General features: G+C 37.5%; 3 protein-coding genes and 1 non-coding gene across 7 annotated transcripts in view; 1 reads left to right on the forward strand and 3 right to left on the reverse strand.

Moving 5' to 3' along the window:
• Positions 1 to 2,046, reverse strand: part of APL (Homeodomain-like superfamily protein) — a 2,350-nt gene extending 304 nt beyond the window's left edge. The window contains exons 1-6 of one of the 2 annotated variants that reach the window (XM_089168020.1): positions 1,619 to 2,046; positions 1,395 to 1,471; positions 1,224 to 1,290; positions 1,030 to 1,090; positions 826 to 895; positions 1 to 756 (exon numbers count right to left, since the gene is read on the reverse strand). The exon at positions 1 to 756 is cut by the window's left edge and continues 304 nt beyond it. In XM_089168020.1, the coding sequence (XP_089024146.1) occupies positions 85 to 756; positions 826 to 895; positions 1,030 to 1,090; positions 1,224 to 1,290; positions 1,395 to 1,471; positions 1,619 to 1,784 (1,113 nt within the window). In that variant the 5' untranslated portion in view covers positions 1,785 to 2,046 and the 3' untranslated portion in view covers positions 1 to 84. Of the gene's footprint in view, positions 757 to 825; positions 899 to 1,029; positions 1,091 to 1,223; positions 1,291 to 1,394; positions 1,472 to 1,618 lie in introns of both variants that reach the window. The other variant, XM_089168019.1, reaches the window with a different exon arrangement.
• Positions 2,047 to 4,645: 2,599 nt separating this feature from the next.
• Positions 4,646 to 4,724, reverse strand: LOC149006115 (small nucleolar RNA SNORD36). Its single transcript, XR_016169975.1, has one exon. It is a non-coding gene; the product is annotated as a small nucleolar RNA SNORD36 (small nucleolar RNA).
• A 1,992-nt stretch (positions 4,725 to 6,716) lies between these two features.
• LOC149006116 (37S ribosomal protein S27) lies at positions 6,717 to 14,141 on the forward strand. 3 transcript variants are annotated; one of them, XM_089168024.1, is made up of 4 exons: positions 6,717 to 6,993; positions 8,169 to 8,262; positions 8,505 to 8,772; positions 13,226 to 14,141. In XM_089168024.1, exons 3-4 carry the CDS (start codon positions 8,549 to 8,551, stop codon positions 13,314 to 13,316), a joined length of 315 nt encoding a protein of 104 aa, XP_089024150.1. In that variant the 5' UTR covers positions 6,717 to 6,993; positions 8,169 to 8,262; positions 8,505 to 8,548; the 3' UTR covers positions 13,317 to 14,141. The 3 variants fall into 3 exon arrangements, with proteins under 3 accessions (XP_089024150.1, XP_089024148.1, XP_089024149.1); XM_089168022.1 differs by having other exon boundaries at positions 8,202 to 8,262; XM_089168023.1 differs by lacking the exon at positions 8,169 to 8,262 and having other exon boundaries at positions 13,226 to 14,140.
• A 1,336-nt stretch (positions 14,142 to 15,477) lies between these two features.
• ALDH5F1 (aldehyde dehydrogenase 5F1) lies at positions 15,478 to 46,322 on the reverse strand. Its single transcript, XM_089168025.1, has 20 exons — positions 46,141 to 46,322; positions 44,569 to 44,682; positions 40,453 to 40,552; positions 38,673 to 38,735; positions 37,742 to 37,785; positions 37,526 to 37,636; positions 35,807 to 35,869; positions 35,585 to 35,695; positions 34,229 to 34,294; positions 34,035 to 34,112; positions 33,014 to 33,091; positions 30,335 to 30,401; positions 23,996 to 24,081; positions 22,029 to 22,061; positions 21,889 to 21,921; positions 20,286 to 20,386; positions 16,644 to 16,729; positions 15,851 to 15,957; positions 15,693 to 15,770; positions 15,478 to 15,599 (listed from the first exon to the last, which is right to left on the reverse strand). The coding sequence occupies exons 1-20, from the start codon at positions 46,231 to 46,233 to the stop codon at positions 15,561 to 15,563; spliced, it is 1,551 nt and encodes a 516-aa protein (XP_089024151.1). The 5' UTR covers positions 46,234 to 46,322; the 3' UTR covers positions 15,478 to 15,560.
• Positions 46,323 to 51,878: the final 5,556 nt, after the last annotated feature.

Here is a 51,878-nt window from a genome sequence, read left to right on the forward strand (position 1 = left end):
TAAAAAGTTTATGATTCAGGCCTTTATGGTGGTCTTGGTTAGAAGTTCTTTAAGATCATTACATCTAAGAAATGCATCAAGTGTTCAACCGTAATTTGGTAAATTTCTCCCTTGAGGTAAGGTGCCACTTTTCATCATAGGATTGATTCTGTCCACTGGTAATGGTGTTCTTCGCGGCGATGGTCTTTCAAGCTTTGCTGAAGCATCAAAAGATTTTGGGTCTCCAACAGCATCACCAGAGAGGATTGGCTTGGCTTCATAAACATCTGACATGGAATCCATATCTGCTGAACTCCTCTCCAGGGTGGATGAACCAATTTGAAGATGATCACCCTTGAATGCATCTTCTTGATTGCCTAGACATGCTGCTGCCGTTCCTAATTCTTGTAGTCTAAGGTCATCAGATGACCACATTAAAGGATTCTTGCCACTGCCACTATATGGACTAGGCCTCTTTTTCCCAAGACTGATGCTATCATTGGCAGGCATGGATCCTTCAAGAGATGATGATCTGTCCATATGTGGCTGCATATGATCAACTTGCTCACCATATATGTGCAGGTCTTGAAGTGAAGGGAAATTCATTGAAGAACCAAAATCCTTCCCAGAACCTATGTCCACAATTCCTTGATTATTGACACCCTTGTAGCTTCCTGAGTTTATGGTGTCACCAGCCAGTGTTTGACAGGCTTTCTCCAGGATTGACTGCATATACTTCCCTTGTGCTTCAATTCTCAATTGGAGGTGCCTCTGAACCTGCAATTCGGAAGGACCCATTAAGGATATAAAACACCATGATGTGGGAAATTTTATATATGTACTCACCTCCAGTTGTTCATGCAATCTTCTTTGTACTTCCATTTGCATCCTGAGTGCATCAGTAATCTGTACATTCCTGCTAGATAAGCGTCCATTGCCAACCCAGTTAGTATCAATACTGTGCCAAAATCAAACCAATTGAGACATCTATATATATATATATATCCATATTTGATAAGTCTAAACATTCAAGATTAAGCTAGTACACACTCGTTCATGCTTCGGCCCATTATTCCTGAAGATGAAGCAGCATTTCTCTGAAGATCTAGGGCTGAAACCACCAGATACAAGTCATGCAAGAACAAAAAGAACTGTTAAAATGAAGAAAGAAGAAAAGGAAACGAGTCGAACAATTATAAGGGAATATTAAGGGTCATATAACAACACATGGTGTGAAAATTTACCTCTCTCACCCTCCTTAATTGAGTGATCATTGAAGTCCTTATGTGGTTGTTTCCCAAGCCTGAATTTCTACATGAGAAAGAACAAGCAAACCAAAAGAAGAAAAAGAGAGAAAATTTTGAGTGCACAGAGAATAATAGAGAGCACTTGGAAGTTTTGTATTGTGCATATACCTGAAGATGGCTCTTAAGATGGTATAGGGTAAGACCCTTAACACCCATAACTCTCATGATGGTCTTCGGTGTGGCCTCTATAGATTAGAAATAGAGAAACAAATTAAAATTCACATATAGGATCAGAAGAACAGAAGAATAGAAGAAATACAGATAAGATTTGTGAAGAAGATGAAGATATTGGTGATGATAATTGTGATTAGTTAAGGTAGCTAGGGAAGTACTGTCTGGTCCTCCAAGCTGAGTAACAGCATCGACGAACCGTTCATGAAGCTCGTGAGTCCAGCGAAGGCGAGGTTTTGGGTCTGTTGTGAGGACAAGCCCTGAGTCACCTTGAACACACATGGGTCTCTCATGAGCATTCATAGTAGGCTTCTTGGATTGGAACATTCTCTCGGCTGAGCTGCTGTGGAATACAAAGAGATTCAAGAGCAAAAGCAAAGCATATAAGCAAGAATAGGGTGCGTCTTTGAAGAGGAGAATGGCTTGGTTTTTCTCTCTTTTCTCTCTCGAAGTACACCTGTAGATTAAAAACAAATCCCACCGACCTCCAATATGCAGACCCTCCTTTGGCTTAAAGGTACTCTCTCTCTCTCTCTCTCTCTCTCTCTCTCTCTCTCTCTCTCTCTCTCTCTCTTACTTTGTATGTGAGAGAGACTGTGAGTTGTGTGTATGGAACTTGTAATGTTAAACAGAAGAGTACGCAATACTGGTGGTCATTACAGAAAGAGAATCATCTGGGGAGATATATATATATGATATATCTCAATTGTTTATCTATTTTTAAACTGTTCATCAAGTAAGGAAATGAAGCGGACCCCTATGCAATCATAAAGGGCAAGGATTTTAATGATTTAACATTCGTGGTACGAAGCCTTTTTAATATGCCTTGCACCAATAAACATATTAGTCATAAAACAGTAGTTTTTGTCATTAACGTAATTAAACAAAGGTTTCTAGGATGGTTCAATGAGATTGATAATCAACTTAATGGAATATTATGACTGAAAGAAAGCACTACCTGTGGTGCAATAGATTCATTGATATTATGTATTCACCCTCACCCAGTGGAGCTAGCTGGTGTTGTTTATATGATACTATGAATGATATGAGTTATTTTCTTTAAAGAAGGAAAAATATTATTGAAATAGAGAAGGAGCTGAAGATAATCAGATTGTGGTCTAGCTTAGGCAGCTAAGTGGAGCTAGAGAAAAACAACTACATATGTAGAACCAGAACTTTAGTGCCTGTGGTTGGCGTTATGTGGGGATGTGAAGTTGTGAATTCTTTCTTTTGCTAATGAAAGTTGTGAATTACATCAATCCATAAAGGGTTTGTATGGAGAGCTTTTGATGGCAGATGGGTTGGGAGGGGGACCTCTTCCTTCTAATTAAAGCTTGTCGGGCTCAACCTCCATGGCTTTTGTGGTATGGAAGATTGTCTCTCCCATGCATATGTCATCCAAGCAACTAATCAAAATTCAAAAGAAGCAAAATTGTAAGTAGAGTCAAACCCAATATGTCTTCACATTTGGAACCCCACCCCATGGAGAAAAAGTGAATGAGGATCACTAGGAACAATATAAAGTTCAATCCCCCCCCCCCCACCCCACCTCTCTCTCTCTCTCTCTCTGTCTGTGGCAAATCTTAGAGTCAAGAAACACATAAACCATTTACTCAGAAGAGAATAGATGCTTTCTTCTTTGACAATCAAAGGTAGATTCTTCTCCTAATCATCTAAAAATACCGAATGGGTTCCCTCAAAATCTAATTCATCTTTCTGTTATGATATTTGCTTTGAATATATCACAGTAAATAGTCATAGTTGATGTCGGCCGAATAGTTTGACATTGGTTATTCGTACATGGTATCAAAGCAGGTTTTCTTCAACCCTAAGTGTCTCCAAAACCTATATAGGCTCATATGTGGACATGCATGAGGAGTATTAATTGGAAGAACAGGCTCACATGCATGTACTGTAGATATACATTGAGTCCAGATATTTAGCTTCCCATTCATTTGGTCCCAAACCCAGAAAAGAGGGAAGAGAAAAAGAAGAAGAGCAGAAGAAGAAAGAAAGAATTGAATCTAAGCTGTTCTAGGTATGTTAGCTTGAATTTGAAGCATCTTTAGATGCCTTTTGAGAATAAATTCTCAAGGATGGATATATTCCTTTAGGGTGAGGTTTTTGGGACCCAGCTTTCATGGATTGTAACTTTTAATGGGGTCTTCTCTCCTCCTTACTATTTCTTAAAGAGGATTGCGAGGATAAGTTGTAACTCTCAGTCTTATTCAAGGTCCAGTACTGCAGTGACTACTAAGATCATGTACTGTGTAGGTAGGAATAATCTTGATATGTCTCTATACAATATTGCATATCTTTGTGGTCCATGACCCCAACCTTAGTGATTTCAGAAAGACACAGTGAATTTACTTAAGATTGCAGATAGAGCTAGCTAGCTAGCATCGAATATTGTGGTCTGAACTTCTTCCTGTTCTTTTTGGAGAAATTGAAAGGCCATTCCTGCATGCTGATCATTGTAATGCACTACCATTTAAGTATAGTTGAACATATCGAATCATGGTAGTGGTGGTATCTATCCAACAAAGACCTCTCCTAACTTAGCCACATCAACTTAACTAGGCTAGCCACGTGGAATCATCTCCTTCCATGTTTAAGTTAGTAGAATTCTAATCCAACATCCAAATAATTTTGTGATAATCAGGATAAGAAAGAAATTTTAGAGGCATTGACACTGATAGCCAAGTGACCATAACTTTATAGAAATGTAAGAACTCAAGTACAGGGATTGATGGGATATAATAATCTACTTCCCTATCAATGTATTACGTAGTGAAATGAAACGCACTTCAACAATTGCATGAAATCATGAAAGTTTCCAGACTTTTTGTACCGGACAAACTTTCTTTCGTCAACGGAAGCCCATCACTACAACAAGTAGAACAAAAGTATGTTAAGGTTACTATCATCTCCATGGTCATTGATATGTCAGAATCCTTGATTCTCACATGAATTAAGCTTACTGCTTCTAGTACATGAAGTTGCACTAATTTCTATCTGGTTAGCTATCTTGAGATGCTAGCGACTTTGAATAAAACCATGCAGTTGGCCTTTCTTTTTCTTTCCATATATGGTTATTCTCAAAGCCCGCTTGCACCTGTTGCTTGTACTAGAAGTCTAGAACTACAGTTTCTCCATTATTTTCAGAAGTGAGAAAGTCCCTTGGTGGGATTCTTCAGTGTTGGAAAACTTGATTTTCAACCTCAAGGATTGGTTTAGTTGACGATTAAAGTTTAGCATCTCATAGTATAAGGTCTAGAGTTTGAATTTCCATGGAATAAGTACAGAGCCCCACCATATATTTAAATAATTATATAAAGCTACCTCTGAGGATGTAGTTGAGGTGCACATAAACTGCCCCTAATGGACTGACTGTAGGTCTCATGGTAAGTCTCATTTAATTGGTTACACTTATTGGAGTGTCTTGGACCAATCTTCCACGAGGGTATGGCTCAATTAGCAAAGAACAATACCTCACAAGTAAGTGGCGTAGAGGTCAATTTGCATGACCTTTTGTCTACTTCTTGGAGGAGGAATTGCGAGCCCCGTACGCCGCTAGGCGGTGGTCTTTTCTACCAAATTGAAGATTAAATGTTTCTATTGGATCTTTTGCAGTAACAGACAAGGTATAAAGTATCAGCCTATTTCATTTCATATCAGCCGATACATATCCATATCACAAGCTTGTGATACGATATAGGCTGATGCTTATTTGGATTTCAATTTTTCCATGTAGTTTCCCATGTCCCTCAATGTATCGGCAGATATGTGCCTAGATGACCAACAATAATCAATACGTCTCTTTTTTTAAAGTTTTTTTCATGCTACCCACTTAAGTTGGTGTGGGTCATCTCCCTTGATTGGGAGCACTCTGTGTTCCCCCAACACCGTTACAACCACAAATTATGGTGAGCCCAAAAGTAAAAATAATAAAACATTTAAAAATTAATTAAAAAAAAAACCATCACCCTAACCTTGTGGGTCCCTTGTAATTTGTGGTCAACAACTGTCAAACTAGTTCGAACTGTGATTCCCGTTCTACCAGATAAACCTCTACACCATGAACAACAACAGCAAAAGAAGTTCAATGATTTTGATGCTTGTTTCTAGACGCAACTCTGTTCCTCAACAAAAGGCGAAACATGAAAGTGGTTCACCAAGACAAAATCTAGAGCTTTAAAGATCTATGGCGATCTAAAGAGGCAAAGCAACCCATCTACCTTGGTGGTCATATCACTAGCTTTCTCAATTCTCTATTTACCACAGATAGCCCAAAGAAAGCAAAGATCTTTTCTTTTTCTTTTTCACCTGCAAGTGGAGATGCTAAGAAGAAAACAAAATCGGCTCAAGCATCGATGTGCTCGTCTACTTCTTCGTTCTCAAGGTCCTGTTTGAGCAATACTCCATCTTCAAGAGGGAAATCGAGTGAGGAGTGGTGGTTGCCAACGTTGGTCGCCGGCAGAGTAAGGGTGGGTATCTTGTTGATGCTCAAGTGATCCTAAAATTGTAGGGCGTAACACCTAGAGAGGAAGAGTCCTCGGAAGCTCAATTTTGAATGTTTTGTGTTCTTTTGGTAGCTACCAAGCAAAGATGATCAAAATTTAGATTTAACAAGAACTCCTTATAAGGTTCAACCTAATTTTGAATGATTCCACAACCATATTGGTTTTTTTTTTTTGGGGGGGGGTGGGGGTAAATGCTAAACCCAAGAATTGGATTCTTTATTGCACTTCAACGTTCTTATTTGATTCCAATTCTTGGGAACACATGTGTCTGAGCAAAGTTGACAAAGTTTGAGTTTAATATGGGCAATCAATCCTATGTTAGCAACAAAAGCACGGAAGCCAGAACCATAGATTCATGTTTGCATGATAGTGTCATCGCCCATGTCCGACTTCTGAGGTGTGTGGTGACGGAATCCAAAAGTCGGCATCGGAGGAGGAAGACGACTTCTCAAGTGTTGAGGTGAAGGTGCTACATACAATGACTCGCGGGAGGAGAGACGTTGGGACGTAACTATTGGGGCAATAATGTAATTTGATAGGGAAAAGGTTTTTGCATCTTAACACATTTCAAATTTAAAAACACTTAAGTAATAATGGGTTACTTGTAATTTTTTAAAATGATCACGACACCATGAAAAAAACTCAAAAAATAATAAAAGTAATAAGTAATTTATCGGCTAGATTCCAATAAAACGATACAAAACGCTACGTATCGATAACAAACCGGCCTCAACAACGGAGAAAAACAAGGGTTTCTCTACAGAGGTGGAACTCAACTCTCAGCCTCTTTCGCTACGAGTTGCAGTGTATTAGCCTCCTCCTCTTCAGCTGCTGTTGGGGTGACTTCTCCTAATAGTAGCCTCCTCCTCTTCTCTCTGCTCTTCTTCTTCTTCGCTCCCACTCCCTTCTGCTCTTTCTTCCTCCTCCTGCTGTCCGACCGCCCACTCTCCACAGTTATCTCCAGCGTTCAAGGATAGAAAGCCATTTCAGGGTTTCCTCCCAGAGATCTTCAGGTGAGACTTGAAATCGCAGGCATATATCTATGCATTATTAGTAATAATAACCTGAGTTTTGTCACTTCGGTTTTATTGTTTTGTTATACGGTTTGGTGGTTTGCGGGTCTCAGATGTGATTAGGAATAAGATGCAATGGCTTCACGGTAAGTAACGCGGTTTGGTGTTTAGATATTGGTCCTCTTTTTTGGGTTAATACAGGAATGAGTTCTTGTGTGTAGCACTTGTTCAGGCTATGATATTATTTACAGAAATCTGTGGGATCGACCCGAATTCTTCCTTTTAATGTTTATCTATCTTTGAGTCTTATTGTGATTCTTTTGCTCTGTTTCAGTCCATCAATTGGTATAGTCAGATTTATTGGTTTTTGAAAACCAATAGCAAAGGGATATCTGACTATAATGGACCGGTAAAGAACCAAACAGCTCAAACAAAATCGAACCAATATTTGATTGGTTTATCTATGTATAGGGTGGTGAAGATAAAAATGAGTATATTTGAGGGGAGCTACTGTGGTTGATTACCGGGAAGTGTTTCCACCAATCTTGAATTTAGGTTTTCAAAGAGTAATTTGGTTCCAGAGATGGAACTTGGGATTGATTGCTTAAAACAGGTTTGTGTCATGTATCTACCAAGAAGTTACTACATGTTACAAAAGGTGGGGAACCCTAAAAGATGGCTAATTACTTGAAAAGCTCCATTATTATTATGATTAAAAGAACCCAGCTATATGCCCAGTGAACAAACACTACTATAAGCCAAGAACCTTATGGATGACTGTAATGTCTTTCTTTTTCTGATTCTACATATTTTTCTTCTTATAAAAAAAAACACAGCTGAAGTGTTCATTATTACAATCTTGGTTGCTTTTACTTGTCATTGAACTTGAATGAATGTTTTTGTTTTGAATACAATCTTTCATAAGCATAATGAATAAAATCTTATCTAAAAAGGTGTTATGTCTTCTTGGTGGTTATGCATTACACATGTTTAAGTAATAGGTGCATGATAGAATGATTATTTATTAGCTATATCTATTGCTTTATGTTTATATTATATCATTTCCTTGCATACTTTGATCATTTCCTTTCAATTCCACAACCATCAATCTTCTTGCGTGGTACGTACGTCTCTTAAAACACCCGACCATCCGATACTTTAAACCTTGGTAACAGCCCTATACATGATACTTTAAACCTTGGTAACAGACCCTTTCGAGGTTTCTCTCCCCGTCTTCAAGGAACAGAGGCCGCCGGGATTCCAGTGGAGGTAAAATCCTTCTCACTATCTTTATCTGTTTTTGGATTCTGTCTCTATCTCAGTATGTGCATTCGGATTGCAAAACTGAGATATGGTCTTGATTCCAGGCTTCACGTTTGACCTCTCGTTGATGTGATGAGGGAAGCTCTATCATTTCAGTTACTTATATAGGTTTTACTGATGTGTCTGGTTATTCTTCAAGTTCTAAGCAGTACAATATTCCCGATTATTTACTGTGATATGGGTTGCAGTGGAGAGTAGAGGCTACAGAGGAGTGAAAACTGTGGTTGGCAGAATGAGTAGCAGTGGCGGGAGCCTGAGGAGCATGCTGGCGGCTGCAGCCATAAGAGGAGTAACAGAGGCGAGGGCAAGGATATTTGGTCATGTTCTGAACCCAACTGGACAAAGATCTCCTCACAAGCTCCTCCGTAAGAAGCTTATCGGTGAGAAAGTTGCTTCGTGGTACCCTCATGACATCAAAAAGGACGATCCACTCGTCATGGGCCGTCAAGAACAAGAGTATTGCCTCTTCCAACACTTATCTTGCCCCTTCATATTTTTTTTCTCTCATGCTTAAGTTTCTTCTCCATCGATGCTTCTTTGAAATTTTCATTTAATTGTTCTTGTTTCATGGAAAATGTTTGTTTTTCCCTTTTCAAATTTTGATTAAAATTATAAGATTTTGTTGGTCTTTTGAACGATATGTTGGTATGGAAATATTCTTGTAGGAAAGATGTATATTGTGGGGTAATTAGCTTTTGGTTTTTGGAACTGCTCATCTGGGTAAGCTTGTGGTAAAATTTCCGGATGCCTTTATACATTACCATTTCCTTTGGTGAATTGCACTTCCATTTTGTTTTGCAATTTCCAATCTTTATTGCTTTCTCATATTGATGACTATGGGCATGATAATGTACATAACCATGATGGAAGGATTAGATCAGTGTCACTACTAGGATAGCATGCTTCAAACATGTGATCTAATATGGTTTCTCTGTGTAATCTGCCTTAGCTGCATTAGGCAGGAGGAGTTTCTGTTATTGTGTGTATTAATATACATAAAGGACTACCGGAAAATTGTATATGAATGCCGGAAAAGTGTTATGGACCCCAAGATGTTAACTCACCAATAAGGAAAAAGAAAATATAAAATAACTGGAATGGTGTTATATTATGAGTTCATGATTTTTGGTGTGATAGGATAGTCTGATTTTTCCTCAAGACTTCATCTTGCTATCTTTCCATGCTTAGTACACTCTGAAGCATGAGATCAGACCTGAGTTATCCTCTCCAATCGTCGATTATTCTGTCTAGGGACAATCCAAATGGTCAGGTGGGTATGGGTTCTAAACACTCACACAACCCCTACCATTCCCCCCCCCCCCCCTCTTCTTCTTTCTTCTTCTTCTTCTTCTTAGGAACATCCTTACCATGCTGGTTGAATACTAGGAAGACTCAACCTATTTTGCACTTATCTCTTAAACTCCAATAAGACTTCTATCCCATGGCCTTGCCTTCCATTTGTTTCTGTCTTCTTACATTCATTGAGTTCCATATGAAGAAAGGGGAATCCGTTTGGGGACCCATGTTTAGAGAGCTCTTATTGAAAGAGGACTGGAAGAGCTTAGTGATTATTGCTGATTCTGAAACACACTTTAGCCAGGTGGTAAAGAAGTGAGTTGGCCAAAGTTATACTGGAAGAACTCATGCATTTTCGTAAATTGCGTATCAATATGAAGAATGCATTTTCCATTAACAAAGTTTTGGGGAAATCTACCCATAGACATGTTTTGTGCTCCCATTATCATGACCGTCCAGAAATAAACTTATCATCAGTGTCCTGACTTTGAATTACAATTAAATAGGTTGCTTTATGAAAACTTGAAACTTATTTGGTCAAAAGAACCCAAAGTACCAAAGAAATTAACCGACTTTTAAGCTTGTGGACATCCATAAATATAGCCACCCACAGCAGATGATTTGTGAAATGCTGGATTTCCGTTAGCCAATGGGTGCAGGTTATAGCATTTGCTTGAGGAAACAGCTTTCTCTTTCCTTCTCTCTGTGCATGTGCATTTTTAGTGGTGGAAGTTGAATGGCTCAATTTTTTGGCGTATCTTGGAGTGGACCAACCATGTCGCAAGTTGAAGGGCATTCATCTCTTGAACGATTAGGGAGAATGGTTGAAGGATATTTGAAGGAAATAGTTGACAGTTTCCAAGAATTTGTAAAATGGTTCTCACTTTTTGTTTTGATCTAAGGTTTAGAATTTGCAGGGGTTTGAGGAAATGCCTAGTAAGTACTGGGAGATCTAGCTTCGGGACAATTTTATTGCATCTATTGTACATTTTTTATGGAAAATGCATTCCATTAATGCCATTGGTTCGTTGATGTTAGAGTACCGAATTTCTTAGCAGCATCTATGAGGATGTCCATAGACAACAACAACTCAGCCTTATCCTAGCCAAATGATGTCCGCAAAGTGCATTTATGGGACTTTCCCGAAAGATTTCACTGATTTTCTTTTGCATTGGCTTCCTAGAGTTCCAAGATGCCATGGATTGTCACTGAAGGATAGGCATCCTTTCAACCGCTCTGTGTACAGTTTTCATAGAAACCTTCTTTCCTAATCAAATTTTACCATATGCCCGCTTTATCTTATCATTGTTCTAGAATCTTAGCTGGATTTCATTATTTTGATATGTGAGCACATTCATATAAGGTCGAATCCATGAAAAAGGTTTAGCTAGATTTTTTCCGGTGCTAGCAGCCGATCTGACACACCAACCCTCCTCCTTTACCCAGGCTTTGGACCGGCAGCAAAACACTAGCAGAGTTTTCCTTATTGATGCCAACGCCGCATGAAGAACACCCCAACGACGTTGGATGATGTACAAGACAGGCATGGCAATCTATATTTATTTGTACTTGTAATGGATGAATTAACCAAAGACATTCAAGACGAGGTCCCTTAGTATATGATTTTTGCTGATGATATTGTGTGATTGATGAGACTCAAATGGGGATTAATACCAAATTAGAATCATGGAGAGCAACTTTGGAATCAAGAGGCTTTAAATTAAGTAAAACGAAGACAAAATTTAGTCATGATCGGGTAGATGATGAGGTGGTGAAACTTGACAATAAGGAGATTTCTCAAAGTGACTTTTTTAGGTACCTAGGTTCAATCATAAATAAAAGAGGTGATATAGAGGATGTTGTTTCACAAAGAATTAAAATAGGATGGATGAAGTGGAGAGGTGCCTCCAAGGTTTTGTGTGATCGACGTATTCCATTAAAGCTTAAAGAAAAATTTTATAGGATCGTCATTCGACCAGCTTTGATGTTCAGTGCAAAGTGTTAGGCTGTTAAAAAAAATCATATAGATAAATTCAGTGTAGCAAAAACGAAGATGCTAAGATGGATAAGTTGCAAAACTAGGAAGGATAAGATAAGGGATGATTATATTACAGTTGGTCTAGGAGTTGCTCCCATAAGTGATAAGTTTTAGGAAAGTCATTTGATGTGGCACAACCATGTTCAACGGAAACCTATAAATGCCCCTAACGGAAGAAGTGATATAAGTCATATTGAAGGAATTAGAAGAGTTAGGGGTAAGACCTAAGATAACCTTAAGAGAAGTGGTGAGAAAGGATATGCATAGCTTAGGCCTTGTATCTAGCATGGCCTCAAACATAACTGATTGGAAGGCAAAAATCCATGTAGCCAACCCCATTTAGTTGGGACAAGGCTTATTGTTGTTGTTGTTGTCGAGCACTCCCACCTGTTGATTTATTTTGAATTGCTTATAGAGCTTTTGAAAAATCATAATTTAGTTAAGATAGTTTGTTGAGAATATATTTGGTATTTAGTGATAAGGTGATTGTCTAATGATGATAAAATTATTTCATTTCAATTTCAATGCTCAAATTCTTCCATCCCACCACTTGATAGATTGTTTGAGTTTGTTCAAAGAGAAGTTCACAAATATTGTTTCAATGCAAAGCCAGCTTTCTTGTATTTATTGGATTCTTATTTCTTTTTCTTTTTATGGTAAAAACTAGATTCCAAAATAAATTAGCTAGACTAGTAGCTGTTCTGAAGTGTTTTTAAGTCCTAATCTTTCCTCTTGACTTTCCCAGTGGGAGTGCTTTTTTTGAATTGTGGGCCCTCAAGTAAGCAGTCGATGTTAAGGTTGTGGGATACATGGAGTGGAAGCACTAAAATGCATACAATGATTATAATCATAAATGAACAATTTGTTGCGATGTAATAGGTTATAGGGGTATGAATGAGAGAAAGTTGACTAAGATGGATAGGTCATGTGTTAACTATGGTTTTGAACCTTGGGATTGGATCAGGTAGAGTGGTTTATCCCTTTTGGGCATCTCCTATTCAATCTTCCCAATCAAGGGTCATGGCTGATAGAATCAATATTCTTTGGATTATTATCCAGGATCAAGTTGGATAAGCTATTCCATCTGGTATATATAATCCAGTCTTTAATCCTGGGGTGTAAAACCTTGTGTAACCATAAGAGATGCACCATCGAGAAATTGGCGTGGTGCAAACCTAAGAGGCGTTAAAATAGCAATTCCAGAATTAAAGAGGATCAAGATAGTGTGAACAGACTTGGGAACTTAATGGAAGAGTTAGCCTAGATGGGTGGGAATCTGGAACAGGAGATGCAAGTGGGCAGCCTGAGTTCGGTTAAGGCTTTGTTGAATTGTATTTTCTTGTCACTGGGTTTATCATTTCACACAATGGTCTATACTTGAAAATCGAAATTGCTGGACCCCGAAGATTGATTTTACCTTTCTTATTTTCTGGCCATCATCACACTTTCAGCTGCAATACCCCATTGCTAAAGTTTTTCCAGTTAAACCTTTAAGGTAGCCTCAAAGATTAAATGATTGTGGCTGGTGGATTCTTCAATTTGCATTTCTGACAACTCTGTTTTGGATCTCGACAGGCGCTTATCTAAACTAGAAATGTTAAAGCGTCGCGGGAAGGGTCCACCCAAGAAGGGTCAAGGAAGACGTGCTGTTAAACGTAGCAAGTAGAAGTGACCTGTTATGTTCTTTTTGGTTTATCTTATTCTTTTAGTTTTGAGGATACTGGTGAAGAGTCAGATTGTCTGTCTGTTGTTAAGATCTCTTCTCTTTTCGGTACATAAACGGGTTAGAGACCCAAATCGGACAAACTAAGCAGCACTCAAACTGGCTCTATCCACCTGGAGAATCCCCTCTAAATTACTGGGGGAATTCGGAAAGAATATCAGCTGCAAAAGTGTATTAAATGGTTTTTGGTCTTCATCTCCTACCTTCTCTGTAGCTGCTGTACTTTGTTCATGTGATGGTAGAAATAATATTTTTTCCCCTCTTGAAATTTTGTTTTTTAATTCAGCCTTACTCTATATTTTTCAACTGTACTCATCATAAATCTTTGGTCATTTATTAAAGGGCCACCAGTGTTGGCATTTATTTGATCAGCTTGAAGGACAAAATTCGAGTTAGACCAATTCATAAACTGATTTCTCAATAATGACAGGATAACTGTCTATGCCAAAAGTCAGCCACCATATTTGTGGCATTCAGGCCTCCTGAGAACTCTTCCATCTAGTATGTCCAATGCAACCAGAGCCATTAATCGTAATGCTTGCCAAGTTCGGCAGGGTTCATAGATTGCACAACTGCAGCGGTTGCCACTTACCAGCTTCATTGAGAAATATTGTAAGCGGAAACCACTGCTAATAAGATTGTGACCATGCCTGCAATATGACCGTGCACCCACAATGTTTGGTTTGTTACTCATCTTTGTTCTTGGGTAGCATTTACCATGAGCATTTCTGCTTGCCACTGATGGGCTCCCATGACCATTAATGATGTCCCATATCATTAATAACATGGATCAATCAACCTAATTTGGCACTGAAATGGCAATTGTTCTAATTGGCTGAATTCATGCAAGTTTTACTAGGGATTGGGGTAGATCTCATCAGCGAAAGCCAGGCTGCAGGGAGGAGGAAACTACTCCAATCTCTCCCTCCGGTCAGTTAGTACCAACATCACATCAAGTCTGCAACCTTATTGTACCCTAAATGTGCCTCTGTAAAACTCGTCCTCCAAAGCAAGTTCACTAGGAAACAAAAGACATCTATTGTCTCCATGGATTTCCTATCATTATCAGTTTATTACCATTCGCATAGAACCCTCAAAAAATCATCTCATTCTCTGCTCTTGTAATGGATGTCAATGGGAGCAATTACGTCTTCTAGCAATGAAGGGTTAACTAGTTTGAGGTACAATGGTTTCTCTTTTTCACGTTTATAGGAGTTTTAATGGCCTCATCTTGTTGGAAGATGATGAAACACGATGTAAGCTATTTCAATAACTGCAACTTTTGTAGCTGAAAAATGAAGTAAAAACTTTGGTCATGCCGCACTACTTGAAAAACCAAACAATCCAGATAGGCATTCAGCTCGGAAAATCCAAATGAACTCACAATTATTTCTTTCTTTGGAATCATCATGATTCATGACAGTTACATCGCTACACTATCAGAAGTTCAAAAACATGGAACCGTATCAAATTTTTCTGGAACAGACCTAGAATTGGTGTTTTATTGCTCTTCACGTTTTCTGTTCAGGGATCTAACATCCAATGCAACCCCAATTCTTGATATGCTGTCTACAATTAGAAGAACGATTGTTGAAGCACTGTCAACAACGCATCAAGCTCACTTGCGATGAAATCGCTAACTTTTAACAGTCAATTATCACAACCTTGTAAATGCAGTTTATGAATCGGGGGAAAGAAGGTAATGCACACAATCAACAACATGGGAGCCTCATGCGATGATCACAAAAAGATGACATTCCGAACACCAAAACATTCAACAATGAATCTCAACCAGGCATTGCCAGAAAGAAAGGAAAAAAAGAAGAAGCATACTTTGAGGTTCAAGTTTAAACAAAACCAAGTTTACTGCTAACGCACAGATGCAAAGGGTGCTCTGGCCTAGTAAACCGTTATTCAATGCCTAAGTCTTGAGCTACAAAGATCATAATAAGGCTTTTGGAGTGCTATGATATGGTCCAAGCTCTTCAGGAACATCCTCGTTGTTTTCCTCACCTAACAGTGGTAGCCACCTGAATTGGTAATCATCAAACAAATCAGGTCACAAAGACAGCATTAAAATCACATCGAGTACAATTGACATTGCAAAAATAGGAAATCAAAATATCTACCACCCTAGGCGATGCAATAAACTCGAGCCTCCATGTTTTATGAACATAACATTTTGTATCATGCACGACCCATGTTCCCCAAGCATACATATTTGATCTGTAAGCACATTATAAACCGTCAATGATCCTCCAGAATTCACATAGTAAGATAAATAATGCACAATAGCGGGCTTGACCACAGTCTACTTACTTCCAGGTATTCATCAATCCCATATTTAGACCCTTCTCGTCCAAGACCAGACTGCTTAAATCCTCCAAAAGGAGCCACCTACATGGATAGCAATTTTGTCAATTGCTCTAATCATACATTAAGGGTTAGCTTATGATGAGTGAAAACTGAATGCTCACCTCTGTGGATATTAATCCTTCATTCACACCAACCAATCCATATTCAAGACCCTCAGACACACGCCATGACCGTTGGACATTCGTTGTAAATACGTATGCAGCGAGTCCTACATATTTTGCAGAAAATATTACCACAAAAATGTGAGCAGCTAGTCCACCATGTTCCAGAAGCATAAGAAATTGAATTGCAACTCCAACTCCAAGGTTACATTATCTAACACATTAATAACTTGTGCAAAAATTGTGTCAACAAAGATGAGGGGAAGTGGAAAAAGAGAATTCAGATTTGTAGATTATGGGGTGAGGGTAAATACCTAAATACAGGATCAGATGGATTTCTTTACTAGATTAACCAACATCTTTTTTGTAAAAATGTCATTGACAATTGACTATGGGCCTATTTGGTTACCTGAATCCAGAGATTTCAGATCTCTGGATTCATGAATGCGAGATTTATACCCGTTTGGCTGTGAAAATCCCTAGATTCATGAAATATAGAGATTCATCTTTTTGCACTAAGAACATGAATCTGTAGATTTATGGGTATGGGGTGAAATCCAGAGATTTCACCTCTACTATAAAAGCACTATTTGCGCATTCACAAAAATCACGTTGACCAAACAATTTTTCATAATGGAATTTCCACAAATTCAGGTTAACCAAACAGTTAAGTTTATGAATTATGACTCCATAGATTTGAAATCTTCCGACTCATGTAACCAAACAAGCCCTAATAAAATTTACAATGCTGAGAGTATACAATTAACCAATATTTGGAGTTAAAACAAATAACCTGCATTAGTATCATTGGCAATTCGAATTGCTTCGTCCTCTGTTTTAAACCTTATAAGAGGAGCAACGGGTCCGAAGACTTCCTCTCTGTGTAAAAAAAAAAATAAAAATAAAAAAAGTCAAGCCATGGAAGAGGTACACAAAAAAAATCAACATTTTAATATTTTATTCATCAAACAAAATGGGGGAGACTGGCCACAAGACAAAATCAGGTGTTTGTCAAGAATAGAAGAAATTAGAAGAAAAGGGGGGGGGGGGGGGACTTAAATCTGCATCTTACTGATAGTCTGATGCACACGATGGACTAACAGGAGATAAAAGGAACCAAAGTCAATCGTTCATTCTTCTAGATCCATCTCCCTTTTATTTTCACAATTCATTAATTAGGTATGTCAGGTCAGAAGCCAGCAACAGAAAAAGAAACTTAGCTGAACCCTTTAAAATGGATACTACAACCTTTATACCTAATTTAGACCATCAGCAGTAGTTTCTAATGGCCAGACTACAGTATTAGCAGTATAGCAAGCGGATCAATGCTTGTGGAACACAAGGAGCAACTGCAATCTCAAAAGATAGCTACAGCAGATCCACCCCCCACCCCAACCCCAAAAAAATAAACAAATAAGTATATGGATATAGACCAAATACACTGAGTCAATAGAACTTATGGACCTCGAATACCCAATTGATGTTTCAACTATAAAGCAAAACTTACTAAACCAAAAGTATTTCTGGGAAGCTCTCGCACAAGAGAAAGAGCTTTACAGAAGAAATCGCCTTTCTTCACTGATATTGCTTTATCAGTAGCTAAACCCATTAGTAGCTCCTCATAAGAGTCACAGGTTCAGCTTGGAGTGCTCATATGAATTACCTTTCTTCTATGCATCGCTTATAGGCCAATATCTGTTGAAGGGTCTATATCTGATTTAGACTTCAGATTTAGAGACTTGAGATGGAATTCCCTGTGAAAAGGGAAGGAGAATGGCTTTCATTTCCTACCAGGCAAAAACAAAGACAGGACTTCGAAAATACCCTAAACATCTAAATCAAATAAGAGAATGCAAGACAGAGAGAGAGAGAGCAGCAGCAGCAGCAGCAGCAGAAATTTCCAGTAGGAGCAGAACTCAGAATTACTATAAATGCTACAGATTGATATTCCGAGTCTGTAGAAGATGAAATGAGAGCAGTCTTGGCGATATCCAATCTAAACATGTGAGTTGGAATGGAGGCCTATGCATCTTTCTTTGCTCTATTTCTTGCTTACAATCTAATACAGTTAATTGCAAATCTGTCTAGCAGCTTCTGTGTGATTATGATTAAGATAATGATCTGCTATGGCTTATACCATAGCTTGACGATACATAAGATGGATCCAGGTGTCTGGAAGTATGCTTAAATGGTAAGCAGAGCAGGACAGCATCATTTCAACCATGGTTCGGTAAATCAGACACTAACATCAGGTAGCATTCCAGAAAAATTTAGAAAAACAAGAATCCTAAAACATCACAAAATAACTGTCACGTATCAAATCTCCTATTGAGCAATGCGGGGTAATACGCTAGTGAATTATTCATTCCATACCAGAAGTGTGGCCTTGAAAACAGTTTGAAAGGAGAATATTTCAATTTTCACAAACCACCCTCAGTGGGTCCAGTCTAAAATAAAGTCTATAAGAAAACAAAATAAGTGAGACACATAGGACCAGGCACAGACAGAGGACCAGTATCCGATTGAATCATCTGAACAAAACTGAAAAATTAAAAGGATTCCAGAAATTTAATGCAGTTTCCAGGGGGGAAAAAAAGGATTATTCCAGATTTACCAAACACTACTTGGAGGTTGTGCTTAAAGGGTAATTATTTTTATAACTTCAAGAATTCAGTGATGATTCACAGTAGATGGGTACAAGAATTCAATGCTTTAACTTGGTAAATACAAGTATATAGAGCAGCAACGACAACTATATGATCACCTGGATCTACTAATGATTCCCAGGCCAGAGAATTATAATTTAATTGATCTGAAGAAGGCATGATGGGTATGTTACAGAGAAAACCAGAAACAGGAGATATAAATCAAAGCCAAAACCGGAAGAGCTTAACCCTGGGTTATGGATCAAAACCAAGCAAAATCTAATAACAGAATGTTAAGTATGAAGTAACAGATTCAAAGGAGAAAGAAACACTGAGAAACAGGAAGACTTGTTAAGTCAGAAGTATGGAAATAAAATACAGAATTGCATGGTAAGAATAAGAAGAACCAGGGAATGATGATAGAGAGAGTTGAGAAGAACACATAGAAGACGAGAGAACCAGATCTAAACCAACAGAGAATGAACAGGAAGAAGAAAACCAGTCAGCGAGCAGTCATGCCACAGCAGCAGCTTTGAGAGAACTCAATTCCATTCATTCATTCTAATCGATCGGAATACATAATATACTCTTCAAAAGATGGATTATGGTTCAGAAAAGGACTCCTAATAAGAATCTAATACTGAAACTTAAACTCCTATAGCCACTACCTATAGTTAACTCTCCTATAATGAAGATTCTTAGTTCATAAAAGAAAAATCCATTAAATATAAATAGCCTAATTACCCCCGATGGAAGAAATTGCCACATCTAGCCTAGTTCTCTTTTGCCTGGCCTTCCAAACTAGGTGTAGTTTGTCCAGTCAAACTGGTGCAACTGCATCATACTATTTTATAATTTAGGACCCCTTGGGCATCCTCTTACCCTTAGTCACATGCAGAAACATTTACATAGTGGGACTGCAGAACAGTTCCTGGCATCACCATTTTTGGGACTTTGACTACTGCCAACTCAACAGCTTGCATTCATGGGGAATGCTCTCTCTCCAATCACAAGAAGGCCTTCTAGTTCAGGAGATTGGTTTTCTTGGAGATATCTTCTTCAGGCATTTTCACCTCCAAATCAGCTTGAAACCTCCTACGATATAGATGCCCTATAAGGCACAAGGTCTCTGGTTCAAGGAGCAAACTCCCACACAGTTTCTATGATTGGTGAATGCTTTCAAACTATCTTCCAACCAAGATTTTCTCTTTCAATGTTAGATAACTGTCTCTCCTTGCTGCCTCTGTTGAATGGCTACAGAAGTGTTGACACTTAGTCTTTGCATGTTCAGTTTCCAATTCTTTTTGGTCAAAAGTCCTAAAATGCTGAAGAAAAGAAGAAGACTTTTGCCTTTTGACAGAGTGGAAATGGATCATCAAAAACTTTTGCGGATCCTCTCTATGCATTGGTTTGTTGGCTTTTGGGGCTACTATTTCTCATATTTGGATGGAATGGAGTATGTAATACTAGGATGAACAACCAACTCTAGATCTTACATACAGATTCGGGTTTCCATCTCCTTAAATGTTTGTTGGCTCCACAATTTTCTCCCCCTCCACCCGTTGTGTATAGTGTATATTCTCCAAGGAAAAAGCTCATTGTTGCTTCTTGGCCCCCTAAGATCCCCCCTGAATCTATACACCCCCCCCCTCTTGGGTAATGAATTTTTATTCACCAACAAAAAAGGAAGAGCCTTTCGTTTCCCTTTATAACCATAATATTAAGATAAAATGTCAAAATCGAACTCTAACAATGGAAGATCAAGCTAACTATTGGGTTTAAGAATATACCTTGACAGAAGCATCTCACTGTTGACTTCACTGATAACCGTAGGCTCATAAAATGTCATTCCAAGGCTGTGTCTTTCACCCCCAAGCATGACTTTTGCTCCCTTTGAAGAAAGTTTTACATATGAAAGAAAATAAGAAAGTTAATAGTATAAAAACTTGCATTTATGCTATTCCTATAATATTGTCTGGATGACGTCAAATACTAGGTAAGTTATTGGGATGATAAAGAACACTATTTCTTTCATTTTTGATAGGAGAGGTGAAAAAATTAGCTCCGCAATTACCATTAAAATCCGATCATAGGTAATGCGAAGTGTAAAGAGACATGAGATATTGAATATGAGGTATTATGATGTAACATGTTAGGGGGAGTCCCCTTATTGTGGTTTCCTTATGGGTTTAGGTCTTTAGTTATTAGTGTCCTAGTTGAGGTGACTTTCCTATTAAGATTTAGGCTTAATTAGACAAGAATTCGAAGTTATATTCCTTTCATAATTCTCATTTGGTTTGGGGGGGGGGGGGGGGGGGGGGGGGGGGGGGGGGGGGGGGGGGGGGGGGGGGGGGGGGGGGGGGGGGGGGGGGGGGGGGGGGGGGGGGGGGGCGCCATTATAAATATATCTGTTGGCTAGTACCGTGGAAGATACATTCTACCACCAGCCCTGTTTCTCCCACTGTTCTCTCTTCTTCTCCCTCAGACTCTCTTGATTCTTCTCTCTACTCAGTACTGGTTACAAATTCCGAGACTATTTACACAAAGAATCTAATCCCAATATTTATTACCCAGGGGTGGGGATGTTAAATCAGAGAATTACTGAGAAAGGATTAAAAAAAAAAAGAGCCACAACCAAGAGATATTTGGATATCCTTACAGCATATACTCTTTTTTTCTCACACAACTCATTGCCTTGCTTGAAAAATATAAATTAGTAATCCCTAGATAAAGCAAGTGACACATCCGAGTGCAGTGTGGTTACATTCTAAATTCATCAGGGTGCGTCAATATGGGGGGAGGGGACTGGCCTGAGGAATTTTTGGCATTACGCCTGTGATGAATATCATTTGACTGGCTGGACGGGCATTAAGGCTTTGGAGACCCAAATCAAGGCAAAACTAGTCTGATCAGGGATTTTTTTTTCCGTAAGTGACAGTTGGAAGTGGTATATTAGTTTATTTTTCAGTCTTTTATTTGTTTAAATTGCATGCGTAAGCTTAGATTCAATTCTATTGTCCAACTAGGTGTCTTAAATTTTTTCTCTTCAAATGCTCATGTAAACAAACAATAGATACACTGAATTGAATATTAATTTTGTTAGGTTGCACTCTATGAGAGTGTTTGTGTGTGCGATTCCCCTCTCTCTACATCTTTGACTTTCTTCTCAGATTATGTGCTCCAGTTTGTTCGGCTTTTGACATTAAGTACGGTTACTTTATAAAGAACATATATAACAGCAAACTGATTACGTAAGAGAACAATGATCATTCACCAAATAATTTAACCTGAGATAACCATATTATGCTGATCAATTTCTGAAGCAGCACTACAAGTATTCATTCTTTTGGAAAGTACCAAAAATTTTGTATTGTTATGGATGACAAAACATACCTTTGAAACAGCATCTTTAACAAATGACTCAACCTGTGACCAAAAGTCAAGGAGCCAAGGAACAAAGAAAATTATTTCAAGGGACGAAGAAGCATTACAGAAAACATTCTACAGCTACGAAAGATAAATGCATATCTAACCTTTTGCACTGCTGCTTCATTGATTAGTGGACCCTGTACCAACAATGAGCAACACATATTAGCCAAGAGTCAAGTAACTGTTGATTGACTAGAGAAAGAAGACTCGGTCAAGGAAAGATTTTGCACAATTTCTATTTCTATTTCAGATTGATTCCATTAATTAGTCAACAAATAAATTTTTGCTCAAAAAAGTGGAATCATTTTGTTTATACTAGTATCAATATGAAATATTTTTTACGAATGAAAAAGTCCAGTTGATCATTCAATTTCTGAAGATGGATTCACTATACTTCTTTGGGAAAGGGTGGCCAAGGTAGTCAGGTAGTAGTGGAGCTGGCGGTGGCGATGGCAATGGTGATAGCAGGTGATGTAGATCACAAGCGCATATGTACCAGTAAAGGGAAGCCCCAAACCAGCCCAGCAAGGTTGTAGGATGCACCTGCTGTGAAAGGCAGCCTGGTTCTGATGATGTGGCAAGTTTTTGTTGGTTCAGTGTAGCATCAGATAAGGCAACTCCACTCCAAATAGAAGCATGAATGAAGAAGAAAAAGAACAAAACAGTCTTCACGTCACTGTTCATGTAAACAGTGACAGCCAGCCTTATTTGCGAATGCTTTTTAGGACATCATGTCAGCCCATCAAGTGGAGAAAGATTCTATCCATGTTGCAAAAGTTCAGTTTATATTTTCAGTTTTAGAAAGTATATTCTATTTGAATTAGATAGCTTCTAATTTTAGTTTGTTACTATTTTACGAGTTCTTATTTTGATGAAGTTACTATTTCAGTTACTTTGTTTCTATTTTGTAAAGCCATAGCCAAGCTATAGATAGGCTTTTTCACCGCAACAAGAGTTCATATTGGAAAAATCAAATTAGTGACCTAGTAGCCTTAGTTATGGAGTAAAATCCATGTTCAATAGATGACATAGCCATGGGTGAGACACCTACGGCTGTTAGAACCCATCATGCTACCCCCTTCTTTTTCTTTTATCCATCTGTCTTCTCCTTTTCTGTTAGTCTTTTATATGTGAACAGAAAAGCAGGAATAAAGAGTGTGAGTGTGTGTGTCTGTGTCTGTGTGCATGCAACTTTTTCATTAAATGGTGGTGGCAGGTGGAGATGGTGATGGTGATTGTGATGGTAGTAGTGGTGATAATGGTGGGGGGGGGGGGGTAGTGGCAGCATCATGGTGGAAAGACCATTAGGACTTAGGAGAAGGGTAGTGTTTTATTGTTGACATGAAATTACTATTTCATCCATCAAATTAATCATGTGCTCATTAAAGAGCAAAGTGAAATAGAAATTCAAGACAGCTTAGAAAATCTGAAACAGCAGCTTAGCTATTTTAAAACTTCTATTTCACGGAAATAAGGTTCAAAAAATCAAACCAAACAATATTTGAATAGAAATTACCACCCTCGAAAAGAACAAGAAGCCTTGTCCCAGTGGGGTGGGATACATGGATACTTTGCCTTCCAATCAGCTCTAATTGAAATATAAATCATACTAAAACAAACTTCTTCTTTTTTTCTTGGGGGGGGGGGGTGGAAGGTAGTGCAGTGTAAGTAATAAAGCTGATTGACAGCATGTTTATGTGTTGAAATCTTTCCAAACTCATTAAAGTCAGCATAATTTCTGGAAAATCTAGCTGGTTGTCAGCAACATGGAGGCTGATTGGCCTATCAATCATTCAGCAGATGGGCCACTCCACGGCCCAACCAAATGTATGCCAGCCATATATTGACCTTAACCTTCTAATGTCAACTTCTAGGTCAAAAAGACTCAAAACAACTAAAATCAATTTTACAACGCTTAACATAAAGTTTTTATACAGCAAAAGAGTGAATTAACAGTAGAAGGTAATGGCCTGGACAACATATCCAGAAGATAAAGTGGACATAAATCAGCAACCAGCACAACTAGAATTCTCTCAAGAATTTGACATTAAAGCTGCGAAGGAAAATATACCAGTGCCACCCCTTCAGTAAAACCATCACCAACTTTCATGTTTTGAACCGCATTGGCAAAAGCATTTGCAAATTTTTCATAAATACCTGTATATTAGAGCTCTGTAAGACTTTGGAAGTATAAGTGACTGACCAGAAAATAGAAGCACAGAAACTACAAACATCTAGAATAATTTTAACTTAAAGAACCATCAAACCAACAGCTTCTTAGAAAAAATCAAACCTAAACAAGCACCAAAAGAAAGAGGGGGGGGGGGGGGGGGAGGGTGCCCCTGTTGACACCCAAATTTGTGTAAATTAGACATCTATTGTTTTCTGACTTCAATGCCCCCGGGAGGTTCACCTAAACATCTACCAGCCGCAGCTTCTATTTGGTAAAGACGAATTAGTTACCCAACCTTGATGATGAGAGGGAAGAATCATTCATTTAACTTCTTAGTATTAACGGGGATAGCAGTGGCTGTAATAGTACCCCATTGAGGGGCAACTGCACTCCTTTGGTAGATGTAAGGGAGGAGCTCTTAAATATCCCAAATTAGCGCATAGATATTATCTGTAATAAAGATAACCACCACCTGCTGGTTATGGCAAAAGATGTCAAGTTGGTTGTGCAGAATATCTTTTTTAAGCCAAGGACCTATACCTATACTATAGACCGCAAACTGAAGTGTGCATGAAGGGTAGTGGAATTGTTCAATTATTAGGTTTTATATCGATGACAGAATAAAAAGAAACGCATTTTTTGGGTGAATAAAAATATATAAACATCCTAGGGGGGGAAACAAACACAAGGGGGGAGAGAGGGAAGGCCTGGCTACGAGAACCAATGAGGGGCCAATAAAGAACTCTCTAGATCCCAGGTAACAAGAATGAGCCTGTTTCATAGGGTGTCAGCTAAGGTCCGCTAGTGAAGTTGAGCGATTCTAGAGCCAACATCATTACAGATGGCCTTCCAAATCTGGTCAGGAGATCTGGATTTGGTAGTCCATCTGCACATGTTGCACTCAGTCCAAATCTGCCAGATTCAAGCACCAAACATCAGCTTCTCAGAAAAGTTGCCAATGAAGGGCCTTTAAAAGAGGCAATCCAATGGTATTCGGTCCTGAGGGCATCTGGATGTCGGCCAGATGGAGGCATGGCTGCAAAGCCAGATGCGTCTGCTGAATGAACAACCAAAGAAAAGATGAGGGATATCTTCATCAGAGGGACAGAAAACACATGTAGGGAGTTGGGGTTTCAGCAGTTAATAAGAAGCAAATGGGTGGGGAGACAGAGGGCGACAGTTCTCCAGTCAATGAAAAAATGGCGCAGGATGTGTCCAGTGAACCGGACAAGATGGTACCAAGGAACTGCAGGAGAGGGGAATGTGGATGTGATACCAGGCAGAGGCTGTGGAGAAGATATTGTTTTTAGCAAGAAATCAAAGGTTGTTTACCACAGGAGGGAGCAGGGTTCAGCAGAGGAGGAAGTGAAGGCCAAATTGATTTGAGTTCCCAGGGGAAGGGGATTCAAGGGAGACCAAAAGCCAGGGCCAAAAAGAATGAAGGTAGAGTGATGCAGTAGAAGCAATCACTGTTCACACTACAGTCTGATTCTTCTCAAGTCCCCTTCTTCCTCCTATCTTGTTTTCTTCCTTTCTTCCTCCTATCTTATTTTTTTTAAGATGAATAAATAATAATATTAAAGAAGGAAAAGGGGAACAAGATCTTTAAGAAGAAGACCGAAAAGAAGAATTAAGACCCCAGGAGACAACAATGAGCCTGTTCCTTGGGGTATCATCAACCTGGGGATGGGGGATAGCAACCTAGAAGATACATCAAAATAGATGGCATTCCAAATTCTATTTATGGAGCGGGATTTGGCGGTCCATCTCCGAAGATTGTGCTCCAACCAGAGGTGGTGGATAGAGGAACTGAACACTAGCTTACCAATCCGATCGCAAATGGAAGTGCCAGAAAAGTTTCTCAAAATCCAAGACCAATCACAAGTAAACTCGAAAGATTGCCTCGAACGGGGCCAAATGGTGGCAAGGGCTTTTCCCCAGATGGATCTAGAGAAAGGGCAAGAAAAGAAAATGTGCTCTAGGTCTTCCGAACCATTCCAGCAAAGGATGCACTTGGGTTTGGCAGGGATGTGACGGCTAATAAGGAAGGATTGGGTGGGGAATCCTCCTATCTTGTTTATCCTCCTTTCCTCTTGATTTTGTCCCCCATTATTTGGTAGCAATGCAATCTCTTCTCTCTCGCACACGTGGATTCTATAACCTTCTTGTCACCCTTTCCTGCTTCTCTTCTCCTCCATGAGATCTTTCTATCTGTTATATCATTTTCTTCCTTCCTTCTTTATTTCCCCTAATTTCTTTTCTTAGTGATTGATCAAAGCAGCAACCCATCAAATCTTGTTTTTGTGTTGCCAATCAAGTGAGACAGCTTTTTTCACAAAACTTGATGATGAGTTTTTTTTAAGAGAGGGAAAATTGATGCAGCACAAACAGTTACTATTCATGCCACAGTAATGTGAACTACCTAGGAGATTGTTCTTCATATCTGGTGGGGCCCAAGTCCAGCTTGCAACGGGATAAATTATTCCTCATACTAGTGTGCCGACATCCCGAATGGACGGACTCATCAGTCTGCTTTTTCCTCAGGTCTAAACAAGCCTCCGATTGGTTGGCGCCAACTCCAGTTTTCAATGAGATAAAATAGGAGATGCTGTCTTTGGTGGGAGTTTTAGAGACAATGTAGGATTTTCTTATTTAATTATTGGGATAATTATGCAAGTAGGATCTTAGTTTGGATACGTTATGTAGGAAAAAATTTTAGTCAATTTAAATAGTTAAGAGTCCTAGCTTTACTGAAATATGTTTCTTTTATTATTTAAATCCTTGTATTCAGCTTGAAAAATAATAACAAAGACACAAATTATTACGGTTTGTATGTGAACTTGCACCCCCCCCCCCTTTTTCTTTTTCTCATCTTCTTATGATGCTTCTTCTCCCTCTTCCCCTACTACCAGTCAACTTCTTCTCAGGTCCCCCGTGTCTTCTTTATCCTTCTTTCTTCTTTATGCTGTCCCCCATAAAGAGAAGAAGGGAAGTTTTAGGTATGCCCGAGGAGTAAACAATGCGGGTGCCCAAAACACGGTAGAACACAATAGAGGATGCCTGTGCAGTGCTAAGGATCGAGCCAAAAGAATACTTGGAGCCATCAGCGATGGAGAAGGACAAGGCTGAGAGAGCTAGGGGGACACAGGGTCAGGAGCTTCCTCCAAATCTAGGAGGAGTTGGAGGGGAGGGTAGTGGTCTAGAATCTAGATGGAGTCAAGCTTGAGGAGGTAAGGGTAAGGCCAAATTGACCAAAATGGAGTTCTCTTTTGAGAAGATTTTCCAAATGACTTTGAAATGGCTGGCAATATTACAATCCTTGACATGACGCATCCTCAGACCACCTTCAGATTTGGTCTGATATTGGACCAACTTAGAGGGTGAAGAAATTTGGAGGCTTCTTAACCCTTCCAAAGCTATAGAAAAGGGGTTCCATGGCTTTCCCAGTAGATTTTGGGAGGGCAAAAACCCCACGGAAGTAGATTAGGAGGATTGGACAACAAATTTGATTAGAACAAGCCCACTAGCATAGGAGGGGAGCTTGACATTCCAATGTTGAAGATCCCAAAGACAGAGCTTGGATTTGAGGAGATTGACACGAAGGACGGAGATAGAATCAAAGAGGTCATAATTGAGGAGAGGGAGGTGGTTTCGGCCTCATAGAAGATTATAAGATCACCAATGAAGGCTAGACGGATGAGATTGGAGCCTTTACAACGGTTTGATCTAACGGGTCATCTTGGTCAAAACCATCAAGATTTTGAGAAATGCTTTGGTTTACAACTCTTGATCTAATAGATTGATTTCTTGGTCAAACCACCAAGATTTTAAGAACTATTTTGGTTTACAAAAAGGTTGTAAAGAAGCTGGGTGCAACTTGATTGAAATGCAGAGTCTTAACCAAACTATTGGTTGCAACTTGACTTCCATACATGGCAATACATATAAAAGCACCATTTTGAGCAAAATTTTGTTTCAAGTGGTTCATCCATTAAAGGGGGGAACTCCAAAAAGATCCCAGATCTGAATTTTTTTGGCAAATTGCCTACATATTTCTTAGTGGAACTTGGGGACTACTAAATTGCATTTACAATGAAAATTTGCTCATTTGAGAATGATTTGTGTAAGATTGAAACTTATAGGTATGTTTCTCCAAAGGTTTTGAGCATTCACAAAACCCTAAACCCTAAAATGCATCGTGTAGCCTTCATTGAACTTTGTGTATTCTAATGCTAAAATTATGTGTATAATACACTATCTATGGACAGTGTACAGCAAAAAAGTATATCATACACTACTAAACTAGTATATGAAACCAAACAAACACTTCTGGTATATCTTTATAATAAAAAGATTCTAATACTTAACAACAACAACAACAACAACAATAACAATAAGCCTTGTCCCAACTAAATGGGGTCGGCTACATGGATTCTTGCCCTCCAATCAGTTATGTTCGAGGCCATGCTAGATACAAGGCCTAAGCTATACATATTCTTTCTCACCACTTCTCCTAAGGTTATCTTAGGTCTACCCCTAGCTCTTCTAATTCCTTCAATATGGATTATATCACTTCTCCGAACAGGAGCATTTATAGGTCTCCGTTGAATGTGGCCGTGCCACCTCAAACGACTTTCTCTAAGCTTATCACTTATGGGAGCAACTCCCAGACCAACTCTAATATAATCGTTTCTTATCTTATCCATCCTAGTTTTGCCACTCATCCATCTTAAGAGACACTTAATTAGGTTCCCTGAAATTTCAAGCTGGAGATTTGACAACCAAAATGGCCAGCTGAATCATGTAGACTTTCTGTAGTTTAAAGTTTCTATGGATCTTAATTGATCAGAAGTTCTTGGAAAGGATACAGAAACTGGAATGCATTGTTTGACTTTGCCAAACCTCCCCCCTAGAGAGTGGAAACACTAATAATGGTAAAAGAGATTGCAAATTTGAAGTTGAGGTACCATTTCAACATAACTGGAATCACACATTAAAGCAAACTAATGTGCAATAGCAACAAGAAAATTTATTTTAAAGAATGGCCAGACCTCAAGTTACAAGCTGTACCAGGACATCATCCAACTTTTTCAAGGTGGATAGAACCTTCAAGATATTGTCATCAAATTCCACTATATGGGAGTTTTGGTAGCAAAAAAGGTGACTCAATCCATTTCAGCTCAACCACGAATGTTTTAATATAAAAGAGAAAATTTACGATGAAAGGTGATTTGCATACTAGATGGCAGGTCAAGCATGCACAAAAATCTTTAGGTAAGCTTAGATGGCAACTTTAGGTATACTCGAATTCTGACTATAATTTATACATGCATAGAATGGCAGGTCTAGCAAGCACCAAAAATGGCTTCTAAGCTATTCACAATAAATGATACAGAGCAACAAGACTTGCATCAATCAAATCTCAAGAAGCTTCACACTCCAACAAATTTTCCAAATACCGCTGTGGGAGACGATGGTTCAGAACTCAGTAAGGATGATTCTGGAAGAACATTATGGTGCTGTTTTGTATTCACATATCTTCTAGGCCTAGAGCAGTTATGCTGGGCAGTCAAGAAGAGGTACGTAGCTCTTTTTTTTTTCCTTAATCTTTTGCATCTTATTAGATCACACTAAGTTGGATTCAGAGCCCAAATATTCGGTTGGACATGGTGAGGTGAGCTTCCTGAAAACACAGAGCTATTTCTGACCAACATAGTAACTTGCAATCTGTCTTTCCACATGGTTCTGCTACTATCTTCTTCAGATGAAGAGATCTTAAATTTGACAACCAACAACAGTGAGAATTTCGGCACCTCTCTCAAACCCATATAAAGTGCTTTGCTATAATGTTTGTCATAAGCCCTTATGCAGTTGATGAACATTTTGGCCACTAAAACACGGTCAAATGTAACTGGTTTGTTTTCATGAGTATCGTAAATGCATCATACAATATTTTCATTTTCCAAATGAATCTTAGTTGAATACTCAATGATGAAATATAAGGTAATTCCGGTACTCACTTCAAGTGTTGAACTCACTGACGAAATATAAGGTAATTTCAGTACTCGCTTCAAATGTTGATCTTAAATATGACACTTAGTTTCACTTTTAGATGATGTTGCTAATAAATGAACCTACACTTCAAATGACCCAAAATACTTGATACAGCAAAAAGACAGTCCTTGATAATTGACATAGAAGAAAAAATTACTATGAAAAAAGCACGCAAATCCGTACCGTCTTGCACAATTATTCTGTTTGCACAAACACAAGTTTGCCCAGAATTGCGGAACTTTGCTGCAAGCTGCAACCACAAAGATTAAACAAAAATGGGCGTATTAAGGGTCATTACACCATTTTAAACCTAGTACGGGGCTGAGAATGTAATGCACAAGCTATCTATAAGAGCATAATGATATTGATCACAATAGGTAGCTGTTTCAAAGAACTAATGAAGCATTAAAAAAAATAATAATAATAATAAATGATTCCAAAAAAAAAAAATTTGGAGGCTTGCCAATTTTCTGTTGCCCAAAAAATAATTCAGCTGATCCTAAAAACTCATCCTCATCCCAATACATTATACCACCTAAAATTTTAGCAACGCAGGAAATTAAGAGAGCAATGATTTCCTAGTAGTTGAAATCAATAAATTCACAAGTATCACATGAGAGCAACTCTATTCAAAAGTGCAATTTTCATGTCAATGTGATTTGATATTCCTTGAACAAATAGAGTGAAAATCAATCTGCTGGAATAAGAGGGGGGAAAAAACAAAAACAGAAAGAGAAAAGAGGAAGGGGAGGGAGGGAATACCATAGTATGAGACAAATACATGATGAGAAACATACAACATTTGTTTTACAGATAAAGAAACTTGAATGTACAATTATCGCATCAAAGTAGAGTTCCTCTGTTTCAACTTGCATGGATGCATGACAATGAAGAGACCCCACTCTGTTTCAACTTGCATGGATGCATGACAATGAAGAGACCCCACTCTGTTTCAACTTGCATGGATGCATGACAATGAAGAGACCCCAATCACGTAGAACAGTAAAATAGAATATGTCCTAGACTCCAGGAGCTACGTCCAGCACTTACTTGATATAACATAAATACTATTAGAATATAATACAACAAAGGAAAAGGAAAGTGAAGATGGGAAAATATAATTGCTATATGTCAGTCAAATGCCCTAAGCAGGCTGCAAGAGGAAAATAACCCACAACAATATGACTTGCAACCAAAATACAATACTTCCCATTCGGCGTCATATTAATGATGTTAACAAGGGCCACCTAGTACCCTGATACATGAAAGTGAAAAAGCAGTGGCCGGCACCCATCGGAGTGACGAACTGAAATATCAGTATGAATTGGGATTTGTTCTGGAAGACCAGTTCTTGTATAAAACTGTCTTTACATGTTTCTGTGCTAGGAAACTGTACCTTGTCCAGAGATGGGCATTTGACAAACCCGTCCTGGAAATATTTCCCAATTGGGACTACAATATGAAAAATCTTGTTTACGAGCGAGGGGCAGGACAGGAGGAGGTTTAACAACAGTGGTGTGGGTGGGGATTGTCTCAAGAGACCTTCAGTTTCAGTACCATTTTATCAAGTTTTTGTTCCCCCAATAGTGCAAAAGCCGTTCCTCACACCACTATTCTCACCGGTTCATTCTTAAAGAACAAAATAACGAACATTTTAACAAACATCTACCACCTGTCATTCTGTTCCCTGAGGACAAACAATAACTGTTCTCCAGACCGTTACCAAACCCATCCTCAGCTTCCACTTTGAGAACACCCAAACAAGGAAGTAGTAGAAAGATAGAGCTAGTACATCAGTAGATGATCCCAGCTAGGACGAACACCCTTCAGAACTTAAAAACACAAAGAAAAACTCAAAGTCACATGACAGAAGACAAATAAAATGGAAGCTTTAGCAGATGAATCATAAAATTGTTTTGTTTTCAAAAAAGGATTGTCTAGACATGGTTTAGTTGTGAATTGAGAGTTGAGTAAAAATTGGGAGCACCAAAGCAACCAACAATAACAGATCTAAATCTTATAGAATAGCAAAAAGCTGCAAAACAAATATCTAAATATGATGGAACCCTTAATTACATCCCAAAGTTGAATCCTTGGTTACTGACCAGGATTCATTCCATTATGCCCAAATTTTCATGTAGGTTGATATTCTTATGCATAACAAATTTTATTGGTTCTATTAATGAAAATTCTAATAATAAATAAATATATAAAATAATGAAGATGATTTAATGTAATCTCTCAATAATAAGAATTTGACCTTGCAAAGACATGTATAGAAGATTGTTTCTGAAGGAACAAGATCTCGCCAAAGTTCAGAAGTGAAGGAAAGCATTATCATACCAGACATTCTGTTGGTTGGGATCCTCTTCCTCAAAAGAAGCAATTAGGTTTAACCACATATCATGACCTGACTACCTCACCTGAAAAATCTCTAACACCAATCAACTACAAATTCCAGGTAGGGAAGCGGTAGAAGCGACTATCCTCATCCAAGAAGCGTTTTAAACAGTTGAACAGTAACCAGGATGTGCCAGGTAATAATGTTCTTAGGTTTTGAATGAATGTATAAGCTCATATTACAGGCCATGAAAATTGGTGCACCAAAAAAGGAAAATAGATCACACTGTTATAATTTCAATTCAGAACAGAAGCTCCATCCAGATTGTAGATCTCCAAAGGAAGGGGGGAAAAAAGAACAAAAGATAAAACAAGCAGCAAATGGAAGAATCAACAAACAAATTATTTGATTATACCACTCCATAGTTACATTGAATTTATTATAAAAATAAAAATAAAAAATCACAGAATCACATTTTAATAGTTAAAGCTACTGCCACTGAAAAAAAAATCACAACTTACACTTCCTTTCACTGCGACATCAAGATCTGCATCATCAAATACTATGCAGGGAGCATTTCCCCCCAGTTCCAAGGATACCTAGTAAACAAAATTTTGATATAAATCCTAACAGAGAATGTTTCAACCAAAATAAGCTGTTGAGAAATTAAACAAGAAGAAGTCATAGAAACTATTTGTAAGTGTGAAAAGGAGTATGAATTGTAAACACAGAAAAAGAAAAAAATGCATGCACATGTGAATGAACACATGCACACACACACACACACACACACACACACACACACCTAGAAACCAATTTACATGATTGGGATAGGTTTCACCCAGTGAATTCCAGTGACTTTCGGAAATAAATATGTGAAACAGAACTTTTCAACTATTATAGCTAAATTGCCAATCAAACCAGAAAATGAGCATGGCTGCAGATTGATTATTTTGTAACTTTCCTATCAAACATAAAATAAATGAAACTGAGGTAGCTAATATGAGGGAAGAACCAGGTTGGAATCTTGAGAAATGTTTATAAATAAATTTGTTAAGATGATATTTAAATCAAAATCAAACCATAGATACAGAACATTTATTGATATTTAAATCAAAATCAAACCATAGATACAGAACACATATAAATCATTAAAGAGTTCTAGATCATTGAATAGAAGCCAATGCACAAACTCCCTGGTACAAGTGACCTTGCTTTCTGGTACATCATTTTAGCGCAATGCTTTCAGATTTCTAGAGATAAATCATGAAGCTTGCAAGAAATGGAAAACAGGAAAAAATGCACTTGCTAATTATTGAAAACATAAAATTCATACTAACACAAGTGTAGAATTCCCTAATCATAGTAACAATGATGATAATGACAGTTTAACCAACAATGAGCAAGCTCCTCTATGCTGGCATGTGGTGTCTTATTAGGGAAACACACACAGAAAAAGAGAGAGAGAGAGAGAGAGTAAGGGGGGGTGGGGGAAGGGAGGGTACCCAGTACATATGGTGTCTTCTTGCTATCTGTTGATACCTTTTTAACAGTTGCAGCACAACCTGCCATCAATTTCTTTCCAACAGCTGTTGAGCCTGTGAAGGTGATTTTTCGTACCTGAAAGTTGTAAAGGATGCCATCTTCCAGTGATATATCATACGTACAGTACCACTATTATCCACAAGGTCAGCACATCATAACAAGACAGGAGAAGGATCCAAGTAAGTACAAACCTGGGGACTTGCAAGCAGTGTGTCCCCAATATCAGAAGCATTCCCCATAACTACGTTCACAGCACCCTGAATTAGTGAAAGTGAAAGAAGAAAATTAGATACAGAATTTTTCATAAAAAAGACCGAGCAAAGAAGATATTCTTGGATATTCTACAAGAAATTTAGAACAAAAATATTCACTCCTCAGCACAATAAGCTTTAGTAAAGTATTCTTTCCACATCAGAAGCAATCTTGGCATTGTACGATTTCCCACTCGTTCTCCAACTCTTACCATCAATTACCCTTAATTATCAAAAATATAGAAATAAGTAACAACACATATGAGCAGCTCCATCTATTTATGCCAGCTGATTAACCAAATTTTCCTAACATTACAGAGTAATATATTAGAAATTTGAAAATAGTAAAAATACTACATGAGAACCAGTAGTGAATGACAGGAACAACAATGTACCAATACAATTAAGGAAAAAGTTAATCACAGAAACTGACGGCAGGAATCTGGACCTGATTTATAAGAGCTTGCAGCCAAAAATAAGGCTTGTCTGGCCAGATTAAAGGAATTGGTAGAGAGACCTACAGGTAGCAATCAAGTCTGTCAATAGGACTTTTCTCTTCTCTTCTCTCTCTTCTTCATCTTATTTACTTGGTTTTGGTGATTTGGAACCATATTATAACATCTCAGCAGGACCCACAATGAGGAAGAAGAGTCCTCATCTTATTAGGACAACTGCCAACCCATTTATTTACAATTTGGCAGCTCCATTACTAGGAATTACCATGACTGCTTTATCTCTCATTTTTAATCATCCAATGTTTTGCCCTTACTCAGATATTTGTTACGACTTACGAGGGTATTTTACTAAACAGAAATAGAGGATATATTGAACTAAGTTTGCATTCCTCCATCTTTGGGCTTGAAGTGTTCCATTCTGGTGAATACATCCTTAATCCTGCCCTTCTACATTACAGATATGCATTTCATACACAAAAAGATCCTGCCCTTCTACATTACAGATATGCATTTCATACACAAAAAGATAAGAATAAGAAACAATCTAAAACCCCAATTATACAAGTCAGAATTCAAGCTTCAAAATTAAAAATCATTTAATCATCATTTTTGGACCATAGAATATGCAGGGAATCTTCAATTACTCAGTAGGAAAAATTCAACATAATTTGTCAATAACACTTTCACATCAGAAGCAAAAATAAAAAATTTAAAGTATATAAATCTCATCAACCAGAGCACATGATACATGATAGCCACAAGCATTCCAGAACTGTATAAAGGCCAGAAGCACATGACAGCAACAAACTGACTCTCTCAAAGACAACATATCATAAATTACCGGAGGAATTCCAGCTTGAAGGGAAAGCTCTGCTGCTGCTAACGCTGTCAAGGGTGTAAGCTCAGAGGGTTTAATAACCACTGTACATCCACAAGCCAGGGCAGGGCCAACCTGATATAAGAAGAAGATAAACTTCATCATTCTGAGAAGTGAGAACAAGAAGTACGTAGGATTTCTGATGCCTATATATTTCAGAGTGAACTGTAATAAACAGCAACACACCTTCCGAGTAATCATGGCCAAGGGGAAGTTCCAGGGTGTAATTGCCCCAACAACGCCAACAGGCTGCAAGAGAAATAGAAAAGACCACATATAAATAGACATACAAGGCATAGGAAACAGCTTCAATTTTAAGACTAGGACAAGTTGGGTTTGCAACTATCTATTTTGGGTGCATAAGGATTAGCTATAGTCGGTCTTTCCTTCTTTGACTAACCTTTTAATCTGTCTAACAGCTTTGGCTTGTGCATTGTAACATGCCAGCAGGCTCTTCTTAAGCCTTAGGTATTACATTTTGCTGATTTTTCTGATATGTGGGAGAATATCTCCAGTCTTAACTGTATGTTCACAAGTTCTTCTATGAAGAAACACATTGTGAACATGTCGTTGAGACTTGGCAATAAATGATATTGAAAACCATTGGGCCATTGGATGCCATCCTACACCAGTTAGACTCATTCACCTAATAGCTTAAGCTTTTGTTCACAAGTTCTTCTATGAAGAAACACATTGTGAACGTGTCGTTGAGACTTGGAAATAAATGATATTGAAAACCATTGGGCCATTGGATGCCATCCTATACCAGTTAGAACTCATTCACCTAATAGCTTAAGCTTTTGGGTTGTATATTTCAACAAGTCAATCAATTCTGAACATCAGAGTAAATGCAATGCAACTTTATTATGAGTTCTCCAACCGCTTTAAATCAAGGGAGAAAACTGCTGATAGACGAAAAACACAGATAAATTCTTCAGGCATATATTATGTTTAAGAATGTGAGTTGAACTTTATTTGAGGCCATGCTGCCTCCAAGGTCGTGACACATGGACCTAAAGGTTCCGAGGGTCTACATTTGTGGAGGATTTTAAGGGATATCCTTCATATTTATCAAATTTACAAATGACCTTCACCCTATGTTCCTCTAATTTCTCTCTCGATCTGTAACCCAACTTAAACCATGTGAACAAGGAAGTTCTTACAGTTCTCCAGCCAAAAATCAAAGCAATGATCATGAAAACAAGATGCAGCAGCAGCAAGCTAAAATGGTCCACTGTGGACTGAAACCAAAGTCGACAAACTGAAAGCGAAGAATGGGGTTATTTCAGATTTTGAAATCTTATTCGGCTGACCATATCTATTTGCATCTCATGAAACAAATCAAGAGCTGGATCCTAATTTCCAGAATCGCACTGCAAAAGACCCGTGTACATATTTGAAGAAAAGCACTTTCTGTCCGTTTCAAGAACCGACATCGAGCTTTGATTTTCTCAATTAACGAAACCCTAAGGTGAGGGTCTAAGAGTGAAAAGTGGGGATTCGGTTCTGATATTGGAGAGCTTGTGGAGGGATAAGAATGGAGACAATGAAGAGGGATTTTAGAGAGCTCGTGGAAGGATAAGAATGGAGACAATGAGGATTCCAGCAGTGGCAGGGGAGGAGAGAAGGAAAGGGGGAGAATGTATCTATTAGGGTTTGATTTATCAATGGTCCCTGTTTTGTAAATTAAGGGATTTGCAACACCTTCAAGTTAATTTCCGCAAATACTTATCACTATTGGATTCTTACATGCCACGTGTCAACAACCAGAGGCCACATGGCGACAAATAAAAATCCGAAGAAAGGCACAACACATTTATTGCTAGGAAAGGAGTTGCAGTTTCAAAAATAGCTATATAGGGACACTGAGTTTGAACTTGAAGCAGAAATCTGGTCTCCACTTGCCTGTTTTAAGACAAATAACCGGCGATCAGCTAAAGGAGCGGGAATTATATCACCATACACACGTTTTGCCTCCTCAGCATAGAATTCAATGAAGCTAGCCCCATAGATAACCTGAAAGTGCATACACAGGAATACGGGATTATATATGCCAAGGATGATGAAAAGACAGAAAACAACTAGCAAGGCGACCAGTCAGGAATAAAGTGAACGGGATACCTCTCCAATGGCTTCTTTCAAAGGTTTTCCTTGCTCTAAAGCCCCTCCCCCCTAAAAATGATCATCTTACGCTAGTTCTTCTTTTTTATTGGGCAATAAGCAAAAATCATACTCCCCCCATTCCCGCACTCATGAATTTGATAAAAATAATAAGACCCCCTCCAACAAAAACTCCTTGACAATGGGCCCCAAATACAGCCCAACATGTATCATTAGAGAACTGCTCGAGACATCGAAACACCTTTTCTTTCCTCCCCCTTTACTAGTGCCCTTTGATGACAGCCCTATCAGATCCCGTCCCCTCCTTTGGGTTTGCCCGTGCGGCTTGGATTGAGCAAGTTCCCTCTGATCGATTCTTCACTACTCACCTAAATTGACAGTAACTTGGAATGCCCCGCCCCCCCCCCCCGCCCCCCCTCCCAACAAGAAATAAATGATCAATCAAATTCTCAGTTGATGATTTAGAAATTTGAATTCTATTTAGAAACTCATATAGCATCGAAGTAAATTTCACATCAATAGGTTCAAAGTGGTCCAAAAATATTCGACCATATTTAGAGTGCCAATTTGCTTGATTAAATTATCCAATATCTGCAAATCAGCCTTGATATTTCTATAGAAATCAAGGCTGATTAACTGAACCCCTGTTCAACACACCATGCACAAGAAGGCCATTCCTGGGTAACAGCAGCCAGAATAGCTTACGAGCAACCTTAACCAAAGCACCAAGGCCCATCCTCTAAAAGAAATCATACACAGTACATGAGCCTGCATATAGTCACAATCTATGCAGCCTTACGCCTTACTTTCATACAGAGACTGTCTCCAGACTCAAACCCATGATTACTTGATAATGAAGCCAGCATAGTTAATACTACCAAAATACTAAAGAACTGGAAGACAAGACATGAGATAAAAAGAAAACAATAACAGAATTGTGCATACCATTTTCGTAGACATTTACTCCTTTCACTTGCAGTTAATTTGCTCCATGCTACCAAGAAAAAAAATTATATAAATTAATCAACCAATAAAGGCAAGTCTTCTGCATTTGGAATCAGTAACACTAAGTCTTCTGCATTTGGAATCAGTAACACAATTAGTGTTGAACTATTCACATCCATTTAACGTATTACAGTTGAGATGTTGAAAGTTACAGAGGTATAGTCTTGTCTCAGCTAAGTTCGGTCCTTTGAGCCTTCATATACTGGAGGAGTTATCTTCATCTAATGCCTTAGGTTTTTTGGATGGACTATCCAACAATGTATCACAGCCAAGTCCAATTGTTATCCTTCCTAAGTCGATTTTCCAAGTGTGGAGTCAGCTATGTTAAAGCTACACACAAAGGGGAGAGTTGAGATGTTGGGAGTTATAGAGACAAAGTCCCATATCAATTAAATGTTCGGTCCTTGGTGCCTTCATATACATGAGGATCTATCTCCACCTAATGCCTTTGGATTAGGCACTCCAACAATTAGTAAGGTGATAAATTAATGTTTTATTTTTACTGAAACCAACTTATGATTGTCTAGTGCCAAATTAGCAAAAGATACCAAAGACCATATATACATAATAACCATTCACATGACATCCAGTCATAAAAATCAACTGTAAAGTCTCAATCTAGATAATGAGCACAACTGAGAACACTCATATAATTGCCAGTGTTCAACTCAAAGTTTCAATATGGTCAGAAAAGCAGGATCCTGTAACAAGACCAAGGCAAAGAGAGAAGAAAATAGAATTGTTTCTTGCATGTGAGCTCTAAGGCTCTTACACCTTATATAGGCAAAGAGAACATCAAAGCCTCATGTAACAGAACAAAAAGTCTTAACAAACTCACCTCCCTTTGGCAATGGAGGAGGCTGCCACCTAACTTTGACAATGAAGATAGCAGCCTACCCTTGTTGACAACTGAAGAAGCTTCAACATACACTAAGAAGACCAAAATACTACACTAATCAGATTTAATAACCCTAGAAACTGTAATGAACAGTGGGCTTATTTAGAGATAACATGTTGAAGTCATTTCAGAGCCAAAGAAGGTCACAAGACATGGCAAGAGTAATAAAAAAAGAGAGAGAGAGAGAGGACAAGATAGAAAACTCACAACAGTCAGAACAGGAGTATATATAGCTATCGGTAAAGCCTATATAGTGGAAAGAGTTTTTTGATATGCAAGTCCACCAAAAAAAAAAATTGTGTTGGAGGTTCTTGGTAAGTCTACACTCAATCTGTAATCTCAATATAATTTGAAACATTGCATGCATACTCAATTACTGTTTTCTAATTTTAAAAAATTGCATCTTAAGTTGCATGTTCTTTTATGATGCAATAACTTGGGAACAGAAAATGCTATTATGTTTTAGATTAAACCCAATACCACTCCAATATGTTTATTTTATCTTTTTTCTTCCTATCATCTGACTTGGAAAAATTGAAGGTTCACAGAATATCTACCAGCTCTTAGGCATGAAAGATGAATTGGATCCTTGATTTAAACCGACATTATACAGTTTGAATGGTTAGAAAACTTCATGATATTTTCCATAACTAATTAAGCATTGTATATATGTAAGCAAATTCCTACATGTCTCATACATTCTCAACCAGAATCAATTAAGTTTTTTCAACAAAATCTGATAAACATCAAGAGGATTTTATGGGAAATTGATCAAAACATGGCAGGGTTCTTGTAAAAAGTTCCATACAGCTGAATGTGTCATAAGCAGAAGATATTGCATCACTTGTTTCTCTTTTGCCCATGTAAGAGATGTTTGCTATAACATCACCAGTGGCAGGGTTGTGAACCTGCCATTTCAAGAAAGATCTTCAGAAAGGAATTAAATTGGCATCTACATATCTGAAGTGGATTAGATACCAAGAAAAAATTGAACCAACCAAGGAATGGAACAAACTTGTAATTAGCCTTTGGATCTCATTTAACATTATGATCTACTTGGGCTTTCCCATTTATATATGATAAAAACATCAAATAAATAAATGAAGACTAGGTTGTATACTTCAAAGGAACAATTTTGAGGACTGGTATCTGGGAATGGGTTGTCATGGACCAACACCGATCTGCAGCTTTCTGGATCAACCCAGATTGGGCAATCCAAAGTTCCCAATGATCCAATGAGGATTCTTCAAAATCATTCTTGATAAGAAGGTGTGTGATACCAGTGGCATGCAGAAAAGTGATCTTTAGAACCCAGAATAGGAGATTTAGATAACAGCCACAGTGAGTTGAATTTCTTGCACCTTATAATGTATTAGAGCTATTTCTAAACCAATTGTCATGTACTGAGTTTGTACTTTTTATTTTCTAGTTTTACCACCCATCCAACATCCTCATTTCAGCTATACTAAGCCTATCTATATGTTGTTTCTCAGCTGCTAATTGTACAATTGTCCTATAAAATTTAACTTTTGACTTAAAAGAAGTGTTGAAATCAGACAGCAAATAATGTGAATCTTATCCATCAAAAATGATAATGCAAAACCTAGTATTAAAATAAAATAAAATAAAATAAAAAGAGTTCTTTTGATAGATATAACTTCGAACCAATTACTCTTGCAAATGTAGACATAAACTCCAACAAGGACTCAACTATGGCTGTCAAATGATCAGACCCTGATCATATCAGATCTGAATCTGATTTCCATGTGCGTACCTTCATGAAGTTTGATGCATTATGGGTAAAAAAGATATTGAGCATATTAAGCACTGCTACCAAGATTTATAACTTCGCACATGTGTTCTGAACTTCTGATATGTACATCTTTCTCCTCATTTCTCACCAGATGGAGTGGTATAATGTGGACAACTTCCAAGATTCTGACAGGTTAGAAAGATAGCTTTTTGAATTCGTTATCCCTAAAGGCAATTGAGACTTGATAAATATCTGGCAAATGATTCCACAATCACATCCCATGTGATGAAAGAATTAGAAAGAAGCATTCAAGCAACTACAAAATAATCACTGTGAGAAACTAGAGCAAGAAAAACTGTCTGGAGGATGGGGGAATGGAAAAATTAGTTAAGTTGAATGGAGTTGAATTGGGACGGGAGAGGGGAGAAGAGAAGTAGAGGGGTAAAAAATAAAAATTCAAGACTTCAAAATAAAAGGTAATCTTTTCCCTTCTATTGAATACGGAATAATAGACTTAACAGGTATAATCTAATGCAGCATTCAATTTTTCAATAAGAATCTGCTTCCATTCTAGATCAGGAATTTCGGCCCAATCTAATACTTGTTAAAATTTGAAGTTCATATTTTTCTGAAACCATCTTCTAGTTATATTCCTCAGTCAAGTTTCTCTCCTATCAGAAATTTTAAACTTGGCTATTATTCTAGTTCTTTGATCTTGATCTTTGACTCATCATCAAGCCTTTACTATTCTCTATTTTAACTACCAATAAAGTTATCAACCACATCCTGATTTGAAATTTAGCCCAATCCTAAAATATTGATTAATTGATATACATAATTCTATTACTTATCTTAAAACTCCAACTTCTTCCAATGAAGAAATTGAGGATTTTCTTGTACAACAATAATTTAGAGCTAATCCCTAGCTTGTCCTACATATGGATTTATGAGATACAATCCTACATATATTTGATAACTAGATGACATAAATATTTCTGTGTCAAATATTATGCACATAAGAGACATTAATAAGCATTTTTTTTTCATGAATAACAATCTTATTGCAAGACAAAATACACTCCTCAAAGGACCATCTCGCTTTTGCTGACGATCTTATGATCTTCTCCAACGCTGATCATCGATCCATTTCTTCCATCCTCTCGGCCCTCCCCCTGTTTGAATGGTCTCCGGGTCAACCTTGACAAATTTACCCTCTTTCTCTCCGATGTCTCTAATCAGTTGCGAGCCTCCCTTCTCCATCTCTCGGGGTTCAAGCCTGACTCCTTTCTCGTTACCTACCTAGGTCTCCCGCTCATTCCTAGTAGGCTTACTCGTCATCACTGCCTTCCCATGCTTGACCACATTCGCAAGAAGCTTCAACTTTGGAAAGGCAAACTCCTCTCCTTTGCCGGTAGAGTAGTGCTTATCCGCTCTGTCCTTCAATCCTCTTATTTCTAGTGGTGTGGAATATTTTCCATCCCAAAATCCACAGTCCATGCCGTGGAGTCCTTGTTTTCTGCGTTCCTCTGGAAAGGGTGTGAAGCGTCACGCTTCATCCACCCTGTCTGTTAGTCGACCATATGTTGCCCAACCTCTAAAGGCGGTCTCAACATTCGCCAAATCTCTGATATTTGGCCTACCTTCTCAAGCTTATTTGGAAACTTGTCTCTAAGCATGACTCCATTTGGGTCAACTGGGTCTACTCTTTCCTTCTCCGGTCTAACTCCTTCTGGATGGTCCCCATGCCATCCAACCCATCTTGGATTTGGAGGAAAATTCTCTTACTACGTCCCCACGCCCTCTCTGCCATCTCTATCTCAGTCTCCACTAGTTCCTCACTTCCTCTACTTCCTTTTGGGTTGACACATGACATCCGACGGGCATTCTCTATTCCCTTTTTGGCCCCCACTCAATTTATGATATCCGCATCCCCAAATCAACCCCCTTGTCAACCTTCATTTCCAGTGGTTCTTGGACCACCATTCCCCTCCCCGTTCTCACACAGGTTTGGGACTCCCTTCCCACCCTTTCCAACTCCCCCATTAACCTAACCATTTGGCTTCCATCCCCTACCAAAACCTTCTCCACCTATTCAACCTGGAACCTTCTCCATGCCCATAACCCAAAACCCCCTTGGGCTCCCCTGGTTTGGTTCAAAGGCCACATTCCCCGGCACTCCCTTACCCTTTAGAGGGCCCTTAACCTTGCCCTCCCCACCCAATCATTCCTTATTGGCCGCCATATCCCTGTAAACCCAAGTTGTATCTTTTGTTGGAATGGATCGGAGGACCTTGATCACCTCTTCTTTTCTTGCCCTTTTTCTAGATCTATCTAGGAGAAAACCCTATCTTTCATTTGGCCCTGCTCAAGGTGCTCCTTTGGTTATACCAATGATTGGTCTTGGATTCTAAGAAACTTTTCAGTTTCTACCATTTGTGATCAAGTTGTAAGCTCATGTTCTCTGTGCCACTATCCATCATCTTTGGTAGGAGCGCAATCTCCGAAGATGGACTTCCAAATCCCCAAAGAAAAGGCTTATTGTCGTCTCCTGGGGCCTTAACTCTTCTTTTCGGTCTTCCTCTTAAAGGCCGCTTTGTTTTTCTCTTTTGTAATTTAATTATTTATTCATCCAAAAAAAATACACAGCTAAAAGGAACCACAAGAAGTGCATAACTGAAACAAGGAACGTAGTGCAGGGGCAAATAAATCTCAATAACACTCCCAGTTCTACAGCCCCTTTCCTAGCCACATCACCAACCCTTCTCATCAGCATTGCTAGGCTTCCACAAGAACAAAATAATACAGATGCCATATATCTGACGTGCCTACAAGAGAATGTATTATATCAGTGTTCCTTGTGTTCTCTCTCCATCCAACATATCGCAGAATAAGCACCAGTTCCACACTGAACCTCCCAAAACCTCTTTCCACCGAATGTCTAATGCCCCATCCTAGCAAATGGTTTTCTGCACCAGTTGAATCTCTTCCCCCCATCAGGACAGGTATATTCCAACAGAAACTAGCTTTGCAGGTATTGTGTCCTTGGCTCCAATTTTCTATTCCTCCAGAAAACAACAATACTTTAACAACAAGAAAGAATATATTTTTGTTAATCCAAACCAATAAAAGAAACTTGACAAGCACAAAGGAAATCATTTAGCTAATTCAAACCTTCATGGTATTTCCATCATATGCTTCAGTCCATTTTCCTCCTATCAGGCCTCGAGTTCTGAAGATTTCAGAAGCACTTAACCGGGCAGCAATATTTTGTGTATCCGTGCTCATCTGACCATCCAAATTTGGTAGAATCAATTACAGACAAACATGCAAAGGCACTCTTCATATGAAGAGGAAGATATTAAAACACATCAATACTAAAAACAAAATCGTATTACTCGACCTAATGCTAAACTTTAAGTGCCAGCATTCATGTAGCATGATCAAAAGCCTAATTAAATATTTAAAAAGGCCTAGGTGAAAAGGAAACTCTGCCAGGATGAATTGATGAATTGCATATGAGAAGAAATATTTGGGATCCATAGGTTCTCAAGTGAAACTCTAAAAGGAGATTCCACTAATGCTACAAGCTGACTACAGAAACCAAATGGGCCCCTAGGATATTTTTCCTTTGCATTACACTTCATAGTTTATAGAGGCACCTTTTGGTTTTGTGGATACCTCGTTTAGTTAGAATCTAGGATTGGATAATGTGGGAGCATATGAACTTCCCAGGGGTAATAGAACCTTCATGACCAAATACTTTTCATGGGGAAAGGTAGCGATTAACTCCCTTTCTGACTCTTAAACTCTCATATAGAGAGCTCACTCATCCATTAAAATTCAAACTTTCGAGAATACATTCTGAACTCCATGGGCTAAAAGCATGCTTGAAGTTTTGACTTATTTAGAATATTGAAAGTCTAATTAGATCAAACATCGAGACTCTACTGCTGTTCACCATCCTCTACTTTCCAATTCAAGCATGTCTTATTTGAATTTATTGCCATTCAAGATGGGAGATTATTAAGAAATAGTGAAGGATTTATTAAAAAAATAATAACAGAAATTAAAAGGAGAATCCTAGTGCAACATTTTCTCCTTATGGTTGTGAAACTTTAAAGCGGCAGACTGAGGTATAGATTGAACCCACTGACCGTCATCAGACATGAAATGCATTATTTTGGAGAAGAAAAAAAAAAGCAACCTCCCAGAGTACAAAACAACTCCGACCATAATATCAAGATAACTTAAAATTTGTCATTAAACCCATTAAAAGTTTAAGACCGCCTGTCCTAACGGGTTTCTGATACTCTGAAATTGAAAAAGAAAAAAAACTCCATTGTTATCTCAAATATACCTGAAAATAGAACGAATGAAAGGTCAAATGTATAACTGGCACTAGTAGACACAGATGAGAGTTGGAATTCATACCAAAACCAAAAGAAGCAATGCAAACAAATCAGAAACTACAAAGTTGATGTTCTCAAAATACACAAATGCAGTCATATACGCATCAAGATCCAATTCGATTTTTCAAAAAAATAACAAAATTAATAATAATAAGTAAATCTGCGAGTTCTAGATTGCAAACGTATATATTCATCCCATGATTGACTAACAGATAACACTCAGCAGGATTCAACAAAATAACCTTTGGGAAAAAGAGAAGTGAAGTATTGTAACCGGAGAGCTGAGAGAAGGCACTGAAATGTATCGACAGGGACGATGACGGGACTGATATACCTGGCGACAGAATCTAGAGCCATGCATGGCCGCGGCGTGGAAGGGCTGATAGTTAAGTCTGCCTACCCGCAGAGCCATTCGGATGATCGACATTGGAAATGATCTCGAACAACAGAGAATAGTCGACAACGTCACTGATGACTATTTTTCTCACTCGACACTCAGAAACAGGAGAGGAGTGCAGTTAGGGAGATAAATATAGTGTTGGGTGTTGGATGTAATTATACAAAGAAAATGGGTAGGAAAAGAAATATAAAATTGACAATGATTGCTGGTTGCAATCATAGAGAAAGACACATGAGAAGTGGAACATAAAATTATAGCAGTTACATGCTTACTATTGTCTCTCACTTCTAACCATTTTAGGGGAGGCAGATGCAAAGTCCTTACTATTGTCTCTCACTTCTAACCATTTTAGGACTTGTAACTTGTAAGATGCTATTAAGATTAGATACGAAATGTGGATGTTGCCATTCATTAGAATTATTGAAACCCCTTTAGACTATATAATTACAACCTTAGCCCATGTACTTTATTATGTTAGTAAGTCAACTTTAATTTGCCTAAACAAATGCTAATGCGCATTGCCATTAAGCTCCATTAGTTTATTTTATTTTATTTTTGGCCAAACACAAAAAAGGAAATGCATTCAAAGAAACAAGTCTGGGGAAATCCTCCCAGCAGGAACATAGTACAAAGAATCAAGACCTTTAGGTGGTTGCATCCACCAAACTTTCGACATGCCTAAACTACGGGCCCCCTAGCCAAGAAATCAGCCTCAATATTCTCTGTTCTAGAAATATGCAAGACAACACAGCTGTCAAACCTCAACAAAAAGGTCTTAATAAGCTTAAGTGATTTAGAACAATACCAATCTAAAGTACTAGAATGATCATGTAGACTAGAGACAATGGCCTGACAATCAAAGAAGAGCTTGATATTCATGATCCCTATAGAAGAAGCCACTTGAATGATGTCAAATATCGCTTCCAGCTCACTTGCTGTGATAAAGCACAACCTGCTTTCATGCGAGCAGCTATAAAAGATCCAGAATAAGTCTTTATAATCCCTCCACGACCACTACGAGAAGTTGACGAATCTCAAGAACCATTAGTTAATTGACGATGCTACATCTTCACGTTTTTCATAACCCAAAACAACCATGAAAGTGCCAATGGTGGATTAGTAGAGTGGTTAAAAGCCCAACTTCCCATGGGAGGCCGGGCGCACGCCCCTATATAGTAATGCCCCACGGATTCAAAAAAAAAACCACCTGAAAGTCCAATGCTTAATAAAGGCAACGTTTATGTAATGTAATCCTTTGGGTTTTTGTTTGGGCCTTGGCCATTGCACATCCAACCTTAACAAATTTTAAACATCGTTAAATGTGAGGGGGGCAATAGTAATGACATAAAAGCAACATACAATTAATAATCAAGCTATATTACAATATGACATCAGTAATTTTTCCTAAATAATAACAATTATCAAGGTCATTTTAGTTTTTTTTTTTTGAAAAATACAGATATGCATATCATCAATTAAATTAAGTTTGGATATCAGCAAATTCAGGTAAAATCTAATATTGAATTAATAATTTCAAAAAATAAAATAACATACTAGTAATTAAGCCATGATATAGAAAAGCATCATAATTATCATTTTTTTTCTTTCGTCTTAAGGAGGGGTCTTTATATTAAATAAGTGCAATTAGATTAATATAATATTATTCAAAAGTATTCAACCTTTAATTGATGGAGGAAACTTCTCTATACAAGGTCCATTACCTTATCCATATACATAATTATGAAATCAATATAAAACCACTACATCAATAGTTATTAATTTATTTTAGCTAACAAATTTAATTTATTAATTAAAAAAATAAATAAAAATATTCCACTTGTGAAAGATAACAATGATAATAAAAATTTTAAGACAATGATAATAATTGAAGTCAATAATAATCAAATGTTAAGTATATGTACTTTTGGCATAGTAGTGGCAGTCTCTTATATAGATGCAGTAAATCCATGGAGGTCAAGCATATCATCATCACCTACACTATAGTGACTTATGGTCTTTTTAAGTACAATACATAATGGTAAAGATAAGCTATTTGTTCACTATATAGAATAAAAAAATAAAAGGAGGGGAGAGAATAACTAATTAATTAAATTAGACACAATCATTCAATAAATACTAAAAATTTCGGAAAAAAATCATCTGTTGTGCACAATAATGCACATAGATGCCAAATAATATGCTGAAATTTAAAGCATAATTTCAAATTTAAAAAGTTCAAAATAAGATTGTAATATTTTTACTTTTTCAGTTTATTATCCCAAAAAAAGTCTTATTGTTAGACTAACCTAATACTACAACAATTTTAATACAACTTTTCTCTACCATTACAAAATTATAATTTTATAGCTTATAATAAAAAGAACATATTAGGAACTACCTAATATGTATCTTGAAAAATATGAAAATTTGTAATTAAAAGATTTGGACAATCATTCATTTAAAATAAATAGTTTAACTTAGTTCATAATTTGATGAAATTATAAATAAAATGTACCTTAAGAAAAAATTATTGAATATTAGTAGTAGTTCAATTGCCTCCAATATATTTAATTTATTCTAAAAAATATATATCATTGTGTTAAATTATAACTAAGTACATAAAATAACTAGAGACAATAGCCATTAACATTCTGATTATCAATTCAGATTTTGTATGATTATTTATTATCTTCAATCACGCATAATGTATTCATTAAAGAAGTTTTCAGAAGACTCTCAAAAACAATTGGCGAAAGGTATAGGCACTCAAAAAATATATCAACTTGATAGAGATATACCATATACCTCAAAGTGTTACAATGGTACACTTGCAAATTTCGTTAAGGCATGGTTAAATAGTTTCATAATTCTTGTATTACCATTAATTTGTTGTGACTTTACAATGTTGTCATTCAAAATATTGAATGTTAAATTTCATCTTATTTCTTCCTCCATGAATACCTTCATCAATTTTTCATTTTATATTATAAGATGTAGAATAATATAACTAACGGTAAAATCGTCATTTATTTTAACTAATTAATATTTGTAGCAAAAATAGGGGGTGATTACCAATTTTGTATAGTTTTCGGGTATTTATGCTTTTCGCCAATTATCTTGAGGTGTCTCTAAATTTTCTCTAAATAAAATCATGCATAATATACGAATAAAGTAGTTCCAAATTACTATAAAAAAAAAAAAAGAAAAAAAAGATTTAAAATACTTTATGTGATTAACATTTTTAATAAACATTATAATTTTAAACATTTATTTGTGTTCACTTAATTCATTTGTACTCAATACTTCACATTATATAATTCCAAATGTTATTTTTCTCATAATACATCCAACAATCTTATAATTAATGGTCACCTATGAGTATTATTTGGGATTGGTTTATCTACTTGAGAGTTTGTCCAACATAATTTTGATAAATTTTACCAAATGTCAAAACTCTATAAACAAAGTATTATGAGATCTATTGGTAAATTCATACACAAATTAGAACGACTAACTAGTATCATTTTTTTCTTCTTAGTATAAACTAATTACTATGCCATACATATGAGATATATTATTCCATTGTCTCCTCTGTCTAATATGTCTTTATATGATTGTATATGTCTACTTGTGCACATGGATGTGGAAGTTTACTAATATATAGAAAGACATATGGGAAGAGGAATATAAAATATTAAAATTGTAGCAAAAAGTGCAAGCTCAGAGTTCCAAAAGTCCGAATATTCTACCTCAACGGGTAGAGGGTTTTATATCCTGCTCCTCTTACATTTGTCCACTATACATTTAGGAGGAAGATCTAGTTCACTTTATTAGTGCTTCGAAGTGAAAGCCATTCATAAAGATGTGGTGGAAAAATGTAAAGGAGTTGTATAGGTAAGGGTAAACGATCTCAGCTTGAGTTCCACTTCCCATTATCATCTACAACCCTTGTGTTATTTTTTATGTTAACAATGAATTGAGTCCAAAATTTAAAATAAACTCGTTAATCAGCCTAATTTGGGAAGGACTGTAAACAAAAATGCATATGAATTAATCGACATTTCATATATAGTTATTTTTGGGGATTTTTCAAAAATAAAATACAAAAGTATCACTTTATTAGTTAATTAATGGAGCTTAACGACATGAGCATTAGTAAATTCAGATAAAATCTAATTTATAATTAATTAAAAAAAAAAACATTGAAGGGTTGCTCTATTAGTAATAGCCGGCACCTTTTAGTAAAGATGTAATAGATTGGACGTGACAAATGTAATAGTTCCTACTCATAATATAAAGTTATCAAATCCAAAACAATGAGGATAAAACAATAATAAGTTATATTATAAAGACACATCAATAATTATCTCTTTCTTTTTAGAAAGTGTTTTTCACATTAAATAAGTAATTTGATTAATGTAGTATCATCCAAAATGACGTACACTCTTGGAAAAAAAAAAAGAAAAGGATAAACATACATCTCTTCAACCCTCATTTGATGGAGATATCCACTTTACAATATCCATTCCTTCTATTAAAAATAAAAAATAAATTAAGAAACCTATATCAAAATTACATTTATATGTATTAATGTTACTTTAGTTTACAAATTAAATTTGTTAATATTTATTTATTTTTTATTTGTAAAATTAATATGATAATACCATCAAAAGATAACTCAATTGGTAATACCAACAACTCTAGTTCATGTAGTCCATATGAAACATTAGCTCGAAGCTAAATTGTATAAGGAGTTCATTAAATAATGTCTTCGCAAATGACTAGTTTATCATAATTACGAATTTAAATAGCATGTCCCGCACATTGAACTTTTTTTGTTGAACTATCGCCAAAATTCGCTAGTTTTACCAGGGGCGAAATAAAAATGGGGTTGAAATCAATATTACAATATTTCGCCGGAAAATTGACGATTTTCCGGCAAAACCAAGATTTTATGGTGAAACTTCCAAATTTCGCCGGAAAATCGTCGATTTTCCGGCCAAACTTCAAAACTTTTTTTTTTTTTTCTTTTCTTCTTTTTTTCTATTGCTCTTTGAGTCTGAGGTGGGTAGCAGGCTAGCAGCCGCTGCTATTTCTGCCGGAGAAGAAGAAGAAGAAGAAGAAGAAAGAGAGAAAGAGATCGATCTGCTCTTTGAGTTTGAGTTGGGTAGCAGCCGCTGCTATTTTTGCCGGAGAAGAAGAAGAAAGAGAGAAAGAGACCGATCTGCTCTTTGAGTATGAGGTGGGTAGCAGCCGCTGCTATTTTTGCCTGGAGAAGAAGAAGAAGAGGGGAGCCAGGGAGACGATCGAGTGAGGCTACAGCCAATCGATGAATTGAACAAGCTTCTCGCCGAGATCTCGGCGATTATTCACCATTTCGCTTGATTCGCCGGACGGCAAACCGAGTGAAACCATCAAAACATCGTTCCTTGGACTCCCACATACGAATTGAATGCATATGAACATGATTATAAACTGGTAACTTTTTTTTTTTTTTTTGGTTCAGATTATAAATTGGTAACAATCAGCCCAAAAACATAAGTCCATGTTTGAACCAACTAATTAGGTTCGACCAAGGGGTTGTAAGTTGTAACAATCAAAATCATTGAGGATAATATGGTACACAGTATAAGTATCTGTATGAATATACAGTACATTTATTTTCTTAATTA

Source organism: Hakea prostrata, chromosome 9 (genome assembly GCF_041222555.1).
Source record: "Hakea prostrata isolate BN-2017 chromosome 9, UWA_Hpros_2, whole genome shotgun sequence".
NCBI classification, from domain to species: Eukaryota; Viridiplantae; Streptophyta; class Magnoliopsida; order Proteales; family Proteaceae; genus Hakea; species Hakea prostrata.

Coding starts and splice junctions, on each gene's coding strand:
- LOC149006116 (XM_089168024.1), top strand. CDS start 8,549: ATGAGTAGCAGTGGCGGGAGCCTGAGGAGCATGCTGGCGGCTGCAGCC. Junction 8,773..13,225: donor ATGGGCCGTCAAGAACAAGA/GTATTGCCTCTT, acceptor GGATCTCGACAG/GCGCTTATCTAAACTAGAAA.
- ALDH5F1 (XM_089168025.1), bottom strand. CDS start 46,233: ATGTCGATCATCCGAATGGCTCTGCGGGTAGGCAGACTTAACTATCAG. Junction 33,092..34,034: donor GTGCTGCAACTGTTAAAAAG/GTATCAACAGAT, acceptor TTTGTTTACTAG/GTATCCTTGGAACTGGGGGG. Junction 20,387..21,888: donor TTAAAGATGCTGTTTCAAAG/GTATGTTTTGTC, acceptor CTTTCTTCAAAG/GGAGCAAAAGTCATGCTTGG.